General features: G+C 37.0%; 1 protein-coding gene across 3 annotated transcripts; it reads left to right on the forward strand.

Moving 5' to 3' along the window:
* Window positions 1-4944: 4944 nt before the first annotated feature.
* On the forward strand, window positions 4945-33004 carry SLITRK5 (SLIT and NTRK like family member 5). Of its 3 annotated transcripts, none has more exons than XM_039555207.1 (3): window positions 4945-5071; window positions 6380-6578; window positions 7546-33004. In XM_039555207.1, exon 3 carries the CDS (start codon window positions 7554-7556, stop codon window positions 10434-10436), a length of 2883 nt encoding a protein of 960 aa, XP_039411141.1. In that variant the 5' UTR covers window positions 4945-5071; window positions 6380-6578; window positions 7546-7553; the 3' UTR covers window positions 10437-33004. The 3 variants fall into 3 exon arrangements, with proteins under 3 accessions (XP_039411141.1, XP_039411197.1, XP_039411255.1); XM_039555263.1 differs by having other exon boundaries at window positions 6484-6578; XM_039555321.1 differs by lacking the exon at window positions 6380-6578.
* The last annotated feature ends 39085 nt before the right edge of the window (window positions 33005-72089 follow it).

Raw genomic sequence — 72089 nt, forward strand, 5'->3', positions numbered from 1 at the left:
TTCCATGCCCTAATTACCATAGTTTCTTTCCGATCTTTAGACTTCATTTATAATCGTATCTGAATGTATGACTAGAACCATGCATAATACACCAGGAACTCATGAAAAAGCACATCCTTTCCAATATGAATAATGCCTTCCTACCTAGTAGGACATCCTGCCTAATACATCATAGAATCGCATTTCTCTTTTCCCCTTATATAAGTACTTCATTTATAATAGCAACTTATAACCCCTTCCTGATTGACTACTAGCTTTAAATTTCTGGAATATTTTATAAACTTGGATCTTCCCAGTTTATAGCAAAAGCTGTAATTTGTGAGTTTGTAGACTGCATTATTCAATTTCACACTATTTCTATCAGCCTAGGCCAAAAGAAAGCAATATATAAATATACAAGAATTAAATTTAGAAATACTGACATGTTAAAATATGGACAATAAGACTAAAATTCTAAATATTTACATGGTATATATATATTTACACATATGTATCTCAACACATCTGTTTCTCAGAAAGACCTCTAATTTTGTCTACAAATTCTGTCTAGACCCACTTACCTTACACCCTTAAATTAGTGCTAAGTGTATTACAAAGGAGCTGATCCTTTCAGTATTTTAGGATATAAAATTGCTGGACCAAATGCTTATGCCATGATACACTGAGGATGCGATTACTCTTACCCTATTCCTACTTTCACTGTATATCAAAATTTACATATATTCTTACCAGAAACAGAAGCAACTTTTCTGGTACCTATTTAGTCTGGGCCTACATTAATCTTAATGTCCATCCCCACCCTTTCACAACTATCCCACTTCTTAAGTTCTCATTTTATTTACATTGCTTAAGAAGTTTTTACTCTATTTCAGATTTCTGTTCAAGTTTTGGTTTAACAAGGTTTCTGACCATTCTCAGTTTGGTTTTATGCCTTCTAATTATTGATGCAAACTTCTTCCTAATCAAGATCTCTTTTGGATTCTCTTTAGGGTTTTTGCTTACTCTTAATAACTTGCTTAAGGCTTTTACCTTCTGGGAATTCTTTTTCATTCTGGTTTAGGTGGGCTATTTTGTTTTCTCCCTTTTCCCCCACTGAAAAAATTCAATAATATTTGGTTTGGTTTTTTTTCCATAAAGTAGCATCTGTCTTATCTGAATTCTTCTTCCAGTACTCCTCACTAAAATTTTTTGTTTCTGAGATTGTATTTCTGAAACACTGGACTGCAGTTAGAGATCCTTCACATTCTTCTGTCTTGAAACTTCACATGAAGTTGAAAAGCCTGAAACCCTCGTATTTAAGATTATTTTCTATCATTAGTTTTTCCTGCAGATCCTATAATTTACTAAAATTTCATCTAAATTATCCTTGTCTCTTGCTTGCTCAGTACCTGTTCCATAAAAGAAACTATCCTCTATCACGTTCAAATTCATATCATCCCCAGCAACACTGGCTGAACTTTTTGGTGATGCTTGCCCATAAGAAATCACACAAATCTTCATGATCACACAATCTCAGCCTTAGCTTTTTTCCCCTCTGTATTAGTAGGCATTATTTTCCAGCTCAAATCTGTACGAGCAGATTCACAATAGATTGCATCCCCATTGAACATTTTTCCTACTCTTTGCTAAATGGTTTTCATTCAAGTGGACACTATCTCATCGTCACCCTCAAATTTAACATTTTTATTGCACTATTGTTAATGGTCTTCACTCCTGAACACGTTTTAGTGCATCAGCATGAAATTATTTAAACACTTTTTTTTCAGCTCTTCCATAAGGAGTGTCTATCCTTCTGTTCCAATATATTTCATTCAACAACTTTGGAAACTCCAAATTCCTGTTTTCCCATGTCAGATTCCACGTGCTAGATCAGCTGTTCCTGCCATTGTTACAAATTGAAGAGCTACAGAAAACACCTACAAGTTGTTGTACATATAATGCATGTATGCCTCACATGCTTTTGTTGAACTATCTTACTCTTGCTCCATCCTCACTCAGGTCCCTCTACTTGTATTCCATATGAGGATTATATTAATTATTTCCACCTTTCCTTCTGAATATTTCAGTTTAAAGACTTTTAGGATTCCCCAGTTTAATGGAAGGTAGATGAAAGAAATTAGCAAGAAGCAACACCATAGTAAAAAAAAAATATTTCTCACAAACTCAACAGTATTTACTGTTTGATGTTTTTGTGTTTTGGTTTAAAATGATAGTTCTAGTTCAAATATTCATATATAACTTTTCACTGTCAGAAATACTTTTGGACTAAGAATAAGAAAGAACGGAACAACAGCATGGTAATTCTACACTAATAACTATTTAAATCTCCTGCATGCTACTAAAACCATCTAGCAGTCTAACAACTTGGAAGTAAGATTTTATTAAATCAGACTTTCTACTTATTATGCTTTTTAATATCTCACTAGTACAGTACCAGAAAAATTAAACTGAAATATATCTACAATGTTGACTTTAACATGATAGCTTTTAAATGTCAACTTCTCCGAAAGTTACAAGAAAGAGTTAAGCTCAACCTAGATGACAAGGTTATTTAAAATATCTTTCTCTGTTATGAATAAAAAAGTATTTATGTGTATCAAATTTTGTGTGTCAGAAAGAAAATAGCATAGAAACACACGCAGATGCTATAAATATGACAGGCGTAAAAAATGCAAGCATATATGCATAGAATTCCAGATATTCAAAATGCAGACTTATTAATTTAAAAGAAAGATCTTTTTCAAAAATAGTGAGGCCACAAGAAACTCCTGTAAGACATCTCTGTTTACTATCTGTGATTTTTTTTTTTTTGTTCCACTATCATAAATTCCATGTTACATATTAGAAAAGCTTAAAAGAGTGTACATGGGGGGGTGGGGGAACTGTATGGTGTGGTTCGGTATTTTTCCCTGACTAAAAGTAGCACCTTGGAACTCAATCTAAAGCTATTCAAAATCTTTGTCTGAATTAATTGTGCTTGCATCAAAGCAGGAAAGTCAGGGATCCTTTAAGAATATAAGTAAGTAATTTGTCCCACCCAAAAGATTTCAAAGAGCTTCTACAAGGTCAGGAAAATTACGTGGTCCATGTAAGAAATTTGTCTTCCATCCAAATACCAGATCTTGCTTATTTCAGGTCTAGGGAAATAAGATTTGAGTCACACTACTTTTATGTTTGCAGACAAGACAAATATGCCTTTTAGGGAAGGCTGACCATTACAAAAAAAATTATTTTTTACAATAATTTTTGGGTTTAACATGTTGGGATGTTAAGACATGAATTGAGGTCTTCTGAAGATACAGATGTGCTGAAAATACATACCACAGACAGAGTATTGTTCAGTGCTTACCCTCATACAGGAAAAACAGAGGCACAAATACATCTAGCATTACCTTTGCGTTAAAGCTGGATTCCAACCTCTGTGCTGTGCACATGGGGTGTACTCCATGTGTTCCTGTGCGTGTAACACCTATTATTTATGTACTACAATCTAGATAGCACATAGCAGCAATGACTACACACACAAATGCAAACACGTGCACATCTTTGCACGTATGCAATTAAATCGCCTTCTTTCTACATTCCTTTTTTTTTTTTTTTTTTTTTTTTTTTTTTTTTTTTTTTTAGATCAGCCAAACACGCAATTTCTCCAAAAAGAAAACCCGAAATTTAACCGGAAAAAAACATCCCCAGAGCTACAGCCAGCCTTGGCATCGAAAATCCCTCTGCGGTCCGCATGCACACTTAATAACGGCGGTTATCCCACCGGGAATAAAGGGAAGGCGCTCGGCGCGGCGTCGCCTCCTCCGTCCCCGCTCCGGCCGCGCTGCCCGAGCCGGGGGCAGCGCCCGCGGGGCTCCGCGCGGCCCATCCGCCGCCCTGCGCTGCCACCTGGCGGCGGCGGAAGGCGCCGCACCGCGCCGCGCGGCGGGAGCACGCGGCCGCCTGGAGCGCCCGGGAGCGCCGCCGGCTCCGCGGGCCCTGGCGCTGCCGCGGGGAACGGCCCGGCGGGGATGGGGGGCGGCCACAGTCTCTTAGATGCTGCTGTTGCATCCGTGCCCCGGCTCCCTCCGCGACCTGCGGCTGGGGTAGGCAGAGGAGAAAAGAGAAGCTGAACGGCCCCGACACACGCCCGCACCCTCGGTGTCGGAGAGCGCACGTAGCGAAACCCGGCACTTTGTTTCACCGCGACTACCCAATTTCCCGCGGTCTCCGCGAATGCGGCGGAGGCTCCCGTACAGCGAGCAGCGACAGCAGCGACTGCCGGGCCACCGGCTCCCGCCGCCCCCTCGCCGCGGCTCCGCTCCGCGCCGCCCAGCCGCGGCCACCGAGCGCTGCAGGAGAGGACAGGGGGGCTGCGGACCTCCGCCCGAGGGGTGCGGAGAGCGGGGCCGGTGGCCAGAGGGGCGGCGGAGCACGGGGAAAGTTGGCCCGTGCTGGCCAAAGTGCGAGCTCAGCCCCGGGGTGCGTGGGGCGGGGGTGTGGCGGGGCGGGCGCGCCGCGCGCGTATCGGCATGTGTGTGCCTGGTGTGCCCGTGCGAGCGGGCTGCGCGGCGCCCCACGGGGCCGGCGGCTGCCGCCGCCGCGCCGTCACCCGGGGACACCCGCCCCGCACCGCGGCCCTCCCCCGCGGCCCCTGCACTCCCGCCCCTCCGCGCTCCCCCGCACCCGCTCGGCGCCGCCGCCCCGCCCTCTCTCTCCTCCCTCCGCCTCCCCGCTGCGCTCGGCGGCGCGGGCACAGCGCGGCGCTCCGCCGGCCGCCCCCGCCCCGCCGTGCGGGCGCGCGCCACAGTGCGCGTGCGTGGCGGGCGCGCGCCCGCGGCTGCCCGGGCGCGCGCTGTCGCGCGCGTTTGAGTGTGAGGCGCGGGTGCCCGAGTGCGCGCGCCCCTGAGCGCGCGCTGTGCCTCGGCGCCGCCTGCGTGCGGGGGGTGCCCGTGCGCGCTCCGCACCGAGCTCCCCGGCGCTGCCGTCCTCGCCTCCGCCGCCCCGGCGGCTCCGCGCAGCGCCCGCGCAGCGGGTCGGCATCTTCATGGGCTGCCACCATGCTTGGGCCCTGGAGATTTCGGGCGAAGTAAGTACCGGGGTTGACTTTTCTCTCGCTCTCTTTCCCTCCTCTCTTCCTCCCTTCCTCGTTCCCCCCCCCGCCACCCCCGCCCCTTCCCCGCCGGGTCTTTCCTTGCTGTTGCTTTCCACCCCCAGTTCCTCGCCGTTTGCCCCCCTCGCCCGAAAGCCATTTCTCCCAACTCGAGGTGTTGCTCAGTTGGGTGGCAGTGTCCGGCTGGGGCTGCTCGCTCGCTGCTGCTGTCGGCGGTACTGAAAGCTGCTTCCAGCCGGATATGCAGTGCGGTAATCTAAGGGTTGAACTCTTCGGGGAAAAAAAAAAACCACACACGCAAGAAAAATCCCGATGCAACCCCTTTCCTTTTCTCCCCTCCCCCCCGTCGCCCCCACCCCCCGCCCCCCCTCAATCTGAACCTCTGTAGGGAGCTGGCGAACAGCAGCACACAGTCATCACAGAGGGGTTTCCAGGGCGGGATTGCAACCTTGCATATAGCCAGCTACAACTTTATTTTCTTTACCTCCCATCCCCCGCGGTTTTTTTGTCAGAGAGAGGGAGAAAGGGAGAGGGAGGGAAAATTGTATTTGCCTCCTTTGCTAACCATAATTGAATTAAAGTTGTAAAATGCCTGGGAGTTTAACACTGACCGGGCAGGTTTTCAATAGGTTGTCATTGTGGGTTTTTCTTCTCCTCCGAAGAACTGTTGGTTAATGGATGAATGGATCTGATCGAGCTGAGAAAAAATATGCTTAGATACATGCCTTTGAGTAAGATTTCTGCTGCCTTTATGCAGTGAAGCCTTTTTGCTTTGAGTAATTCTGATCCAGTTGACGTCTGGTCAGAATTAGAGAGAGATTCACGGAGACTTCCGATTTCTTGCTGCATGATTGCCTTTGCTGCAAGTGCTAGTTTTGCAGCCTTGAACCTGATGCCACAGGAGATGTCTTGCAGTACTGAGACTTCACATTTTTTAGGGGGCATTCCTCCAAACCAGAGTTGTTTCATGAGGATTGGAGCTCTGAGGTGGACGATAGAAAATGCAAGCCTGCTCCAAGATCCCAGCATTTAAGCCTGATGATTTATTAGTCTTCCCCTACCGGCACACAAAATGCATTTATTTTCCCTATTCATATTGCTTTTAGACTAATAGAAGTAGAAGAAAGCCACGAGGAGTCAGAAGGACTGCAAAAAATGGAATGGAAAGGATTTGGTTCCAGCTAGCTGGAATTCAGGCATTAAATTACTGACGTAGGTCAATGGTAGGGTTTCCCTTCTACCCTCCTTGGCTTTTAATCAGCCTGGGTGTCTTCTCCCCTAAAGGATGAAGAGTACTGACAGCCATCGCTGCTTATAATCAGTAACTCTGGAGTGTTGGCAATGAGATATTTTCATGAGACCTATTTAGATCTCTCCACTTCTACCAGGCTAGTTTTGCAGAACATTGGGAATAAGCGCTATGTCAGATATGGATGAGACTCCGAAGATGACCTGCATGTTTTACATTTTTCACAAATTTTGGGTGAGTGGTTAAAACATTTCTTTTAAGAGCATGTGTGTGTGTGTGTCAGAAAGAGAGAGAACAGGAGACTTCTGCTTAAAATGAGCTGTGTTACATTGTGTATAACTTGGGAGGGGATCAAAAATCAGTATTATTTGCTTTTTTAAAGATACAAAATTTCCGTATTGGAAGAGAGCTGTTAAGTGCACTGAAGTAGGAGGTTAATGTGTTTAATCTCATTACAGAAGAATTCCTCCACAAAAGTCATCTGGGGGTGCGCGCATGTGTGTGTGTGTGTGTGTGTGCATGTGTGCATGTCTGTGTGGGTGGGTGTGTGCTGTGTAAATGTATAGCTAGGAAAAAAACCACCAACATAAAAGAGTTTTAAGAAATGTGTGATGTGGAGAATGTGTCAGTATTCCCTCTGTTGAATTAAGACGCCGTTTTCAGCACTGAGCATTTTTCTTTGGATTCCTATCATGGTATTTCCACCACTGGTTAAAAATCAAGGTAAAAGGAGGGGAAGACCTTGATGCGCTGTTCAGCAGGGAGGTTCTGAAGGGAAGGGGGAGCTGGGTAATAGGGGAGGTGGGAAACTTTGTAAAATGGTGTTTCTTTTCTCTTAAATTAGAAACATGAAACTGAACTGACAGCCATTTTATGTATATTTATGGGGCTAGTTGTGAAAAGGAAATCCAAAGAAGCATTGAAATGCACCCCACACAAACAGAAACCAGAACAATTCCTACTGTGACCTCACCTTTTTAGACACCACAGGCATTTGACTCGCAAGGAGTTGCCTATCAACCTTTTCATCAATGCATGTCATCCAGTTCCTAAAAGTGTGGGAATTAGAAGTGACAGGAGGGGGGTTTTTTAGTGGGTCCATTCTCTACCCTACTGAACACATATAAACTTTGTTTCCATGTCAAATGTTATGGGGCTACCCTATTATGCTACTTTCTTTTTTTTCTCCTTATCATTACAGGAAATAAAATGTATGCTTGCTGCTCTACAGTAACTTTGGAACAGGACCTCAACAAAAAAATGCATATCTGGATGCTGCAGACGATCGCGTTTGCTTTAACATCACTAGTCCTTTCCTGGGCAGAAAGCATCGAGTATTATGGGGAAATCTGTGATAACGCATGTCCTTGTGAGGAGAAGGACAGCATCTTAACAGTGAGCTGTGAAAACAGAGGGATCATCAGCCTTTTTGAGATCAGTCCACCAAGGTTCCCTGTTTACCACCTCCTGTTGTCTGGGAACCTTTTGAACAGGCTGTACCCAAACCAGTTTGTCAATTACACAGGGGCTTCAATTTTGCATCTGGGGAGCAATGACATACAAGACATCGAAACTGGGGCCTTCCATGGTCTGAGAGGTTTAAGGAGGCTGCATTTGAACAATAACAAGTTGGAACTTTTACGGGATGACACTTTCCTTGGGCTAGAGAGTTTGGAATACCTACAGGTCGATTATAATTATATTAGCGTCATTGAACCCAATGCCTTCAGCAAACTGCATTTGTTGCAGGTGCTGATTCTCAATGATAACCTCCTCTCCAGTTTGCCCAACAACCTTTTCCGTTTTGTGCCCTTAACTCACCTGGACCTGAGGGGCAACCGGCTGAAGCTGTTGCCCTATGTGGGCCTCTTGCAGCACATGGATAAAGTGGTGGAGCTGCAGCTGGAGGAAAACCCCTGGAATTGTTCCTGTGAGTTGATTGCTCTAAAGGATTGGCTGGACAGTATCTCATACTCTGCTCTGGTGGGAGATGTGGTTTGCGAGACCCCTTTCCGCTTACATGGTCGAGACTTGGATGAAGTCTCCAAGCAGGAGCTTTGCCCCAGGAGGCTCATCTCTGATTATGAAATGAGACCTCAGACACCATTGAGCACCACAGGGTATTTCCACACTACCCCGGCCTCGGTCAACTCCGTGGCCACTTCTTCTTCAGCTGTTTACAAATCTCCCTTGAAGCCCCCCAAAGGGACCCGCCAACCCAACAAGACGAGGGTGCGCCCCACCTCCCGCCTGCCCTCAAAAGACCTGGGATACAGCAACTATGGCCCCAGCATTGCCTACCAGACCAAATCCCCGGTGCCTTTGGAGTGCCCCACTGCCTGCACTTGCAACTTGCAGATTTCTGACCTGGGCCTCAATGTCAATTGTCAGGAGAGGAAGATTGAGAGCATTTCTGAACTGCAGCCCAAACCCTATAATCCTAAGAAGATGTATTTGACGGAAAACTACATTGCGCTGGTACGCAGGGCAGATTTTGTGGATGCCACTGGGCTGGATTTGCTGCATCTGGGCAATAATCGGATCTCGGTCATTCAGGACCGGGCTTTTGGGGATTTAACTAATTTGCGAAGGCTGTACCTGAATGGGAACCGGATCGAGCGGCTGAGCCCAGAGCTGTTCTTTGGGCTGCAAAGCCTGCAGTACCTCTTCCTGCAGTACAACGTCATCCGGGAGATAGAGGCAGGCACCTTTGAATCTGTCCCCAACCTTCAGCTCTTGTTTTTGAACAACAATCTGCTGAGGTCTTTGCCAGGGAACATTTTTTCTGGTCTGTCTCTCTACAGGCTGAGCCTGCGGAGCAACCACTTCTCCTACCTGCCAGTGAGCGGGGTGCTCGACCAGCTGAAATCCCTGCTGCAGATCGACCTGCACGAGAACCCCTGGGACTGCACCTGCGACGTGGTGGGCATGAAGCTGTGGCTGGAACAGCTCAACACCGGTGTCCTGGTGGACCAGGTTATCTGCGAGTCCCCTAAGAAGTTTGCCCAGAGCGACATGCGGGCCGTCCGGGCGGAGTTGCTGTGCCCCGACTACTCGGACATCGTCGTCTCCACGCCAACGCCGTCCCCGGGCCAGCTGCCAGCCAGGACCACCCCCTCCTCCTCCACCGTGCGCCTCAATGGCACGGCGGCGGCGGGCGGCTCAGCGCCCGCGGGCGGCGCCGGCGGCGGCAGCTCCTCGGTGCCGCTCTCGGTGCTGATCCTTAGCCTGCTGCTCGTCTTCATCATGTCCGTCTTCGTGGCGGCGGGGCTCTTCGTCCTGGTGATGAAGCGGCGCAAGAAGGGCCAGGGCGACCACGCCAGCGCCAACAACTCCGACGTGAGCTCCTTCAACATGCAGTACAGCGTCTACAGCGGCGGCGGCCACCACCACCACCACCCCCACCTCCAGCAGCACCCGCCCCACCGCGGCGGCGGCGGCGGGGGCGGCGGCGGGGGCACGGCGCTGCCCAAGGTGAAGACCCCCGCCGGCCACGTCTACGAGTACATCCCTCACCCCCTGGGCCATATGTGCAAAAACCCCATCTACCGCTCCCGGGAAGGCAACTCGGGCGAGGATTACAAAGACCTTCACGAGCTCAAGGTCACCTACAGCAGCCACCCCCTGCCATCCGGGGGGGGTGCACCGCCGCCCCCGCCGCCCCCGCCGCCGCCCGCGCCCGGCGGGGAGGATGCGCCGGCGCGCAGCCCCGCGTACAGCGTGAGCACCATCGAGCCGCGGGAGGAGCTGCTCTCGCCGGTGCAAGACGCCGATCGCTTTTACAGGGGCATTTTGGAGCCCGACAAACACTCCCCCTCCACACTGGGCACACCCGGCTCCACCCTCCCCGACTACCCCAAGCTCCCCGCCGCCTACACCTACTCCCCCAACTATGACCTTAGGCGTGCCCACCAGTACTTGCACCCGGGGCCGGGGGACGCCAGGCTCCGGGAGACGGTGCTCTACAGCCCCCCGAGTACTGTCTATGTAGAGCCCAACAGGAACGAGTATCTGGAGCTAAAAGCAAAACTAAACGCAGAGCCGGACTACCTCGAAGTGCTGGAAAAACAGACCACATTCAGCCAGTTCTGAGAAACAGCCCCCCTGCCCCCCCGTCCCCTCGCCAGTCTCAGCAGCTCCTTCTCTAGAGTATTTGTATTTAACAACCACACGCAAAACAAAGAAACGTAAATGCTGACCTCCCCCCCCACACACACCTTGCCTCCCTCCTCTTTTTCCCCCTTTTAATTCATTTTATTGTAGGGTGAAGTGCCTTGGCACAGGACTTTTCAGCTTCGGGGAATGATTCTGAAAGGGTGTGCTGTTCAGTTTGGTTTGGTTTTGGTTTTTTTCTCTTTTCCTGCATTTGGAAGTGGGAAACCACCTATTGTGTAAAATGGGCACAACACTGTCATTGTGTGCGTGGCCATGTGTGTTTGGGGAAGGTGGCAGGAGGTTTCTTGGTTTCTTGTCAGGTCATATTCAGGTCGTGCTTTCTTTTGTGTTTTTTTATGGTTTTGGTTTTGTTTTTTGGGTTTTTTTAACAGACATTCTTTATTTTAGTTTTCTTTCTGGTTCAAGAGTACGGCGCACATTTTCCCCTTTTAGCCATGGGTGAGTCTAAATGGCTTTTATGGAGAGATTAGCACACCCCGACTTTAATACAAGGTTTCCTTTTTTTAAGGATGTGTTTGTATACTTTCTGGACTTTTGAATTAAAAAAAATATATATGATCTTTAAAAGGATCACTGTAGATGTGGACAAATCATTAAAGAGTGCAGAGATATATGATCCATAACTGGTTAGTGAAAATAACTTATTGATGAAATATAAAAAAATATTTTATTGTAGCACCTATTTTTATATGCACATTACCATTTCTCTTTCCTTCACTATTTTAGGGCCTAATCTTGCAAATTTTTAACTCACTTGAGTATCTCTATTTGTGAAAGAAGTCCCAGCTTAGGCCTTCATCCTGCAGGCACTTAAGCACATGAATAACTTTACCAATGAGTGTAGTTCTGGAGACTCACTCATTGAGCGAAGTTAGTCGAAAGCCCAAAAAATTAGGATAGATGATGAAGAATTCTTCTTACAAGTAAAAATACTGGAATGTTTAAGTGTTTCTTTTTTTTTTTTTTTTCAGGATGGGGTCCAAAGTCTGTGGATTGCTTTAAAGTATTGCACTGTATTGAGAGTTTTCTTCTGAAATCTGATATAGTATCAGAAGGACCTTTTAAATCACTATAGATAATGCCAGTTATGACCAAATCTTAACAGACAATCTAAGACATAAAATCTGATCACAAGAGGAAAAAAATCATGTTTATTTAAAAATGTATCTTTTAGCAACCTCCTACTCAGGAGTCTGGTTGGGCAAACTAGTGAGGGACATGTAGAAGGCATTCATTTTATCAGTAAAAAAAAGTTTCGTTTTTGATTTGCTGGTTTCATTTTTTTCTTTTTTTTAAATTTTATATTAGTTAACCAAAATATAATGATTTTCAACTGTTGTAGCCAGTTTATGATTGTTTAGTTGAGTACAATTGCACTTGTACAGATCCACATGTTTACTGGCATCCTGAAAGACCAAATGATGGACTGTACACATCTCTATAAAATGTCTTTACCCCTTTGGGCAGCAGGCAATGGCAAGGATATTCATAAACACAGCATCACTGTAAGATGGGACAATTGATGTCTCATATGTATCCCAGCACATGTGATTTTTTAATAGTTTCTGAATAAACACTTGATAAATATTTCAAATGTAAGATCCTGAAGTAATGAGTATCTGAACTTTAAAATTTCTGGCCAAAATAATCTGTTTGTATGTTGGGTTCTCTTTACTAGCAATTAAGGCTCATCAAAAAGATCTGACGTTTCTAGGCAAAACATAATATGTTCTCTGTTTTCGAAACATGACGTGGTAATTACCAGCATATATAACATGGGTTAGAAAGGAACACAGGGATATATGTTTCAACAACATATTGAATAGGATAGTTTTATATTTACATTTTGTTTCCTTACTGAGGTGTTCTTTATTATATGGAATAGGGTAAGTGATATTTCACATGTGTTTTTTTCTTTCTTCATTAGGTTATTATATTTAATACTGTTTTCAGAGTTGCTCACTAGTACATCTTTTATTGCAAAAGGACTCTGTTCTATTCTGCTTTTCCTACCCATGTACAATCTGTCACTTTCTACAAAAAACAAAGATATGTAACTGGTCTGTTGGAATTCAAGAAAAATGTTTTCTTGGCATGTGTTCTTCCCTCTATGCCACCCACACTGAGCAAAAGCAAAAAAAAACCCCGAAAAAACAATGAGCATGACTGTAGTTAGCTTGGACAGTTTAGTAAGTGGAGTGTTATTTCATTTTGAAATGAAGAGTTGAGGAGTGTTCTTTTGTCACAAGAGACATAACAAATGGCTATTCTGTTCAGTGCTCTCCATCTCCTGCAGACTTCCCACTGACACCAGCGAGAGATGTGTGTGTGGCTGCCTGAGGTGCAGTTTTGGAGCCCTAACTTTGAATTGCTGCCTTTATAACTTGCTGAAACCAGTGGCCTGGTTCTTCTTCCATTTAAACTCAGTAAAGGCATGCTGTTGTTAAATGGATATGAGTAAGAAAATTTTCAGCCTCACTGACTTTGCCAGAGAAAGGCTAACTCAGTAAGGATTGAAGGAGAAGCTCCTGCAAACGTTGTGTCTGTCCATGTGTAGATATATATCTTTTCTGTGTGATTCTAAACTCATGTTTATGAGTTTGCATAGGTGTCAGTACAAACATAGGATGAGGTCCCTAATGTGAAAGGTACATTTTGCATGGCATTCTGCCACAAAGAGGCAGCATCCACAAATGAGTAAATGAGCAGGAATTGCTTGGATTTGTAAGAAATAGCTGAAAGAAATCCCTTGACATTCTGTTTATGTTTGTGTTCTGATGCTGCCATTTCTGAGGTCAGTAGTACTGCTGCTTCCATGTGTTATACATGCATTTAATAACTGGTAGTGAAGAATTTTTCTAATGGTCTACACTACACCCAGAAGAATTAATTTAAATCTTTTCAGCAACTCACCTTTTTTTCAGTAGAAAAAACATATTATTGGTTGTGTTACTGGAGAAAAAGATTAAATGACATCAATTACCTACAAAAAGTGCATTCCTGAAGATAAATCCTTGAAAAAGAATGCAGAGTGAAAAATAATATTCTTTAGTCAGTAATCATCCTGAAACATATCTGAAAGGGCTATTTGTGAATGAGGTCATCAATGGAAGTAGGAGTTCCCACTCAGTGGCTGCAATGATGTATCATCTGTGGATAATTATTGTAAGAAAAAGTAGATGGGAATAGAAATTGGCAAAGGGAGATGTGCCTCTGATTTAAAAAGAGGATAAATTGTTTGAAGGAAAACCCACCCTATTTTGAGAATTCTGAATAATATTTTAGGTTGCTTATCAGGCTGGTTTAGGCTGGTTATTAAAGTGATATTCCTCTCCTTTTTTTTTTTTGTCTTTTTACAAGTCGAGTTGAGCTTACTGAAACACTCATGTGGCCTCATATTTTGTTTCAAAAGTGCATGAAATTCTGTGATAAAAGAACAAAAAAAAAGTGGAAGAGAATCCTGGTTTCTCAATGTAATTATTGGAAAAAAAACGAGTGAGACCTTGCCTTGCCTTGCCCTGCCTTGCCTTGCCTTGCCTCACCTCCCCTCCCCTCGCCTCCCCTCCCCCTCCCACCCCCCTTTCTTTTCTATATTTCATACTTTACTCTCATCTTTAACAAAATGAGCAGAATTTCAAGAGGTTACTCCCAGAAGATAATAGCCTGTAATTTCTAGACATTCCTACACACTGTTTGAAACACTAGATGTTATGTCAGTCCTCTTATCAGTTGAAAGTCTGACAAAAATGCAACTTCCACTTCTGTAGTTCCAGAGCCCACATTCTCACACCTTTTTTTTTTTTTTTTTAATATATATATCTTTACCAGTATTTTAATGGTCAGTTCAGGTTGTGAAAACATGTTCAGTGGATTGTTCATACTGCAGTATTTAATTTCTGAATGTTTTCCTATGTTTTAATTTTTTTATAAAGCTTATAAGTATTTCTTAGGGGTATTCCTTTTAGGAAAACAGATATAGTGGTACCTTTTCTCATATCACATAATAATTTGATTATTAAAGTAATTTTAAAAAATGGTAAAAGAGCATAAAAATGAGCTTATGACCCACGGTAAACACAATGTAGAAGATATATCTGAAAAAGCAGGAATAGCTAATTGTGGCTGTTAGAAAATACAAAGACAAGATCCCAGTTTTCTAGGTTGTTTAGATCTGTATTTAGCTGGAGCTAAAATGTCTGACCGGCATGTTGTTTCTTACAGAAACTTAAGAGTCTGTTTAATGCATATGGTTCCCTCTCAGGGGGCAGAGTCCATTAAGGCACTAGATCCTGAAGGACAGGGTAAACAAGAACTCCTTCATTTTTAGAGGGCAGGTTCTTTATATTGCTCAGTGTCTCCAGGGAACCTGAATAGCCTTTCATTAGGTTAAAGACTGGCATACTGAAATACAGCGTCTCCAAACCAGAGAAGGAGGCTGAAGTCTTTTGCTGTCTTATGCAGAACTCCGAATGCTATTGGCACTACTTGCATTAAACAAGAAAAATGGGGAGAGAAGAGAGCGTGAATGGCAGACACAATTCCATAGCTGTCAGCCTTCAAACAGTCTTCACATTTCTATTGATTATTTGATTGTAGGGAACTTGTGCCTCTATTCTGCAGCATCCACTTACTGTGGAAAATGTAGGACCTCAAGCTAAGGAGTGACAAGACGATGGAGGAGTAGATGAGTGAGGCGTTTCTGTGAGAGAAGTGGGCCGCATAGCAGCATACTGAATGGGGCAGCCACACTATTTGTTTTTCCCAGCCCTTCTAAGAAGCTTTGCAATGTGTTCTGCTGAAGTGAGAGCATGCAGATCTCTTTTACAGTCCAGCAATACTGTCTTACAGATTCGTGGTTTTCCATCTATGTATAAATAGTATCCTAATATTACGAGTCTTTACAATTTATTTTTTTTCCTGTTCATTATTCAGCTACTTTTCAGAATATCTAGCAGTATGATTCTGATACTCCAGAAATGCTAAGCACAGTTATGCTTTAGAATAATGTATGCTTAAAACATTGAACAAAACAGAGATAGGATACAAAAAAAAGGCACATTTAGGTCCTAGGAACAAGAGGCGTTTAGTTAATTGAATATACAAAGAAATAAAGTGTAATGAAGTTTGTAATTAAATGGTTATCAAATTAACTATTTAACTTACAGCTAATGGACCACATTTTGCTTCTAGTTGTGTAAGTGCACAACTGTGTTCCACTGACTTGAGTAACTTGCAAAACATTTACCTTGCTCTTACGAGTCTGGCTTTTTGTCATTGAAGTAACCCGTTCTCTTAGTATTTCTGTTTTGCAGAGTGAAAAATTTGAGTACAATAATGATGAACATTAGTAGTTCTGCTATGTACCTCCAAAATGAATCACATCTATTTCCAATCTGCTGGCAAATTAACTGAACACTGATGTAATATGGCACTGTAAATTTTATCTTGGACTCTTACTGTCCTGATTATATGGGAAGATCAGTTTACATCCACAGATATACATGTAGCTCTTTAGAATGATGGACCATATGAGCAGACAACATACCTCTATTTAATTCTGTGGACTTGGTCCCAAAACCTTGAATTAGATGAAATACCTATTGATAAAAATGGTTCCATTTGTGGTGTTTTTGCCATGGAAGATGCAACTACTTTTGCTGCAATTTTGCAAGCTTATATTTACAGTACTTTTAAATTTTACAGAAAACTATAGACCATGTCAAATATAAATGTTTTTTTGTTTTTTTTCTGGTTGGACACGTGATTACTATTTGAATATCATGACATGGTTCTGTGTGATCTTCCAAAAATGTCCAGACTGGGATAAGATAAAAGGTTGACATAATAATTTTGTAGTTCAATATTTCATGTAATAAAATATTTTTTTCTTATGATTTCAACGGTATATCTGATTTTGTGAACATTAGATTATTAACACATTTGGTAATTTTGTACCAATACTGTGGCAAAAAGTTTATATTCATATTTGAGAAAGGGGACAAAATATGAGATTGCTTTTTCCAGAGATATCATATCAACTTTATTCAGAAATGCTTAGAACAAAAGCACTGAGTTAAAGTCTTAAAATTTGAAAGGTAACAATCTAGTACAATTTTTGAATTTCTGAAAACAGTGTTTAATTATCAACTAGATTATTACTTTAACCATCTGTATTTTTTTACCATCTTTAAAAAATAAATATATATGTGTGTGTGTATATATGAAAGTGTATGTGTACATATATATAAATATGCATATATATATATATATATGTACGCCTACACTTTTATCTACCTATATTTTTTTAATTAAAATTGTCTTTACTGTAATGTAAGAATATTTCCATGTGAGTTGTGAGAGCTTTTAGGCTTGGAATGAAACAAAAATTCTTCATATAGCATATGTAGGAGATAAATGCTATATCCACATAGTCACCCAAAAGTCAGTCCAGTCATAAAATGCTTCAACTTTTCTATTATAGTAATATAAATTCTGGGTTGGGGTTGCTAGGAACAAAAGTTCAGGCTCAAATCCAGTTTTCAACTGGCTGAATATGGATTGAGGGGCATTAATATTCCTGTATTTTAAGCCTCTACCTTTTACATTTGACATAATATCACATGGAAAAACTGGCCTGATACTGACTTTCTGTAACTTTACTACTATGCCATTGAATTTGATCAGTCAAATGGATAAATAGACACATAACAAATGTATTTATGAGAAAGACAGGAGTTCTTACAAAGGTCTTTCTATTAGAAATCCGAATTTAGTTTTAAAATACTGAATTTATAATGGTGTTTAATTATGCAGTAATTATTACAAGTAATGACAAAGATTTGTTCCCTTTCTAAATGCTGAATTTAGGTGAGCTAATCAGTTTTTTAGATACAACTATAATAAAACTGTTAGTCCCAATGGCAGTTACTTTCTGCTAAAAATTAAAGCAGGGCTGTTCTCAGCATTGGTACTCTTCAGCCATAATGCAATTTTATCATTGTAAATTCTTTTTTAAAGTATGGAAAATTAAACATTTTTAAAACATTTTCAGGCTGGCAGTTTGCTAAGTTGAATTTAATATTTCATTAAGTTTATCTAATATTTATTAATTATCCAATTTTAAGTAGTTTTCTCACAATTTTTTTTTTGGAGCCATTCATACAACTCTTTATAAGTGATGTAATGATGTGGTTACATGAGTTTATGTGTAGTTACATACAGTGCTGTACATCTGGTTAGATGGTATCTGGTAACTTATAACAAACCAAAATATCAAGGTTACAATTAAGCTCAAAATTCAAGAATATGTACATTTTTCTGTTTTCAAATTTATAGGAAATGCCTACACTGACATCAATGAACTTGAACCACTTTCAAAGAATTAATATTCTGCTGAATCATTTATTCCCAAGTATAAATATCTTCTTTTAGTGATGATGAAAAGTGCATCAAAGGAAAAATTGCCTAATCAGTATATTTGATGGTTTTGAAGTGAATGAAAATTCTCCCATTGATTTTACGTTTTTGGAAGCATGTAATGTCTTTACACTGTATGTTTTTTTCTCTTCCTATTAGAGACTGTTTATTAGCCTACATGCATAAGAAAAATCCCTGCTCCAAAGGTATTTCAAATCTCAGCTGACTACAACATCTCTTCAGTTACAGCTTTGGCTGTGTTTTAAGGTTGTTTTATTTTTTCAGTGATTAAATTATGCTTGGTCTTTTAAGGGTGGATTTTTTTGTTTACTTCCATCCAAACATATCATGCAATGTAGTCAATACTGGTGGTGGAAAATATTTAAAACACTGTATATTGATGGGTTCTTCAAGTTTATAACATTAATGTTTAAAAACATTCTAACTCTTTGAAACACAGTTAACAGTTACACATTTTTTAATTTTATGTTTTCTTGTCATTCTTTTTTCCTTACGTATTGCTGAATCAAACTGCCTGCCTGTGCTTTGAAGGCTGCTTTTTATTTTAGTACTGAGCACAGTTGTGTGTAAAGGGATCTAAGCTATTGTTCTTCAGTGTGTTTATTTCTTTTAAAGAAAAATATTGTACTCTTCTAAATAGTTATTGATTTTCTAAGGAGAATCACATGGTCTATGTTTTTTTCTCTCCTTCTCTCTCCATTCTTACACTGTGAGGCAGTGAAGAGGTGTGTTTGGTTTTGTAGCTTTTTTGTAGCAGGTGTAACACCTTAAGCAAAATCCTCATCATTGTCAAAGGAAATTATGTTTTAGGTAGGGATTTAAAAAAAATTCTTCCTGTGGCATCATTGGAGTAAATTTGTAACACAAATACATACTTGCATAAACATGCATTTATATGTACATGTGTCTGGTGCACCACACAGATTTTTTTTGGGGCAGTTAATTTTTTTAAATGCACCTTGTCTCAAAGAAAGGATTTTTCATATCATGAGACAGTGCTTATATAATGAAGCTTTTCAGCAGAGTAATTTAAGTGGTAAAGTGATATCCTTATTGACAATTTCTGATTGGGTCTGAAATGTTTATTTTTAACTTTTTTGGCCTGACAAGTAATAGCTTCCAACAAGTAAGTGGCAATGTGCCATAATATCATGTTGAACAGTAGACTCTATTAATTTTATTGTGCAATATATTACTTAATATTTTTATAATGGTAAAAGTCCACTAATGCATATTGTACGAAAGAGTACATTAATTCTTCCTTAAGAATAATTTCTCCTAAAGAGTAAGAAGTTGCTACTATTGTGCGAAAAGTTGTTTCTAAAAATATGAGAAGTAGTTGAGACAATGATTCTAAATTCACCAGTTTTTAAAGATATAATGGAATGTATTTATGATGGGTAATATTTTTCATCCACACATAATTTTATATAATGAATGTGTTCTATAGTTTTCAGTATATTTTATATACCAAGTGTTATCTGTACTTAAATATTTCTTAAGACTTCTTGGACTACTAAGAAGTTTTTGTTTGATTTGGCTAGGATTAGATTATGGAGGAAGAAAACCTCCATCTCATCAGTCTATCTTCATACTATTTATCTTGTGAGCAATTGTCCAAATGACTCAGATTTCTTTTTCTTTAATGTTAAAATAGGTATTATTTTTGCCTCATTTGCTGTTTAAAAGTTTGAGAATTACTTACTGCTCTATATAATCATCTATGGTGAAATACCAAAAAATTCCCATCATTGGTCTGCTCAATAGTATGTAATTTCAATTTACAGTTACATAGTGAAACTGTTTTCATTTATGTTTGTCTTAGACTTAGGTACCCTTATCTCCATCTGTGTGTTGATGTAAGGCCTCACAATTGTTCACCTAATCATTAAAACTCAGTATTATTTCACAACCCAAACAGAAAATCATTTAACACAGCAATGAAGACAAAATTTCCAAAGTAAATTTTGATTCTCTGACTACTTCCACATGAGAAAATTTGATTTATGTGAATTGTCCCATCAGGTTCAGTCAGAATTTTTTGTGTAACATACTTTTATGTTTGGAATTTGGAATTTAAATATGTGTCTGACACACACAGGCTTACATCAATACTTAGTCTGAGTTCTGGTTTGTCTGAGGGAGAAGGAAGTGTTTCTGAACTTACTTGGATTATGATTACTGTTATGAAAGTATGTTCTGCCTATGAAAAGGTATTTTCTGGATTTACTCATGTAGACAATATACAATTAGGTGTGTGTATCAGAGAGCATTTTGATATGTTCAAAAAGATCTAAGGACTTTCCAATCTAAAACTAGTTCAGTTTCTGAAATGCTTACTTTTTGTTTTCAGTTGAATGTTGCTGGCTTGAAAAGGTTACTGATAACAATGTTTAAGCAAATGGCAGAAAGGTACCATGAGGGTTAATGAATAATTTTTTTATTCAGATATTTGAACTGTAAAGCTATATATATAAGTAGCTATAGGTTCTGAATGTCATTTTGTCTTGTCTTCTAAAACAGGGTGGGGTTTTTTTTTTTATCTGAATAGGGATTGCAGAATTTGAATGAATTATAAAGATGTTAAATAGCTGTTATTCAAACACTTCAATAAGAATAGTTGTTTTTATTGTTGTTGTTGTTGCTTTCATTAAACTCAGAAAAAATCAGGTCATATCTATTTTTGGGACTCACAGGGTTTTTAGGAGTTGAGTGAACAATTGCTAAGAGGCCTTTGACCTTTCTGTGTTAAAACAATTTAAATTACCACAGTGGTTAAATAGGAGCTCATTTTAGTGAGTTCATTATTTGGGAATATGGTGAATTTATATGTATCTCTGCATTCTAAATATTGAAAAGATTGACGTTGTCAAAATTGTTTATTAATACTGAGAAGGAAGTAGTTATTCTCAGGGCAGAGACTATGGGAGCAAGTATTTTTGTTACCAGGGGTTAACTTAAAGATTTCAATTTAACTATCTAAATGAAGAGATGCAAAGGTAAAAACATACAGAACATAGAGTATTTAATACTTAAAATATTGCTAAAACTTAAACTTGTAAGCATCTCTTTAGATATGTACAGCCTTTCAATCCTTGATGTCAGATTCTTATATGGAAAGGATGTTTTAGCTGTAGTTAGGGCAGCACAGTCAGAAGAGAGACAGGTATTTTGGTCTGTCTTATTTTATCTAATCTTAGAAAAATTGCTTTGGTTGGTTGAAGTTTGGGGTTTTTTTCCGTTACACAGGCATCAAAATTTTTCATGTCAAATTTGGAAATTATGGTGTCACAAAGTGTCCCAGAGCCTGGACAAATAATAATCCAGTAGCAGCATTAAAATTGCTACAGTCAACAGAAATTTGAAATTAAGATATGATGTTCTGTGACCATGGGAGATATTTGTGAGAGTGCTTTGTTGGCAACTAATTGATAATTATGGCTTGTATTCTTCTAACACCTTTCTTCCCAAAGGATCCTAAAGTGCCTTACAAAATTAGGGCCTGTTCCTGCCCTGATTGAAGTCAATGGGAGCACTGCCAATGGGAACAGCACTGGGCACTTAGGAAGCTAATAAAAGCTGCATTCAAACATCACTTCTGCCACTGAAATGTGTAACTGTTCAACTTACACAGCAATACTCCCAGTAGTTTAAGGCAGGAAGTGAATATTATCATATACAGATTGCAAATTTTAAAAATAAAGTATGATTTTAAAGGGTTACATCATCCAAATTAATGTTAATAGCACTGATTTTGGTTAAGATTTCTGTTTGAGTCTTCATCCAAACAGAATTTTTGTATTTTTTTTTCTGGACATCTGAACATTAGTTCCAGTAGGTCTAATGACTGATACTGATTTCATTCTTCAGATGTTGCATACATTTATTTTGGAGCTCAGATTAGCATGATTTTGGTGCAATAATTAAAATAATTTCAGAAAAATATAACATGGACATACAAGTAATCTTCTATAGTTATTGTATCCTTTTGGTGATTAGTTTTTAATTTCTACCTGAGAAAGCCTGATATTACTATCAGTATTTTCTGTATGTTTCCATATTTGTTCAATTTACATTTTGAGCTGATTGCTGTGATATGTGGAGGACAGGATTTGATGTTTGTATACCTGAAATTCCAGTTGAAATTAAGCATTATAGCACATATTCTGATATTTTTCTTTATTTTTAATATAGGGACCTTTCATATAAAATTTGTCAGCTACGAAAACATTAAACAGCATGCATAGATTAAAAAAAAAAAAGTGAGAACTAATGCAGGTATTTGTAATACTATGAAAAGGCCTGAATAGTTTTTCACTCAGCACTTTTTTCTGAGTCATTTATATTGGTGAATGAGAAAATAATTAAATTATTTAACATTTTAAAAATTATTGCTATTTAATGAAGAGGAAAAATTAGCTCTTGGACTGTTTTGTTTGTCTCTAGTTAGATACTTTCAGATGGAACTGAAAAAGAAGCAGCTCAAAGAGTAACTAACCATCAGAAGTTACCTAGTAGAATATGCAGCAACTGAAGTCTTTGAATCAGATGAATATACATGTTGTATGTTCAAAAAAAAGGTTTGAGACTACAGGGCTAAATAAATTGAATTCTAGTCTTATTGAATTCTTCTAGTATTACTCAATAAATATTTGCTAAATCTGCCAGCAAAATCACAGAAAATGAAGCTTTGAATTATTGACCAGACAGAAATTCTCTGTATAGTTCATTTGAATAATATATTTCGCTTCTTAAAGCAACGACAACCAAAAAAAACACTAAAAAACCAAAATAACAACAACAACAACAAAAAAGAAAAAACAAAAAACCCCACAAAACTAAACCCAAAACACATGTATACCACTTTTTAAATAATGTTCTCCTTTTCATACTGTAGCTGCATAAAATATTTAGAGTGTAATTGAATATGCTGGGTCATCCCTGAACAAAAATTTATAAGGTAGTTCATAAAAGGGGTTTCCAGAGAAATAATAGCATATTGTATGCATCTGTTACATAGATGTGGCTTTCAAGTAGTTTTGAATATTTGGAAGAAGGCACTCTTTTAGAACCTAATTCATCAGTAGGTCTAAATGTCATCCTCTACTAGAAACACTGTATTTTACAAACTTTTCCAACAACTAGAACCTTGAAATATCCAAATTACTATATCTATGTGGAAAGAACAAGTGCCGTGTATTCTTACTTACATTTCTGGCTAGAAAACTCACATCTTCTCCAATAAGAATTTGACGTAAGTAAAAATAATTCGGCAGAACAGTTACAGAAAGCTACAGACAGGTATGGAAAACAACCACTGAAGTTAACAGCCAATTAGTTTTGTTTTCCTTTGTATGAGTTTTCAGTAAAAGTATTACATTCTTAATGCTTCTAATTAAGTCATTATTATGTCATAAACATAGGTTACATTATAATAATTGAGGTAAATTAGGGGTTAAACCATCTTCACAAAGAATGAGTCATTGACGTGTGTAAGAAAAAAATTCTACAAAATAGTTAAGGATGTGAAATCTGGTGCCGGGACTTGGAGCTATTGATATATGAAGCTTGATATTGCACAGTCTCTTTTAGACACACACACACAAAACCAAGAAAGAAGTAATTATGCAAGTGCTGATGACAGGCCAGGAGGAATTTAGCACTTCAGTCAAAAGATAGGATTAGATTTTATCCTAAGGGTAGGATTAGTGTGTGATCTCATGGTCACTTAATAGGTTTCCTGTTAGATCTTCCCTAAGGCCTGTTTTTGCAGTCCTTAGAAAGGCAAAACACCCAAAGAAATCTGTTCACTTTTGGTTAGCAGAGAAGTTTTCAATGTCTTCTGTAAACTTCGAACTATTTAATACGTATATATAATAAACAAAGGGCTAAATGACAGTTACTAAAAAGAAAATTTATAATGAAGTTTTATGCCTTTAAGTATCTGGGCCTAAAGGACTGATGCAATATAAAGATCACACATCCATCTCAGAAGTAAATCAGCTAGTGTCAAATTCTGCATTCTTTTCTGATTTCCATCTTGTTCAGCAAAGCATTGTAGGATCCGACCTTTAAAATCTTTTGTATTGTATTTCTTCACTAATAAATATTTTGTAAGACTTTACTGGGTGCTACAATACTTTTCATTAATTTCCATTAAACTTGTTTTTTATTGGCATATCTGTAATCATTATAGGAAATACCAACTTTGTATTAGAAAGTGAGGTGAACATACCTCTTCATTTTTTTCATTTTTTGTGGACTTGATCAATATAAAAATAAACCCACATAATTTTCCTGGGAAAGTACTATTTCTCAAATATGTTTTAGAATTTGTTAAATAAAAGTCTTCCTGACAAACAAAACATGACTTTGACTAAAATAAAAAGAAAGCCATTGAACTGATAGTTTTATATTGAACTAAAGCCTTTGTCAAAAGCCTCAAAATTTGAATGTATATCACCAATTTTGAAAAAAAAACCTCAACCCCAACAAAATCTGTCAGGAAACAAACGGTTGGTCCAGACGGTTAGAAACAGCTAAATGCTATCTTACAGAATGCCCTGCTTTATACTCTAAAGTTTAATTAATATACCAGAGTAATTAAGATTATAAAATACACATTTTCATGTACAGTCATCTCATAATTGCAAGCTATAGCAATGTATTTTTTACCAATGCATTATGTTGTTTAGGCTTCAAATTAATTTATATTATTAATAATTAAATAATCATTTAAGATTTTTTCAATAGATCTTTAAAATGCCATACTCAAAAAAAAAAAAAAAAAAGAGCCAAGCAATGTTTTTTAATAGAATATTTTAAATGGGTTATTGTCAAATACAATGTATAATTAAAGAGCAGATCTGTAGCAAAAATAATGCTTTTAATACTTAATATATTGCTCATATTTATATTTGCATGCTCTGAAAAATTTAACTTCCAGAAATTTAATAATATCACCAGGAGCTACTTATGGGAGGAAAATTCTTTATATGTCTAAGCATTTGCAGGACTGAGCCTTCAATTTTTGATTGTTTGATCAAATGGGAAAAATATCTACTCAGTAGTCACTAGAGCTTTTGAGATGATAAAACTGGTTCATGTATTTGTCTGACACTTTGTACATTATCCTTCAATGAACAGTAAAGAAAGCAAATATCAAAAAATACCTCAGAAGTGGAGTAAGATACTTAACAGAATAATCCAAAGACTGTCTTTAGATTGATAATATTTGTATTTGCCATATTAAACATTGAGCATTAGAAATATTAGATAACATCATATATACATTACTTTATAACTATAGACACATATATTTCTATGTATACTTTTCATTTAAACAGCATCATAGGTGTACATGATATCTATGTATGCTCAAATATGTATATACAACTCTCATGTACTTAACAGCACATTAGACCTAAATTATGCAGCAAAGTGCCACCATAATGTATGTGGCAATTTAACTAAGTTCTGTTACAATGTTAGTTTATTAAATGGTGTCAGATAGTTTCATGGTTACTGGCTTGTTTTGGGGGAAAAACAAACAAACAAACAAACAAAACAAAGCAAAAAAAACCAAACCAAAACAAAACAAAAAAAACAAAAAAAAAAACCAAAAGAATTCCCAACCTGGAATATGCAATGAAGGCTCTTTTCATTCTGACAGAGAAAACTATTCCTGTGGTGCTTAGGCACTTCACAAGAGAAGAATTTTTTGCAGTATGATGCCTCCTGTGGTGCAGTGAGGTGTGAAGCAATACAAGAGGTAGATGGAACTGAAGAGTGTCATATGAGGAAGCACCACATCATAGGAAACGTTCACAAGTGGAAGACAGCTGTTGTTATGAACTATTAAAGACATCAGCAGGGTGTTCATTTCTTTCAAGATTTCAGAAGCCTGAGATGGCATTTCCTTCTATCTTCCTCTCCCTGCTGTCTGTCCTCCTCCCTCTCAAAGGTCTGCTACATCAGGTACCTTCCATCATGGCATGCACTGAATCACAAGGGTTCTGCCGCTTATCCTCTCTTTTGCCCTCAGTTAAAGATGAGCTGGAACTGGGCATCATTGCACCAAAGAAAAGCTCTCATGCTTAAAAAAGCACTTCAGGTAGGATTAAAGAGACACAACAAGCAGACATGCTGAAAACCTACTGCAATGGCTGAAAGTTGGTATTGTTTGGAGGAAAATGCATTAATAATTGTATGCCTAGTGACATTAGAGATGTCCTCAACTTAGTACAATTACAAACTATATGATTATTAAGTTTAGACACAGTGACCACTGGTTTTCAAGGATGGATTAGGGGATGGACATAACCAAGAGAAAGCTGAATTAACAGTAGCATTGACTGTTCTTATTTGACCAAGTGTTAGTCCTTAGTTATGTACACATAACTCCTGTAACTTTAGTAACTTGTTCTACTTAAATCAAAATGTGATTAGCCAAGAGTATGTTTTAACTTCTGTATATATGTGTGTGTATATATATATATATATGTATATATATACACCCCCCAAAAAACCCCCATGTATAGGTTTCCACACTGTTTTTTCTTATAGGATTGTAATAAATAGTGGCCTAAGCTTTTTATGCTAAAAACCCCTTGATGGCTGTAATGTTTAGGTTGTGTAATGTACAAATTATTTGCATAATGATTTCCTGTGAAGATTTGTAAACAAGCTGTAGCCTTGATTACTCCATGTCTTATACTGGTGAACTCCATTGATGTTTTGTGTCTGCTCCTGATTTAGATCAGACTAAGTGAAACGGTGTGCAAAGGGTGTTTCCAGAGTGCATTAGCGTGCTCCTTGAGGTTAAGCACTTCAGAATAGTGAAAAATACCTTTAAATTAAATTTATATTCTACATCTGGGAAACCTAATTGGGGCTATTGTCACTTATTTAGCATACCACATGGTTCAAAAGCAACTGACACAGAGGTCACATACAGCAGACATAAAATTTCAAAGCATAATGCAGTTCAGATTCTGAGGGGCTCTTTTTCAGTATAGCTACATATAATGTGGAATGACCCCAAAACCCCAACAGCCAGATGATAATAATACTATCAGGAGGAATATTTTCTCATAGATTTACCTCACTGAAGGAGATGTTAGTAATGAAACACCAGAGATGCTTCTTCATCATAATGTTTTCACTACAACGGATTTTTTAGAAAACAGTATCTGCATTATCATGCTGAGGGAAGGCAAGTATTTTTAGTTTTTTAGTTGTAGTCAGATGTGAAGGGGTTTCTGAGCTTTTCTTTCTACAAGGGTCAGGTCTGTCTTTTAAGAAGAGCTTTTTGGTTTTTCGGGTTTTTTTTTTTTTATGTAAATGCAGTTATTAAGATATTTTAGCACTGAATGTCAAAATTATTCCATGATGACCTTCATTTGAAGACAAAATATGTGATCTCTAGCAAAGCAATATCCTGATAGTTGCTAATTAAGGATCTTTTATTCTGTGGAAGAATGCTCTAGATAACTATTTCAATAGCTTTGTTCTCTTGTCGTTATTACACAATATTTCTATTGCTTTCACACATTTGTTGGTATCTGCCAAGCAGAACCAAATTTAGCCTGAAGCCTGGAGGAAGATAAAAGGAAAATGTATTAGGCATATGGATGATAATTTGGATGGAAAAAGAGAAGTGTTGACAATTTTATGCTCATATTTTTGGTTACACAACCTATATGCCGACTTTTGTATATACACATTATGTACAATTTCAGATGTCAAAGTTTACATCAACAAAAAAAAGCTGTACTTGCAAAATTACACCCAGAGTTTTATATCCACCTTTTAATATTACACATACAGCAGCTTATATAGGAAAATTGACCCAACCAGCAGGAAAGTTCATGGCATTTGGAAAATGTGGTATTACAATTCTGATCATTATTAGAAAGTGTTAACAGTATTCTGAAAAATACTTCTCTACATATTTTCCGACATTAATAGAACATCAAGTCTTCACTGCATGTTACATCTTTCTATGACACTTTTGATGATTATAAAGCTTTCTGTCTGTAACAGGAATTGCATATATGTTACAAAGTATTTCAAGGTATGCCACCTCTACAAACTTTTCATTATAAGTACACTGGAAATATTTTCTTTACAGTTATCAAGTTATTTCCTTTATAAAATCTGCTTTATTTCTGGATTTTACTACCTAATTAGGTCTATTTAAGAAAGTAATTTTCTTCTCAACTCTGCACTTCACAGCTGATTGACATATCATATATAGTTTGAACTTCTGTTCTTTTATGTCAGTTGGGCCTATTGCATTGCATGGATTAATGAATGCTGAATTGTTTTGAGTAGAAGTTCTAAGAGTACCAGAAAAGATGTTCTTTCTTAGATGAATATAGCAGTTTGCTTTTTGCCTGGCTGTCCTAAAACATTCTTATTCACAGTCCCTTTGCAAGTAGCTATTGCAAAAGGAAAAGAAAATCTGATCTTATTAAAATTGCAGACCTGCCACTGCAACCTATAGCGAACCAGGCTTTCCCAGTGTTGTAAGTAGTGGTACTGTAGGCAATGTATAGTTAGAAATGAAACTGCTCTGAAGCAAAAGTGGTTTGTGAATTCTTGTTGTATTCTGAACTTTCATATCTGTGCACTATGAGCTGTATGGGTTTTTGTGATTACAGATTTTTATTAACCATATTTCACTGTAAATGAGAAGTTCACTTTATACTAATCACAGTGTAAATTCTTTGTTCAGATCAGTGTGATCTGCTCAGAGTCTTAGATCCGGAATGACTTTATTTGAGCCTTTATGAGGTAATTCACTTAATGTAGAGATGGTCTAAACTTAATGCATGAGTTCATTTCCTTCTTAATTTAAAACTAGAGTTTCAGTACAGTTCAGTACATAAAATCATAATAAGTAGAATAGACTGTTCTCAGTAGATTTGTTCTGCAAATAAAATTATTTTTTTAATTGAACCTGAACATTTAACTTTAAACTAAAGGCATGAAGGGGTCTTAAATTTCTTTCAGAAGAAGAATGGTTAGTTTCCTTTTTTAATTGTATTGCTTTTATGCAAATCACAGAATAGCAAATAGATATTAATAAAGACGCCATTTTTGTAGACTTCAGGACTGTAACAGCTCTGAATAATTTTAAGTACCACACAAAAAGTTCAAGGTGGTTTTTTTTCAGTAACAAAGCAGCTTCAGTCAATAAATAGGAAGCGATTTTTCTTTCTTTCAGTTTTAAACCAAGAAAACACTTGTGGAAAACACAATCTGTTTTTCACATAGTAGCCAGTATATTGGGGATTATTTTTGCTGTCTAAGAATCAAATATATTAAAAACTGGGCTACAGAGCTATTCTTGTCTGGCATTGCATGCATTAGAAGTGGTCTGTTCTCAACAGAATAGTATCTCAAGGAATTGTCAGAACTGCCATACACACAGTAAAATGCCTTCCCTGATGTGTGAGATATATTAAACTTGTGAAGACCAGTGCTCCTTTGAATCTGTTGAAATAACTAGCTGTCAGTCACTATGGAGATTGGAGAAGAAAAAGCCCCCTGGTGATACAACTTGTCACATCTTTCTCCCACCTTTCTCCCACACTTGCACACACATGGGTGCACAAACATACCCACATTCCCAAAACAAAACAAAAAAATGGTGTGCTATTTCTGCTGTTTCATAAAATCTAGTACTGTTTTTTAAAATAACAAAAAAAAAAAAAATCCCCAAAAGAACCACCAGCTGCCCAAAAATACTACTATCCAGCTTTTTAAAATGATTATTTATTTCTACAACTACGGACACTGACATGTGGAAAGACTGCTAAAACTATGAAATTATTAGAGGAAAAAAGTCTGAATATTTTAAACTATATTTGAATTACATCTTTCATTAGCAGTAGCATGACTATCTCAACTACATAAGGAGCTGTTTTGAAGTGTGTATAATAATCAGAAACATTTTGAATGAACTTTTGATTTTTCTGTTGATTATTCTGTTGATAAACTCTCTGTAATAATGTGCCTTGGTGCTGCTATCACAATGCCATCAACAGATGTACATTTAAGCTACCTCATCCAAAATGATGTCTTAAAATATTTATGGTCTTGCTTGAGAAACTTCTGGGCAATAAGGGAACACTGTGAAACATTTAACTTTGATATGGCATGACTATTTCAGATAGTTTCTTAGATCTAATTTCAGAATGCTGACATTTAACACGTTCCCCTGTGTAGCTTGATGAGCCATTGCCAGTACTATTGATGGTTTTACCTAAAAAACCCCCCACCCTTTAATCAGTGGCATCAGTTTACTTTCCAGAGCACTTAATTGTCTAATGTTCAAAGCATACATAAATCAAATAGTAATTTAAGAATTTAATTATGATAAAAGCATTGGTAAATTGAATAGCAAAAATGACTGGCTGCCCTGGTAGTCTTTATATACAAAAAGAAAAAAAGGTAAATATAACAGACTCAAGGAAGTGGAAGTAGCAAGACAATATGTCAGGAAGTGTTGAAATGTTAAACTGGTATGGGAGTAGGAATATCTCTGAAGTTACTGCACTGACTTTTAGCAGAAAATGGGAAACAGAACTTTATCATTAAGAAAAAATATTCCAATTAAAACTACTCTGAAATACCAATATAATCAGTGGTAATAGGGCACATTTTTATTAGTGTATGGTCCACGAAGAAATGTACTTTGTTCTAATAACCTGATGTGAATATTGCATATATTCTACTATTTTTGTGTTTGACAGTGGAAGTGTGATTATCAGAATCAGAAACATGTCATTATTTTCTAAACAGAGTAGGAAACATTGGAAAGATTTTTCTAAAGAATATAGAATTGTTTTGAAGTGACTGGGAAAGATTAATTTAGTTATATCTTATTAGCCTCTATTTCTTACGATTTTAAGGTCAGTTTTTATGTAATCTTTTTCAGTGAAATGGAAATATGCCTGCTGAAAACTGTAGGATTCATTATTTTAGACTCAAAACAATAATTCATATATAATATTTACTGGTATTAAAGCATTGCATTTTAGGCCAAATTCTGTTTCCTCCAATTATCTCAGAATCCTCCCGTCTATATCATTCTTAGATATTATTTCCATCTGAAAGTAGTCAAAAGTTGGGGGGGGTCCTTTTGTTCTTGGTTTGTTTTGTGTTTCATTAGTTTGTCTTTTTGGGTTTTTTTTAATTTGGGGCTGTTAGTTTGTTTTTTAAACGTTTTTATTTTAATTTAGTCACACAGACTGATTTCAAGCAACGTATAACTGTCTAAATGCAAGGCTTATTCTTTGGTAGCTAGAAACTAGAGAGTTCCTAGATTCTGTAATCTTCCAGGGAATTAATCTCAATCATTTTCCAATCTACCTCTTTGAGGATGAATGCACAGTAGAGATGCTGGGTGAATCAATTAATGTTTGCCTCACTAATGCGTGAAATTTTTAAAATATGGAATTTTCCATCTACAAGTGGGAGCTGAATTTAATTTCTGTCAGGTTGTCTGTTGGTACTACTGTTTAACTGAATTTTTTAGCCTTCTCTTTGCTTACAAGTGTAGTTACCAGGAAATGGGATTTTTAATGCAAGAAATACTTATGTCAAAAAAAGAACCGTTTTCTTGAGCAGTATGGATATTGCAAAAAGGGTCTTTCTGTAATTACACTTTTCAAGAAAAGTGCTTTTTCACACAGGAGGGATAGATACTAGAAAAGCATGTGAATTTTCTTAAAGTTTTATTAAAATAATTGAAGTTTCACTTATGTATGATGCAGACATATCAAATGTCATCAGTTTCCATTTTGAATTTGATACTCGTCCTTGATATAAGATTAGAAAGTGTTTGACTGATGCTTCTCAGGGAAATTAGAAGCTATGGCACTGTGAAAGTTTTGGAAATAGTATTTGGATAGTAATTGAATACTTATAAAAAGAAAAAGAAAAGTTTCTTAACACTATATGTCAGCACTTGGGCTCTTTCACAAACTTTTAAATCTGGTCAAGGAGGAGAATGACACATGGTATCTTTTTTCTTTCCTGCAGTGTCTAATATCATCATATGAATAAGAGAATAGATCCATAATTATCATGCTACTTCCGTCTGGCATGTGTATCAATCATCAGAAACAACAGACCTGCTGCCATAAGGCTGCTAAAGCAGGGGAAAAGAAATTTAAATGGATAGCATCTTTCTTTTCTGACCAAACTTTCACAATTACCACATGCCTTTTATTTGTAAGAATAGAGTGTTTCTCTTTCAAATGATCTTTTTCCAACTATTTAATGCATTACTTTCTGTCATTACTTGATTCATAATTTATATCTATCTGTATAAATCAGAAATAGCTGCTGTGAAGCACTGAGCCAGTTCTCGAGGAGAGAAGAATTAGACTGTATCTCTTGGTTCATCATGTCACAGTGAAATGATGAACCAACAGCAATTTCTATTATTAGAATCACTTCTATTAATCTAATAGATTTCTAATACCTACTTCTAGTACCTTCAATTACTATAACATTTCTTAAACACGTTTCTCACATTGTCCCTAAAACACCTATTTTCTGATAAAACTCAGTGCTTCGATAATCTAAAAAACTCCCTCAACTCAGTTCAGCTTTAAATATTTTCCCATAAGAGTACCACAACGTCCCTAACCCAGAAACAAATACCTGTAATGGTGAGATATATCAGAAAGTTTCTGATTTACATTTCATGAAGTCCTGTCATTGCTATGTGTTTCAAGCACACATTACAGGTCTTACTGTTTAATGCTATAATATGCTTAACTGGTCTTCATTTCCTAACATCCTGTTTGAGTTTACTCAAATCTTAAATCAGCATGCTGACAAGCAAGCTCTTTATTTTCCTTCTCCCAATGTTTTAAGTCTTTATTGTTTCTAAATTAACCTAGTGTGATATTCCTGTAATCATGATTTTATTTTCCCATAGGAAGATGAAGAAATGGGTAAACATCTAATGCCTAAGATAAAGGTAGAGACTTTTTCTTTTTTTTATTGTTACTATCATTTGGGTAAGAGTTAAAAATTAAGAACTAAACCCTGGAATTTAATAGCAGTGATAGTACCGAATTAGGTAGAAAATAAGAATGTCCATGAATAAGAACGAATACATTTGGTAGTCTTATCTCACTGATAAGACCTTATGTATCAAACCAAAACAAAAACAGGGAACACTATGTAGAGGTTTACTGACCTACCTACATTTGTATTTAAAATATATTTATATTTTAAATATATTTGTATTTTAAATACAAATTATTTATATATAAAATGTATTTACATCCTAAAAGAGCTAGCTCGCTACAACAGGCTTATGTAAAATCTACATTAGGCTTATGTGCTATAGTTAATGATGAGATGTAACAATAAGACTTCTCCAGTCTGGAAAACCCCAATTCTTTTATGCTTTCCTTATAGGAGACAGGTGACATATGAGATTGCTAAACCAGCTAAAAACTGTGAAGTAAGCCAAACCAGGGAAAACCAAGCCAAGCTTCCAAAGAAAATTAAACTCTTATGGAAGAAAAACCAGATACTCACGGAAAATCTATGACATATCCACTCTGAGAAAGAAAAATGAGGTGTGCAAAGGCATTTGAAGGTCTTCAGTATATTATACTCAAATGCTAATCAGTTAGCATAGTAAAATAGTTATTATTTTCCTGGGGTTTCTTTTAAATCCATGTGATTTTCCTTATTAGATAATAATAATTACCTTTCAAACATAAACTAGAGGATAGGTGCTTTAAACAAGAAATTTGAGTTTGTGATACAGAAAAATCAAAGAGACTGAAAGAAAAATGTGGTTTTCTGTTTCAGCAGCAATCTATTTTGTCTTTATGACTAGATTTTCCACAGGCTATATGAGGAAAAATAAACACTTGCAAACTCAAAATTGAACATACTTTTAAATCATGTTTGTAGATACAAATATTTTGTCCAGAAATCTCCTATAGAATATGCTAGTAAAATAAAAATAATGACATGTAAATATGCCTAGCTTATGTATTTTAGGCAAGTAAGACAAAGGCAATTGAAATGAGAGTAAATAGGCTGTAGAAATGTTTAATTTATAGCTCTAGAAGATAATATATAACACATCTGGGAAAGCATTTGAATAATTCCACTGGGGAGAAAAAGAGTAATCTGTATCAACCTTTCTTGGGGAAAAATATAAAACAGAGGGATACATATGAGGAAATTGATTAAAAGATCCATTTCATCCTCTGCTTCTGGGAAAAGGGGTCCTATGGTGCCTTGTATTCATAAGATATGTAGAGTGGCAATGTGTTCCTTTATAGTTCAATCATATCTAGAGATTATCATAAATTCAGAAACATGAGCAAAAATGGAGGAAATTCGTTCCTCACTGTCTCCCAGCTATTAGCACAACAGAAATGCATCTTCATCTCTCTTGCACCTCAAAGCATAGATCACACCACCGTTGTGTTAGGAGCTATATAAAGCAATTCCTGCCCTGGATAGCTTCAAGGAAAAATCAGGAGATGGAGGACAGAGAAGACAATAAAAAACCCAGAGATTATCAGTAACTTCTATTTTAAAATTCTAAAAAATTTTGATTTAATTGGGACTTTAAATGAATACACAGTATTAGCATCACCAACAATCACACGTTTTAGAAACCTAAATGTAATTTAGGTGATGGTGTAGTTCTAATACTAATAATATTGCTTGGGCTTCTTTCTGTAAAACAAACAAACTAAACCCCTCTATCCATTATTTATGTTTTTACACTAAGAAATGCAAGCACAAAGGGGAAAGAAAGTATATCTTGAACCTAACAATGAGATAACTCAGTAATCTTTAGTTAATCAGATCCAATCCTAGTTTACACAATTGTTCAATTTGGGAGTTGTTTGAGGAACTATGTAAGACCTTGGTACTATGTGTAGAATTAATTTCACCCAGTGAAAAGGGGCCTTTGAGAAGTAATTCTTTGCCTAATTGCTGCAGACATACTTTCTGTAAATTTTAAGTAAAGATTATATTACACCATTGATAGACAGATTGGAAAAGCTACCTGATACTTTCTTTTGCCTGTATTTATGTGATGACTACATATTAACACTTTGGTTAACAGCCACAGAAGTAAAAGTTTAGGAAAGAACTACTGTAATTTAGCAGAAAGACTTAAACAAACAAACAAACTAACTAACTAATTAATTAATAATTCTCCTATGGAATATTTCTTTCTGAGTCAGCTTGGAAAATTTAGTCAAAGTGTTTTCTATTTAAATCTGCAGTTTTGATCACGATAAACTTTATTAATAGACCACCCTCCAAAGAAGATGCAGATATTTTCTCTCCAGATGTTAAGGCTCATTAAAATTATCAGTATCCTTTTATTTAGATCATTTTATTAGCACCTTGTTACTTTAGTCACACCAACACAAGGTCATGATTTAATTGCACTTAATGTCTTCACTCATTTTTAGTAAATATTTCTAACCTTCTATAAAAGGTGATAAAAATAGAAACTAGCATATATGAAAAGAAAATATTTTGTCTATAAAATATTTATGGGGTTTTTAAAAATTTTTTTGAAAATTATGTATTTGAGGTACATTTATCCATTTATCTTCTTAATGTATATATTAGACATTGAAGTAATGACCCAAGTGGATTGCTATAGATTGTAAATTGGTCATTTGGATTTTTAAAATCTTCAACACTTACAGTTTGAGTTCTATATTATGCCATTAATATAGCCAAGTTGCATAGTGTCACAGGAAAGAAAACTGTCATACATCCAGGTATGGAATTAAGACTTTTATTTACCATTTAACACACTGAGCTAATACTGATATTCTAAGATCACAGAGGAAAATACCACTAGTAAATTACCAGAATTAAAGTGTGCAGCACCTATGGGTTCACAGGAACACGCTTTTTTATCTTGACATTAGCCATCTAAAAGCCAAGGTTCTTACCTTAGGCCAGTCTTCTTTCACAGATAGTGTACAAAGAAAAGACTTCCACCAACTTTTCTTTTCATACCCACTACAGGGTAGCAGAGCAGTGGAGATAAAACTCTCGGTCAGGCACGAAAAATATGGCTCTGTTTATGCGGATGATTATGATTAGATCTTTTGCAAATAAAATATCTAAATACTATTAATACAGTATATTATATAAGCAGGTTTTACGTATATAAACCTAAATATACAGGTTTGTAGTCCTTGGCTTTATAGAATTCACAGTTACAAAGCAGCAAACCATGTACCTGGCTACTTTAGGATTTCACCTCTGTATGGGACCAAATCTTAGTGCTTTTATTCACATGTCCAACTGTGAATGTTCCCCATTTTTGGGCTAGATGTACCCTGCAAGCATCTCTGCCAGGGCAGGGGGCAATCTGCTTAGATGGAAGCTGCCTGCAACCCCTGGATACCAATTTGCCTGGCTGGCCCAGTCTCCAGCAGCATTTTATACCCAATAATGTGTATAAACAGGCCAATGTGTACCAAAGTCAATTGAAATCATCACAGCTCACCTATCGCTGGAATGCATTCATGATGTGAGCATCCAGACAGTTCCTCCTGAAATTTCCACCTCATGTTCTTATCTTAGGACAAATCACATCAGAGACAATCCCAAGGGAGAGGGTGTGTGTGAGGAGTAAAGAAGCATGGGAAGACCTGGCTATCTTTCTTCCCCATTAAAGACCGAGGGAGCTAGGAGAATGAGAAGGACAAAATGGTAGCCTTAGGTATAATGCTGAGAAAAAGTATGAATTTTATCTTGTGTATGATTGGAACACAAAAGAAGTGGGAAAGGATTCAGTAAAAATTCTGCTCTTGATGTACAGTAGAAGAGTTAAAAATTAATGTTTTCCACTGTTCCATGGATTCCCAAGGGCTACGGGAACTGATTTTAAATTCTTGCTCAGCCTGTCTGATGACTTATTTAGTGCTTTCTTCCATGCTGCTGTAAGGGAGTGATGTACATGGATGCAAAACATCAGACTGGAGTTTGGGTAAAGTACAACACTAATGATATCCTACAAAAAAGGCAATTTGGGGAATTTGAGGAAATATTAATCCCATTTTCTGTTAATCTTCTAATGATTAATCCTTAAAAAAAAAATTATTTCAGTCACCTTAGACTAGTATTCTTTACTTATAAGTCTATTTTTGGATGGTTCAATTTTACTAGAGAGAAGAAAGCTCCTGGAAGCTTCAATTGTCCAGGAAAAGAAGCCACGCTCACAGACATGTACCTTTGTCACCTTCATATTCAGTGCAGAGTAAAAGCTCCTTCCTTCCAGGAGAGAGTTCAATAGAGATTTAGATGGAGCCTTCTGTTTTTGCCAAACCATGTACTATAAAAATACATAATTATAATAATACTAAAATGTTGTTCTCTCTTGATCTTGTTTTGTTGACCTACCAGTCCGCTTTAAGCAAGAAAGGCTGTATAGTTCAGTGCATCTCAGTCATATATCCATCTGAAGGTCTTAACCCTTAAGTATATGACCTTGCCTCGGTTAAACAATCAAACCCATGCTTACAAATGTGTCTATGATGTGTCTTGCCGAATCAGACACTGCCCTTGTAATATGTTGGGAACACACTGCTGCACAACTTGAGGCACTCACAGCCATTTTTGTAATAAATAATTTCTTGCTGCCTCAGCTGTTCTCTATTTATTTGCCATTTACTTGCTCCAAGGCAGCCCATTGGGAATGAGAGGATGCAATATGTAACACAGAACCAGTCAAGAGACATTTTTTCTATTTTATGACCACTGTGAAAAAAAATTATCTATTTTTCCATCCTGTGTTATTCTTCCACAAAGTGAAAAAAAAATGCATAATATTGTGTTGTTGTTGTTGTTGTTATATATGGTAAGACCCCAAAAGTGATTAAAAAACATCTCATACTTCCAGAAGTAACATCATACTATAGTTATGTATTGATTTATCTCTGTTTCTTCACTTCTGATTGCAGAAAAAATCCTTAAACTTCTATCAATGACAGAATCTGGGGAATGTGTTAAATTGACAGTTCAAAAACAATGTTAAAACAGTTTGAAGTCAAGAATTAACCAATACCCTACAACAGGGTGCTGCATTATTTTCCATCACACAAAAAGTGAGAGGTACAGAAAACGTTGAGTTATGGCCTTTCCCAGACAAAAAAGACTAAATTTGGTTTAATTTCATTTTAGGCTTATGAACTGCAATAAATCTGAATAGCAAAGAAACAGAGTGACATATTGTTTACATGTGCAAACTTTCATTTTGCAAACTGATCTAAAAGCATCCCTTTAAACTCTACAGTCAATAGACTTATGATCTGTATCGCATTTTGGTCACTTTTCCCATAAAACATTTTTTTACAAGTCTTTACTTCTCATACTGATTTTTTTTTTTTTCTGAACAATATAGACCATTTACTATTAATCTAGAGGACACAATGGTTAAAATTCTAAGCAAAAACATAGAATACAAGTAAATTAGTATTCTAAGTAAAGCTTATATAAAGCACAATTAACTGCCTTGCACAGAAGTTTCAAACAATGCTAACAAGCATCCCTTAGCAACAGTTTGTCAGTGTTACTGTGGAACATTTGCACATTTCCACCATCTTCTTTAAGCATGCCTATGACACCAGCAATTTGGACTTTGTCTGTAGTGACTTCTCTGAAATGTCAGCAGACATTTTTGGCTATGAACACGACCTTCTGTGTGGTTTTGGGTTTTTTTTAAGTTTTAGATTACTAGACAGAAGTATGTCCAAATAAGAGATCACCATTGTAGTGTTAATGCAATTTTCAGAGAATACATTAGAGCTGTTCTTTAACTCACCTAATTTCAATCATCAAAAAGTCATCCAATTAAAGTTAGTAATTTTTGGTTTATTGGTAGTCAGTAGTGAGAGGCAGATATTAAATGGGTCCTTTAAAAAGAACTTTTACATGGGCTGAGCCTGTCTGGATGCCAGGTGCCAGCAAAGCTACCCTATCATTCACCTCCTCAGCTAAATATTAGAAAATACAGTGGAAATCTCATGGGTGAAGATAATGACAGGGAGATTATTCACCAATTATCATTACATGCAAAACCAACCTGAAGTAGGGAAATTGTTTTTATTGTAAATTAATAACATTATTCTCCTGTTTGGGGTCTCTATGGGCTGCAGCTTCTTTCAGAGCACATCAACCTGCTCTGGCATGGGGTCCCCATGAGCTACAGTATGGAAATCTGTCTCACCGTGGCAATTTCCAAGGATTACAGTGCAATCTTGGCTCTTCCCCTGGGGCACCTCCTGCAATTTTTTCTCTGGCCTGGGTGCCTGCAGGGCTGTTTCTTTCATATTTCTTCACTCTTCTCTTCTGGCTTCTGTTGCACAGCAGGTTTTACCCTTTCTTAAATATGTTATCACAGAAGTGCCACTAAATGTCACAGATGAGCTCAGCTTTGTCCAGTGGTGGGTCCACCTTGAAGTCATCTGAAAGTGCCTCTGTCTCTTTCTGACATGGGAACAACTACTGGTGTCATCTCACAGAAGCCACATCTGCAGCATCCTGAATTCTTTTGCTTCGGATTGGGAAAATTGCCGTATCCTTTAATATGTTAAAACAACAACCAGATATTTACAGTCCTGCTAGATTTTTATTTTGATGAAAATGCAACCTTTTCCCTTCATTTTTATTAAAATAAATTCCACTTGCAAACACCAAAACATGAACCCGACTGAAATGTTACATAGTTACTTTTCAAAGGGTTAAAAGGGTGTCTTAGGTTTTAACCTTATTTTAAAGTTTCACTTCAAGTCATTATTCTTCATCGCTTCATAATAGCACTACAAAACTCAGAGAGAGCTGGCTACCAGCTTGCTTTCAATTATAGCTAAATTTCATCAGCAAAGCAGCTCACAGTGGTGAGGATACATTCTGCATTTAGACCATTTTTGGTTTGCTTGTTTTCAACTGATTTACTGCATGAGTTATCCAAATTCTCTTTGGAAAACATTTTCTTTTAATGTTTTAATTTAATACTATTCAAATACTGAAGCAAATAGATTTGTTAATTTAACATACAAAAAGCACTTAATCTCTCTGAATAATTACTCTTGTGTTTTCCTGTACATTAAATATCCCACTAAGAGATTTTACAAAGGAGTTAAATGTGCATTATTCAATCTGGTAGCTAACTGTTTGATTGGAAGCTAAAGGACCTCAGCTACAACTCTAAACCACTTTCCGCCAATTACACAAACAAGAGGTAATTTTTTGTTCCCTCCAAGTGTTCATTCCAGGCTGGAGAAGTGAATAATGGAGTTAGTAATTTCTGTATTTTAAAAAGAGATACGTTAAAAGAGATTTTTGTAAAGGTCCAAACTACTGTTTTTTCTATGTTGATTTTAAAAACAGAAAGCATTTTTTCATGGGGGGAAAATTAGCTAGCTAAGTTCTCTGTTATATGGCTATACAAATATCCATTATTCAATAGTCCTGCAAAGTACAAAAGACTTTTAAGGACTGTAATGTCCACGTAACCAGTAAAATATCGTTTGTACATTATTTTCATAATAGAAGCTTTCAGCAAAGAACTGACATTGATCAAAGTTAAACAGCATTTCTAGGTAAATTCTTAAAATAAAATTTAAAAAATGTAGTATAGTGTAACAACTTATTAATTAACTCACTTGGAAGAAGAGATGGAAAGGACACTTGAAACATCATCCATGAATACACTTGAGATATGTCATCAAAGATACTGAAACTATTTATCAGTTTGTTCTAAAAATGCAAATAGTTATGCCGAGTAATTTTATTTAAGTTGAAATATAAACTTAGCTTTAGCTGAACAGGAAGGAAAGAACATGAAAGTTGTAAAGGTGAACGATCTTTGTATTTATAAGAATAACAATCAATATTACAAAATCATATAAGTTTTCAGACGAATTAATTACATCAGAAAACAAGATGATTTTCCTTTACAAATGCTTAAGCATACCTATTAGAGAATCCAAATAGATTGAAAAGGCTAAATCTAATTCCATCTTTCTGAGCCATGAGAGTTTTTGGCAGCGTTCTAGAGGGATTAATTTTTGGACCTCTGCCATTTCTTCATATAAACTATTAAACAAGTGATATTTGAAGACAAAGTATTCTAAAAGTAAAATGATTTGGAATTTAAAGTTTAAAAAAACGGAAAGATGATTCTAAAGGCTGAGATCTATGAGCATGCATGAAATTTTAGCAAAACACTCTGATCAGTAACTTTCATGTCTTATTCATTGTCTTAAAGATTCTGCAACTTTGATGTTAAATTAATATGGTAAAAGAATCTTCTGAATATATTGCTGATATACAGGAAAAGCAAACTGTGTATTTGAAAAGCAAACCTGTGAAAAGGACCTTACATGAATTCAGTTAACTGATTACTTGGACAGCATAAAACTGAGGATTGGCACAAAAAGCAAAGAAAATCCCAGGCCCTAGTAAAGTACATATTTTCAGGATCTTATTTCCTTTTAACTATAGAAATCAATTTTCTTAATAGAATTTTGAAACAAATTGTCTGTGGATTCCTGCCACCTAATTTTAATTACCTTGCTGATGAGTCTAACTTAGAAACACTTAATGAAATACAGGCTTTCTAATTCATGCATCTACTTTGGATTTGTCAGATGGTCTAATTTGACCACCCATATGTGTTAGATTACTGTAGCAGAGTGCTGACAGAACACGACAGAAAAGTGCTAGAAGTACTTTTGGAAGATGATGGAAGTAAGTAAACTTTAAAAGCCAGATTCAATAAAACATTTGGCATGAGAATCTCCTCCACAAATTTAAGAAATGCACCATATCAATATGATAGTTATTCAAGCTCCTTTATGACCAATGGAAGGAAAGTGACTTTTAAAGAGCACAACTGATTTGATTTCAGTTACCCACACTAGGATGAGACTAATCACTCTCCAAAACAGCCTCTTCTTTCTACTAACTAAATTAAAAGAAGAAAGGGATGTTTAACTGATTCATTCTGGTTAAGATTTCTACAGTGACTAGATTAAATTTCATAAACATATGTCTTTAACAGTATTTGAGACGATCTTGGATACCTGAGACTGGCTACTCAAGCTGGTTAAACCACAGGTTTTCTGCACCTATGAACTATCTACTGCAAAACAAACAATATGTTCAGAGGCATCTTAAATGGCACTAAACATCTGGGTTTAAGCAAGTTAATTTAGCCTTTGAAAACAGTTTCAAAGACAAAAATGAAAAGAGTGAGTTAAATAAAGGGATGACAACATAGCAGAAGATAAAACACCATAAATGTTTTGCATGTAACATTTTTATGTGAGAAAGAGTCAGAAGGCAAATGTCCCATTCCTTAAATCATCAAGAGATTAACACTCCTGAGAACATTCTATAAAAACAAACATAAAACCAAACCCCTAAAGCTTCTACTCCTCCATCATGGAATGGTTGTGTAAGGGGACTTCAGAGCTATAAAAGACATGATGCCCAACTGCCCCCTTTTTTGTTTGTGTTTTTTTGGAAGTGGTGGTGGTGATGATGGGGTGTGTGTGTGCACACGTGTGTTTTTCTTGTACTGTTGATTCTGGGAATTTAACAATCTGGATAGTCATTTAAATTATTCTATGCTCAGCTAAGGGCAAATAAAAGGTGCAATTCATTTGGCAATTTCAGTTGCTTAAGTGCTTGCTTTCTGTAACTGCAAGGTCACGAGTCATAACAATCCCTCTGGCAGGAACATGACACAGCTTCACCACAGGAGCCGTGTTTGACTTCTGTATGAGCTGTAAGGCTACTACTACAAGGCATAATCAAAGATTAAATCAGTTTCACAAGAACTCAGATTAAAAGAGTGGGTGAGGGTGACAAATTAAACAGTGATTAGTCTTTCAAAGCTTAAAAATTTCTACCTTTGAAAAAAATAAATTTACCGTAATGCTAAGTATTAAAAAAGTTCTAAAAAATATATGCTAGAGAACATTCTTGCTTTATCAGAAAGACAGAACTAAAATGGTACCTCTTTTCATGCTTTGAGTTCTATAACTATTGAGCTGAATTTAAACAGTAAAATACATGTGAGGTGCTGATTATAGTGCATGTATTGCTGTGATATCTGCACAGATAAGTGATTATTATTAGTGTTACATAAAGAGAGTACAGAAATTTGGAAGTAAAATCAAAACTGAAAAAGAAAAGTACTTCTGGCATCTTAAAATCATATTCCTTGTTCTGCAAAGCTGCTGTTTACAGCATTTTTAATTTCATATGATCTTTTAAAAGAAATCAGGATTACACATATCTATATTTCACCTTAGTTTTGACATTTTAAATACATGCCATCATATCTTGGTATCATCAAATATTGCTATGCTAGAAAGGTCTAAACAAAAATAAGGATAGAAGTATATCTATTTTAACAGTAAGTTCTCAAAGAGAATATGTCCCTAACTAACCAAACACCAGAATGAGCTTGAATTAAAGTTTAGTAGAATTGTGTTCTAGATTTTTTTGGGGTCTTTGTCAGTGACATCCAAAATATTTCCACGATCATACAAGTTTTAATTGAATCAGTTATGTCACCAGAATTACTCACATATGCTTACTCAGTCACTGAGTGCTCGATAAATGTGAGAAACATCACATGAGTCCTTTGAGCTAAATTTTTTTGATTCTGGATATTCTGAATTTCATATCAACACATAAGAACACCTGATGGACAAGCTCAAGAAGTGGGCACATGGGAATGTTACAAGGTTTAACAAGACCAAGTGCGAGGTGCTGCACCTGGGTCAGGGCAGTCCCCGAGTTCAACACAGGCTGGGGAACGAACAGGTCAAGAACAGCCCTGCCAAGAAGAACTTGGGGGTGCTGGTGGGTGAGAGGCGGGACATGACCCAGCAAACCAATCATGTCCTGGGCTGCATCAAAAGCAGCATGGCCAGCAGGGTGAGGGAGGGGATTCTGCCCCTCTGCTCAGCTCTGGTGAGACCCCCACCTGGAGTCTCACTGTCCAGATGCAGACTGGAGTGATGAAGAGGCCTTGATGGCATTTGTCTGGCATTTGTCTGGTATTGGTGCTTCCAAACTCACAGATATTATAAAAAGTTATTATGTAAATGGTAGTACAAGGACACTTTGACCTGATGCAGCTTTAATCCATGTCAGGTGACTTTACTCTGAAAGTTGTCTTACAGATGTGGCTTTTCTGAAATGTCTCTAATGTTTAACTCCAAGAATGGGCAAAAAACATTTCCTTGACTGGACTCCCATCACCTTATCAGCATAGTACAGCTCACATGCAGACTGAAATGTCTTTACTGTCTTCACTTCCCACAGGCTGACACACAAACAGAAGCAGCTCCAACAGCCTTATCCTATTCCCCTTTCTGGCTCGTCAAGATGAAGGTCCATTAGTGCATAATATATCAATATGTGCAATGTGGATTTTGGCTGCCCACAAAGCCATCTCTTCCCCGGACAGAACAAGCCCATCTCAAACTCTCCTCACAAAGTGCTCCAGCCCTGACCATCCTAGTGGCCTTCTCTGGAGCTGCCCAGTTTATCAGTCTCTTTCCAGTACTGTAAACCCTAGAACTGGATACAGATGTAGTCTAATGAGTGCTGAGTAGAAGGGGATGATCACTGATCAACTGGCTGTGCTCCTGTTAATACAACACCAGCTGCTGCTAGCTTTCATTGCTTCCAGGACACACTGCTGACTTTCTTTGAGCCTGTTGTCCCCAGGAGCCCCCAAGTACATTAATGCAGAGCAGAGTCCCAGACATCAAGTTCCCAGTCTGAAAATTGCAGATCTTTTGTCCATTTGCCTTTATTCTTGTTGATTTTCACAATGTTCCCAGGGCCCTTTTCTTTGTCTGGTTCCCTCTGGATGGCAGTCCTGTATCAGCTGCACTTCCAAGCTGTCATCAGTCACAAATCTGATGGTGGTGGTTCCTGTCTTCTCCTCCAACCTCTTCATAAACAGGAACTAAAGAGGATATGTGCCAATACAAATTACCAAGGAACTCCATTTGTAACCAGCCCTCCGTAACATCTATCCTTTGAACTTGATGACACAGGCAGTTTTTTACTCACGTGGTAGTCCCTCCATCTGGATGACACAAACTGGATGCAAGGATGCTGTGGGAGCCCATGACAAAAGCCTTCAAAAATTTAAGGTAGAAAAGTTCTGCTGTTCTTCCCTCATGCAAAGATCTAGTCACTTCATCACAGAAGACAATCAGGCATGTTGTGCATGATAGTAAACCATGCTGGCTATTCCAGGCTATTCCAAATCACCTTATTCTCATTCACATGTTGTAAGACGGCTTCCACAAACTGACTCTAATACATTTATATGATTCTGAATGACACCTGGAAGATAAAATTGCAATTCCTTAATTCCACACAGGACATAGGAAAGAACCTTTGTGTTATGCTGGGAAAACAGAATTGTGAAATTCTAAAAAAAGAGTTAAAAAAATATTCTGCTAGATTGACTAAGCATAGTTAACAAAACAATGCTAAAATCATATTGTAAAGGAGTCAGATTAAAGTAAGTTTTACCAATTCTGAGCCTGTTTTAATAACAGGAACAGTGTAAGCTATATATATGCAACTTAAACATATTTAGGTAAATAGAGAACACTAGACTAAAGCATAATTTAAAAGCATTATAACATTCTTAAAAGAAGCAGAGACAATCTTTACTGAGTGTTGGTTTATAATGAATTTCATTTTATATGCAAAGAACTAGTAATGCAGGGTTTAACTTTGCATGAACACACCTATAAACATCAGTGATCTGAAAAAGATAAAAAATGGGCCTAGCAGGATTTGGAAGCTGCATTTCCACCACAACATTGGGAATACATTTAATTAGCAAAAGACATGTGCTGATTTAAAACAGCAGTGCCATATTTAGAAGCTGACATTCAAAAGACCTTTAGCCATATAAAAATTTAATATAGAGGGAATGAAGACAGGGCTTCTTCCTGTAGATAGTTGAGATTGCTGACTATAATACATTGCGCTGGATTTTTGGTTTAGGAAATAGAAATGTTAACACAAATTTAAGAAGAAAAATGTCTGAAAACAGTCTCTTTCACTGATTTAAATGATATCAGACACCTTTCAGTGAACAAAGCCTATCCTCAAAAAAGTGATGACTGGCTAGCACAGAATGGTAATCACCCAGGGAAAGAGTCTGACAAATCTTTTTTCATGTAGCACTTGAGTACTAACTTAACATAACATGAGCTGATGCATAACATAGCAAATTGCTTTTAACTCAGTGATATATAGGTACCAAATCTGAGAAAAATTGTACAATTTTCCTGTATTCACATCCTGATTGGCTCACCAAATTCCCACAGAAATTCAGGAGAAGAAGCTGAGGAAGCCTTTCCTTTTGACAGAGCAGAAAACAAACCTTTGAGTTTGTGAGCTACTTGAATTTTCCTACCTACTTGTTCCATTGTATTAGAAGCTTTCCCAATTTATCTTTCTTCTGTGTAAAATAAATTACATTCTTGTTTACTTGTATTTACTGTAACAGTTTTAGTTCTCTAAATCTTTTCTACTCCTCAGCAAAATATTGTTTATTTAGAGTACAGCAGCATAAGTCACATATATCGATAACAGTGTTAACCAGAATTAATGTTGTACACAATGCAACAGGGTGGAAACAACTCTTTCCACAAAAGAATAGTTAAAGAAGTGAAGAAATGTAGAGTCTGCTTTAGTGCCCTGGCAAGTCTCTAGATTCTTATAAATTGCAAAAATATACTTGACAAGTCACCTTGCCAAAATGATTCCTGTAACTGGTAATGAGAAGCATTGTTTTCTGTCTATCTGGACTTCATTCCCGGGCTTCTGCTCCTTTTAAACTACTATCCAGAGGGAACGTGCTTTGGAGATACTCCTTCCTGATTCCCATAACAAAATAGATTTAAAGGAAATTTTCTTAATGCATTTTTGCAAGTTTTCTCTAGTGTAGTTAATAGTCTGATATTTTTTGTTTTCAACTTCTTATTTTCCCGAAAGACATGTTTATTCTTTCTAAACATATTCACTCCACTCTCACCCTAGATTTTAGTTGCTAGTAAAACCACAAAATTTCATTTTCTTGGCAGATATCCGGTTGAATTCAAAATTCCTGTGTTTTCATGGATTTTTCCTAGTTTTCTAAGAATTTCTCTATTTTTATTCAACTTTTAATATCAACACAATTTTTTTTTTTTTTTTTTTTTTTTTTTTTTTTTTTTAGATCTACTGTACTTACTAATTTTGTGTCTTCAATAGCTGCTTGTGATGTCACTGGTGACAAAGTAGCTGATTAGATATGAATGAATGCCTGGCATTTGCAGCTGTTTGTGATGTCAGCTGAGTCTTTATTAAGGCAGGAGCTGGAAACAGTCTTCTTCAGCTTTTTCTGATATCACAGGTTGCTGAGTAAGTGATAGGATAGCAGCAAGCCACTGTTGTTTTCATTGGTAGCCCAATGTAGCACTGCCTATTTCATTGGAAAGAGATGCCTTAAAAAAACCCTAAAAACCAAAACAGTAGGACTACAGCTATTTGCTTAGACTTTGCTAAAATGAATCTTCCCTAGAAAATTTTCAAAGACAACTGCCCTCTACCCTTTGATCATATCTGAAACTTCTTCAGCTGGGGAAAAAGGGAACCTAAAATTGTACTGGTTTTAACACCAGCAGGAAAGTAAACTACAAATAAGCCACACCTCTTCCTCCACCCCTTAAATTAAGGGAGGGACCAAAAGCAGGGACTATGGGTTGAGGTAGCAATTTACTAAGAGCACAAAACCACACCCCCTGTGATGACTTGAGTGGTACAGAATGACAACCCGGCTACACTCACACAGCGCTAAACTTCGTCCCCCTCTCTGCAACCAGGAGAGAAACTTAAAAATAAGTTCAGTGCCTCACTTCAATACATTGGATCCCATCTTTTCCCCCTATATGTTTTAGTGGAAGTAGGATTAATTCTATTAAAGATTTTAAAAAATTTCTTTGATTTTTCCTATTAATTTATTACAAACTTCCAAAAATTTTGGATATTCTTCCCAAATAGGAAAATTTGGTTCAACGTAGCAAACAGCAGTCTCAAAAAGAAAAAAAATTATCTGCACTGATTAGGAGTACAACTGCTCTGCAGTTTAATGTAACCAAAGTATACAGTTAACCTGGACATTTTACGGCTGAATGTAGATATTCACAGAAGAAAACAAGTTAAAGCCATCCTAAAAGCCTACTCCTTCATGAATGATCTTGCATCAGGCTCATGTTTCTGTTTAGTTTATTTTTGGGGTAAAATTTATATAAGACAGAGTTTCTGATGCTGTTAAGCTGTAAAAAGACGAATATATTTACTCATTCTAACAGAATATTGAAAAGGTATGACTTACGTTGTAGTAGCAGCTATCAAGACTTCTCATTCATACAGTGTAGTCCTTGTGTTAATCTAAAAATAACATTCCTAGAAGTCTCTGTAACGTCACTTCTAACCCTCATTATGAATGATACACTAATACCTAGAGAAGCTAATTACTTTGCCTCAGGATGTACACTTGGTAGCAGAAGTAACACCGATTCAGTTTTTACAGCTATACTACGTTGCCATCTTTCTTTCCTGATAGAAAGTCTCTTTTTGAACATAGTTCCATCTTATCTGTATTTTGAATTTTCAGGATAGCTCAAAATGATCAAGAGATACTATTGCTACATCCATATTACTGCATGAAAGACTAACAAGAAGCTCTGGAACCTGACTGCCCACTCAGCTTAATTGGGCCTCTCCACCTTAACCATTCCAATATAAATCTTATGCAGTATGGATGCCAACAGGTCTTCTTAACCTTGAAGCCTTTTTTTCCACTGAGAGATGTAGTCACAGCTTCTGAATTCAAATTAGGTTCTAGAAAATTCAGTATTAAAAATTCTGTTGATACTACATCAGCACTGTCAAGAGTTTGCATGATATTGCTGTTAAAACCTGTATCCAAATGGAACAATATTTTTTGCAATGTGTCTCTGGTTTACATTACAGCAGTCCTCTTTGTGCTGTCAGGATTTCCCTTCGGTGAGTCCCATGTTGTGTGTTAGCATAACTAGAAGCTAGTGTGCATTGTTCTTGCTCAAGCATGTATTTGGGATACATCACATCGTGAGGGAGCCTGGAACTTGTTCTTGGTCAACCACTTCAGACATAGTTTAATTGTATTATTTTAGAAAAGTAATGGAATAAGCAGAATGTTCATTGATCTAAAAATGTGCCTGATAAAGTTGCAATAAATACAGCTTTTTTTTTTTTTTCTGAGTGCCTAGACTGCAATTATCTCTCACAGCAAGATTAATTTATAGGAATTGTAGTGTTATATGTGGCACTACTGTTGTCAGTTTGGGAATCCAAGGCTTAAGGCTTCTACTGTCACTACTGAGCATAAGACTCTCAATTACTCTCACAGTAGCTGTTTTTCCTGTTTCTACAACCTGAAGCAGGTCTGGACCTGAAGCAGCTTCTCAGCTACAGATCTATGCTGTAGTGTGCCACATCACACTCCACTGCTTCACATCCAAAGGACCTTCAAAGTCAGCATAGTTAAGCCAGCAAACAGTGTGTTGAGAAAGAAGTTTCATCTAACTTTTGAAGTACAAAGTGACAATTTTTTTCAGAACAAATCAGTGGAATAAACCAGAAAGAATTCTCAGATAACATACAGCTGTTTGGAATAGTATTAGAGGAAAACCAGATGATGAAGAACAAATAGGCTGAACAATTAGTAATTTCTGAGAATTGTTGGATCCTGAAAAAAAAAAAAAATTTGAATCTTTCCATGGGACTGTTCTTGCACAAATGCTTTTTAATTTCATTGTAAAATGTAAATAAAATACTTGTACTGGAGACAAGACAGGTGAGTCTGAACTCACTGGCAGTGATTTCAGTGGGGGGAAAGTGAAGGGTTTTCAAGCAAGATGTTATACTAATTTGATACCTTCCTAAACCCAGCTAGTAATTTGTTGTTAAACTAAAGCACATCAGAAAGATATCCATTATTATTTTAAAGACTGCAAATTGTGGGAAAATTCCCATGCAATAATTGCTTTCACTATTAAAGGTTTACGTTTTATTTCTAGTAAAACTCTGCTTATTTCAGCTGGAGGCCATTTGATTTTATAGTGCTTTCCCTGCTGTTTAAAAAAGATCCTTCCACCTTCAACAGGAACCTCCTAGTACAAAGGTCTATCCTATCTACTATAAATAGGTCCTCTATCAATTCTATATATAGTGCACTTTATATTTTTTTTCAATCTTAATTTTGATAAGTAGATAATGCTCCTATTTTTAGGCCCTCTCAACCCTGCTTAATTTTTACATCTTTCTTAAAATATGGACATACAGTACTCAAATAATGACTTAATCAATCCTGTGTACCATTTCACTGCTTAGTAGTTCTCTTTTTAATAGGAAAATGACATATCTGATAATTTTGCTACAGGAAGCTCACTGTAGGCTGATATTAATTTGGTGAAGAACAACAATTCAACATCCGAGTCTGACATCCAAAGTCTGACTGGATTATTTATTTTCCAGGATGCCTATCCACTCTTCACAAATGCATATAGATGTTTTTCAGAAAATGTGAGACAAAAATTATACTTTTCATCTATCCACATCTCCAAGTAACTTTAAAAAAATAAGCTTATGCAACAGAAATCACAGCTGCTTTTTGCATGTGTAACTGAAATTGATAGGTATATATAAAATACATAAATCACTTTCTAGTTTGTGGGGTTACAAAGAAAATGTCCCTATGAGTAAATTACTCAGTAATTGTCTAATCTGGGATTTTTATACAGCTGGTACTGGCGAGAGGTGGGAGACAAACTGAGAAAACCGCCAATTAGTATTCCGGTTTTATGTAATGGTATGTCAAAATTTAACTATAAGAGGGAAGTTAATCACAGTCCTCCTGAGACTTTATAAGCAGACAGACATTTTGCTTTTTTAACCTGCTCTGCAAGTCAGCAGCAATGTCCTAAAAGAACACTTCCTTTTCGTGGCAGACCAGGACTTCAGCATATTACAGCACAGTTATCCCTGCACTATATCCCAGGAAAAAAAGATGTTTAGTATTGCCAGTACTTTCTTTCTCTTCTAAGTAAGTGGAATGAGAACACGAACTTATCCTTTTTGTTTTCTTGCACAGTTTAAAATGAATTTCCTCATGTAATCATGGTATCCACATTTGCATTTTATCTTTTGATCTAACTGAAATTCTTTAGCAGCATTTTATACAGCAAGACTTATTCGGAGATTCTAAACACTTCATGATGTCTAGCAAAGCAGGTATTTAGTTTCTAAAGATGTTATTTGACATCTTCAAAGTGTAATATCCATTCTCTTGGAAACTGAGATACTCTAATACACAAAATACTTGGATAAAAACTTTTCAAGATTGGTAGGTTGATCTCAGCTGGCTGTCAGACCCCCTACTTTCCTGGTTTCATCTGGGACAGAGTTAATTCTCTTCTTAGTAGCTGGTACAGTGCCATGCTTTTTGGATTTAGTGTGAGAACAATGTTGATAACACCCTGATGTTTTGGCTGTTGCTAAGCAGTGCTTACCCTCAGTCAAGGACTTTTCAGTGTCTCATGCTCTGCCAGTACTGAGGTGCACAAATGACTGTGAGGGAGCACAGCCAGGACAGCTGACCCCAACTGGCCATACTATGGAACATCGTGCCCAGTACACAAACTGGAGGGAGTTGGCCAGGAGGAGTTGATCACTGCTGGGCATCGGTCAGGAGGTGGTGAGAATTGGACTGTGCATCACTTGTTTCTCTAGGGTTTTGTTACTTTCTCTCTTTTTCATTATCATCATCATCTCATATTCTTTTTATTATTTGTTGTAATAAACACTATATGTATAATACTACATAATAATATTAATGGGACAAATATTTAATACATAATATATAAATGTATGGAATCATAATACATAATACATAATGTATTACTTATTGTTCAATAATAATTAATATTTCTATATAGATACATATTTATACTCGTAATTATATTTATTTTTATTTATTGTAATTATTAATAACAAATACTATTATCATAACTTAATATATGATAGTGGTGATGATGATGATGATGATGATCTTATTCGAACCCATGAGGTTCACCAATCCTCCTCCCTACCCAGGGAGGTGGAAGAGTGGGAGGAGACTGTAGGAGTGTGAGTGAGCAGTTGAGTGGTATTTAGCTGCCAGTTGGGATTAAGCCACCACACCCACCCATCTGCTCTCTCATTCCCTGTTCTCAGCAGGACAAGAGGAGAAAATAAGAGGGAAAAACTCATTGTTTGGGACAAAGACAGGGAGATCACTTACAAATTTTTGTCATGGGCGAAACAGACTCAAATTGGGGAAAATTAATTTAATGTATTGCCAATTAAAATACATTTGAAAGTTGAGAAACAAAGACACAAACTAAAACACCTCCCCCACAAGTCATTCATTTTTCCCAGACTCAACTTTAGTCCTTTACTCCCTATATCCTTGCCACAAGTGGTACTGGGAGAGTGGGAAACAGGTGGTTACGATGACCACTTAAATGTTCTACTCTGTGGCTCCTTCCTCCTCCCCACATTTTTCTGCCTGCATTGTGGGTCCCCTACACATCATACATTCCTTTAGAATAAATTTGTTTCACCATGTGTTCTCCATGGGCCACAGTCCAGATGTCTACTCTGATGTGGTAGTCTCCACTGGCTGCAGTGGAATATTTGCTCATCTTCACAGGCTGCTGTCCCTGTCAGGACCATCTGCTCTAGCATGGGCTCTCAAAAGGTGGCAGCTCCTTCAGAAAATGTCCACCTGCTCCTCCACAAGCTACAATGTGGATATCTGCTCTGGGCGTCTCCATCAGCTGAAGGGAAATCTCTGTTATGGAGTCTGGACTACCTGCTTCTTCTTCTTCTCTGACTTTGGTGTTCACAGGGTTTCTTCTCACACATTTTTCCATAATGCCTGTACAGTGTTTTGCCTTTTCAGATGACAAATTTTCCTCAAAGCACCATCAGCTTGGCTGATGGGCTCAGGTGTGTTGCTCTGCTGCCGCCAGCTGAAATGAGCTGGTTCAGGCAGCCTCTGGCTTTATACAGTCCATCCTTGCAGCCGCCCCTACCTAACCCTTGCCAATATATTGTGTATGGACAACTATACTGAGTTTCTACTCAACACAGTCAATGAAGTCAAAAGAACTTGCAGAAGATAAAATGTATGTATCTCATTTAGCTGAATAGCTCCCTACGTTCAATGACTGATTCAGTCACCTACACAGGTATTTAATGCCTTCCAGGAGCCCTAGGATATTCCTGGCTGATATTCAGATGTTGATCTGAAAAAGATGTGGGTCTCTTCCAAGTCCTGTGTGGGATTTGCCAGTTGCTTGAAGGTAATGGAGATGACACTGAGGCCCCAAACACTGATTTAATAGAACAGAGATTCAATTTGTTTGCCTACATGCAGACATTTAGTGCCATCTGCTATGTCTTAGGATATCCAAACATCTGGACAGTCTGGCAGATATGGTTCAGAATGACAGCAAGCTTGTGTTATTTTGGAGAGGCTGTTGGAAGACAGGTGGGATAGCCCAGGAAAACTCTAGGCACTGCTGCTCAGGCAACTGAATCTCATTGTGGTCTTAAGAGCAGACAGAATCAAAACCGTAAACTTAAAAATTTAATTTTGCTTAAACCTTCTTGACATCATAAATTGACTGAATCACCTACAGCTATTTCTGACCCTTATGATATCTGGAGCATTTGTATGGGACTAGCAGATATTTTACAGGACCCACAGGAAACCCATCATCTCCCAGGAGGCAGGTGGAAGACATGCTATACATGCTGAGGCATGTAGACACTTGTAGGCAAGGGAGTATTTCCTGATATTAAATTTAACACATCTCTTTTGCATGACAACCAGATATTGTCCTCAATGCCTCACTGATGCTGCACTCAAACAGAAAATGGAAGGTAGAGTAGCCACCCTGCTTTCATTCTCTCTTTCACTGTTTTGTCTCAATCCTACAAGACTCCCCTGTAGTCCGAGATTGTTGAGCAGCCATGAAGGTCAGTAGAATTTGAGATGTTCCTCTGGTGTTATGAATAAACACAGCTGAATTAATAAAGCTAAATCAATTAGACTGGATTTAGATAACTGAGTCTATTTCTAATTTCTAAACACAGCTACGTATACAGTGCCAAATCTCAGTAGAAAATTTCATTTTTCAAAATTTGCTAATATGCAGCTTCATCAATATACTGATCATTTCATGTAAGGCAATAAAAAAAAGCTATTTTCATCTCTATCTGTAGTAGTTCTATTTCTGCTTGTCCATTTATCTTTAGAGATAACAACAATCAGCGCTTCCATAGAAAAATATTCTTGAACTAAAAAGCATAATTGTAATTAGTGTGAAAGAACCTGATGAAAAAACCCTCAAATGGTACAAACACAGTCTCTCTTTTTATTCTTTTTATATAGAATTAATTTTATCCCCGTATTTCTGATAACTGGCATGATGTCATAAGAACTGTACTGGTACTATTATCAATGTGAGGATGCAAGACTTTTGCAGTGCAGTTGGGTGCAGACATAGCTCCTTTCACAATTATTATATCCTGCCTGTTCTAGAGAAGAGAAATTCTGAAAGTAATAAGGTATTAAAACCAGTTTAGAAATTTGTCTATTTTTTTTTTTTTTAATTAAACAGCTCACATTCCTGAATGTCTTTAAAACATGCTCTCCAATTCAGAGTACAACATTTGGGGAATATTTATTGTGGATATGGTTTTGAAATTAGTAATTATTAATAATTTTTAAGGATAAGGTCAAAGGCAATTTTATCTCTCTAATTTTAGTTCTAAGCAAGAAAAAATCTTGAAACAAAATACAAAGGCAAAATTATTAAGAAATATTTTTTTAGCCTTTTCATCTCTTCAAGTCCTTGATCACATGGAAAACAACACTGATTTTTTTTTTTTTAACAATTTTTACTTAGACTTCCTTCCCAAAATTTTTAAAAGGTGTATGCACATGTTTGACAGCAAAAAGTGGAAAATTGATGAAACCAAACTAATAAAGGTCTAATCTTTTTTCTGTTCTCTGTGCAAAATATCTTCATTAATTCTTCAACTGATTTCAGTCAAATCAGATTCACTGGTGCAAGTCTTGAATTATATTCTTACAGCTTCATGGAAATATGCAATTCAGTAGAAGTCAGTTGATTTAGCTACCACAGCTACAAGATGCTGCAATACAAAACTGTCCTTAACAGCCACCAAAATTCCATGAAGGAAAGGACACATAAAGTATCCTAACCATTGGGTAATTTTCAGTAAGCTGTTGTAAGTTCTAATTCTGTTTGGGGAAAATATTTTGGATGAAGACAAACATCATTTAAGGATTTCAATATGTAAAGACATAAAACATTTACTATCTCTTTGGTGGATTTTACAGCCTTTGGCCAGACAGACTTGTGGTATGTATATATGGATATTTCACTCTGCTTTATAATATGTAGTTGTTAGGTCTCAGATAATTTTGTATATACTACTTAAATATTTCTCTTTATTTTGTGTCTGGTTTAGGTTTCCTCATATGCTATTATATGCTGGCTTTTAACATCCATTATTTCCAACATCAATAAAATTTCTTTTTTTTTTTTTTTTACTTTTAAAGTTTACCACATTTGCTTGCAAATGTTAGACAATATTTTCTCCATTGCCAACTGTCATGCAGTATAAATGAAAAAGAAAAAAACCCACACTTTCATTTAAAAGTCTACTTCAACCCTAGCAAAATCTTAGGAAATCTACATGTATAGTTAGCATAATCTGTGTTGCTGTACATGGGGAATGGGATTCAACCATATAGGTGTATCATTTAATGTGAGCAGATCACCCACTGCGTCTATGGATGACAGTGAGACTGTTTCCTTAGGTGGGGTAGAGTTTTCCATTGGCATCTTATGCCACTTAACATCCCTGTGACATCTCACATGAATTTAATTGCCATTTCAGAAAAACATGGGTAGTCCTCTATTGTATCTGCCAAGTGCAGATGGATGTCTCAGATGCCTTGGATGCACCTTTTTTAGGAAATTTACTTATTTTCCTTAACTGCTTTGCTCATAATGGGAGTTTAGATAGCCAGCCTGCAGACAGGCACATAAATTTAGTGGCCTTGACCTGAATCCATGGCTCAGATTGTGGATACTGGAATCCCATCCACAACAGGAGCGAGAGTGGCAGTCAAAATCCTCTTCATTTTTTTTGAAAAAAAGGGTCATATTGTGTATTTACAGTTGAGAATTTCTGCAAGTCAGAATTGCCTATTTAGGGCAGAAAAACCTCATTATTAATAAAGTTTACTTCTTATAAAAGAAAATTTCCTAGTACCTATCTCCTCTCCTTGGTTTTGCACTTGACCTGCGTCGCTCTGACTCCCAAGGCTGCTGGGAGGAGCAGGGTACCCACAGTGGGGGGGGGGAGGGGGGCTCTCCTTGGCCTTGTGGCCCCAACAAAAGGCTGTTATGTCCTTCCACCCATGGAGTTTTTCAGGCCATTGCCCCCAAGCAATCAACAGCTCCTACCAGGAGGACAGTCCTTTGAGAGTGGCTTGGGGAGTGGGGAGGAAGTTGCTCCAGTCTCCAAAAGCTGGGAGAGATTTGCTCTGCCCTGCTCCTGTTCCTATCCCTGTCCCTGTCCCTGTCCCTGTCCCTGTCCCTGCAAGGCCATGTTCACTGCTGAAGATATCAGTGGGCAAGGATGGGTGAGAAGGAGGGCATGTAATGCCAGAAATGCAGATATTATGTGTTTCCTTTTCAGTAAATAGATGCCATCATTTACAGAACTGTTTTGTACAACAAAGGTCCTTTTGTTCTTACAGAAATGCAAGGGAAAAAGCATGATCTCAAGGTAGATGAAAAAAACCTTAAGTGACAATAGAACCCAGTGAGTAGGGAACTAGAAAGAGTCAGCCTGAAAACCTTGATCTATTCCTGTCTGTGCCATTTATCTCCTGGATATAGCAAAAAAGGATTCTGCAAGTAAGTACTGAAGTTAGAGCATATATAATCATAAGAAACAGCCTACATAAAGACTCCTCCAGAAAGTGTTTTCAAGCTACCGAACAGAGTTTAGGCTGCTGACACAGGCATGTAAAATTAGATTGCTAAAACATATGGTATGAATATATTTATCACTTTCAATTTTGCTGCTTTCCCTTAATGTTTAGTGGAACCATTAATGGCCTATATTCCCAGGAGGAAATGTAGCTAAACCTATGTATGTTTTATTTGCCTAATATGGGACTGAAATTGAATTTAGGCATCCAAATTCTGGGCTGCGAGCCTGGGAACACCTCAGCAGCTGCTAATCTGAGGGGCATCTCAGCCAAATGAGCACCACAATATTTTTCAGGATGGAAACATTTATTGCTGCACATTTGCCACTCTTATAACAATGCCAAGCACATCAGTGTTAGATACACCTAAGCAAATTATGAGTACTTTTGTGTCAATCACCAAAGGGCCTGCTATTTTCAGAAGATGTCCAATGATGCTGAAAGGCTCGGTCTTTCTGTAATATTATTACTAGAACTTTCTGATGCATTTGGAATAATAGGCAATTTATTCAGATGCATCTTTTTACAGAACCCTTTTATTTTTTTTTTAAACTGAAAACATTTTCAGGAATTCCTTAGTTCCCACATCAGCCTGAGAGTATTCAAACTCAAATACCCTGGCACAGTGCTCTGATTACCAGATTCATAATTAGCCATAATACTAGCAAGTTGAAATCAGTCTTAATAGTAAAGTTTTTTCCACTGATTGATTAACATACTTCAGGATACATTTGCAAAAATGAACAAAAAGAAAAGAGGTATGACTAGTACTATGTAATTAGATTATTTAGCATGGAGGAAGAATGTAGGCCCTCGTCTCATGTTTGCGTATTATTTGTAAATTTCATCCAGCGGTCAAGGATTTAAAAGCCACACCTGGGTATTCCTATTTAAGAAAAGATCCATAGAATCATAGAATCATTTAGGTTGGAAAAGATATTCAAGTCCAACTGCAAACCTAACTCAGCCAAGTCCCACTAAACCATACGCATAAGCAGCACATCTACCTGTTTTTTAAATACCTAAAAATATTAAATAGGGAGAGTGACTCATCTACTTCCCTGTGCAGCCTGTACCAAAGTTTGATAAATGTTTTCATCAAGAAATTTTACCTAATATCTGTCACAACTTGAGATTTTTTCTTCTCATCCTGTTGTCTGTTACTTGAGAAAAGGGAACCACCTTCACCTTGTACAACCTCCTTTCAGGTAGTTACAGAGGATTATAAGGTCCTCCAAGAGCCTCTTTTTCTTCAAAATAAACAACTCCAGTTCCCTCAGCTGCTCCTCATAAGAGAAAATATGAAAATACAAGGATCCTAAAACCAATTTAAGCAACATGTTCTAGTGCCTTACCACCTGTTAGTGAAAGAAAATTTTCCTAATAATTTGAACTTGATCAGATTCATGGCCAGTGCCCCTTGTATGTCCTAACACAACAAGAAGAGATGAACTGTACTGTCTTGGTAATGGTCCTTCAGGTACTTGCAGGCAGTTTTAAATTACCTCTTAACCTTCCCTTTGTCACACTAAACACGTCCAGCTCCTTCATAAACACATTCTTGGATATGTGCCATTTTTCAGACTCCCTCAACTCTCTCCCCATCCCTCTGGAACTGGGAGAGGCAAGCAAGAGTGATACAATGTCCAAGTTGTGGCTTTGCCAGCATTGAGTGGAAAAAAAATTTCCTTTTTTTGGTCAGGTAAAATTCTCCAAGGAATCACAGTAGGCCTTATGAAGTTAGTTTTTATTAATTCATTGTTGCTCCCAAGTCCTTTTTGACAGAGCTGGTATTCAGCTACTTATTTGGCATGCATTATTGTCTGGTGTTCTTCTACTCAGGATGCAGAAAATGGCTTTTTTCCTTGAGGAACTTTAGGAGTTTTCCAATTGTCCAGTCCTTAAGTTCATCGTGGTATTTCTAGGTCAAAGATCACATTTTGTCTCATCACCATGGTTGTTGATAAAGATATTGAACAACATGTGCTTCACTATCAAGCACCAAGGACTCCACTCATTGCCAGTAATAAACAGACATGAAGCTATTTCTATTATTTAAGTTCAGAAGCTTATTATGTCAAAAGCTTTCCAAAAGTCAAAGTATTGTTACATCTACCACTGTTCCACAATCCACATAGCAATTTCATCATAGAAAACAACTGAAGTTACCCAAACATGATTTAATATTATTAAAGCCTTGCTGGCTGTTCTGAATCTTGGCCTATATGTGCTTCTAAATGAATTCCAAGGCAATATCATACACTTATGCAAATGTAGAACATATCAATATGTGGATCATATGTGATTGTATTCTGTGGTGAAGTACTGGCTTTATGCATGTTGGGAAAGCAATGGCTGTTTTTTACTTTGACTTTAGCAAGTTTATTGACACCTAAAATGTTTCTAGCAAAACTGGTGAGATATAGCCTGCATAGGTAGACTGTAAGGTGAGAGGAAAAGTAGCAGTGACACGGACCTCAAAGGTTTGTGATTGGCATTGCAATGTCTAGCTGGTGGCTGATTACTGGTGTCATCTGTTGAGGTCAATACTAGTTTATTGTGTGACCAGAAAATGGGACAGTCTATATCCTCAGTAAATTGCCCGTTTATGTGAGCTGGATTCCTCTGGAAAGAAAGGCTGCTATTCAAAGGATCATCATCAGGTTATAGAAAAGGACTGACAAAAACCTCATGCTATTCAATCAAAGCAAATGCAAAAACTCTACACCTGGACTGAAATAACCATACGCAGCAGTAGTGGCTGGGAACTGACTTGTCTTTGTTAAACTCCATATGGTTAGAGGTTGCCTAGCCATCTAATTTTTCAAGGTCTCTCTGCAGGTTCTCTCTGCCTTCAAGGGAGTGAGCAGCTTCTTCTGATTTAGTATCATCATCAAACTTACTTGCTGTACCTTTTATTCCCATGTCCTAGTCATTTATTAAGATGTTGAAGAGCACAGGGCCTAAGATGGAGTCCTGTAATACCCCTCTAGTGACAGGTCACCAGTCTAATGTCACCCCATTCCCTATTCAGCCAGATGCTCACACATTACATAATGTGTTTATCCAGCTGTTTGCTGGACCTTTTCTCCAGATGGGTACGAGACAGTGTCAAAAACTTTACTGAAATCAAAAAAATTACATCAACTGGTTTCCCTTGATGAGTTAGGTGGGTTCCCTTGTCATGAAAGGAAATTAAGTATGACAAGCAGGACTTTTCCCTCATGAAACCATGCTGGCTGTGACTGATGACTGTGTTGTCCTTCAGGTGTTTTTCAGTACCTCCCAGAATATTTCCTCCATATTTTTATCAGTCATTGAAATGTGACTGACAGGCCTGTGGTTTCCAGGGTCATACTTCTTGCTTTTCTTGAAAATTGGGAAAACTTCAATTGACTTCCATCTACAGATTCCTAAGACTGTTCCAAAAAATCATTGAGAGCGTCCTCAATGATTTTTGAATACTCTTTGAGTTTTCTTGATGAATCCCATGAGGGCCAAGGGACTCAGATGGCTGCTGAAACAGCAGATTCCACACAAGTTCAGTGCTGACTGGGGGCTTTAACGGCCAGAACATTCTATTGTAACTTGAATTATACTATTTGCCATGATAGCAATTTAGAGATATTTATATAAAAATATTCTGTGAAGTAATTTATTGAATATGCATCCTTTCAAATACATTTCTAAATTATTATTTGAACTCTAACTTTGAGGCTAACATGATTTTCATTGCAAGATTATCATTGTTGTTCAAAAATAAAGCAACTTTCAATACACTGTCTGATTTAAAAGGTCTTTATTTTATTCTTTAATGAGCATTTGTTATTGATTGGCATAGAAATAGCAAACTTCAACAGGTATATTTCCTACATTTAAAGCCACTCAGTAGTAGGAAAAACTGTTTAAATAGTTCAGCATATTTCTCAGAAAAAAAGAGCTTTTAAAATCTTTTGAAAAATGTTTGTAGTTATGGCTCCTTAGTGACTATGAAACAACTACAGACATAATTTTAGCTTCTAGAAAGAAAATTGCCTTAAATCTTCATTAAATATTTATATTTGTCTGCATTCCTTGCTGGCATTTTATGAATAAGCAAAAGAAGATCCTGAAGATTGTAATTCCACTGAACAATTTCATATGACAAATAAATAAAAGTCTGAAAAGCTGGAGCATAATAGAAAACTATTGCTCACAGTGCCTATATACTTTTAATTGATCTCAAACCCTCATCTGTAATCTGAATGATATTAATCAAAATTACAAAAATAAAAGAATAAACTTTGCTTTGCCTACAGGTTTGAGTTACACATTAATGATTATTTGGGAAATCATATCAAACTTACAGAAAATGCTGAACATAGACAAATTACTTTGCTGTAGATGCAAAAGCCCATAGCCAGTCATAATGTTATTAATATCATAACTCATTGCTACTAAAGCAGCAAAATGTTGATTAACTGTAACCTTAGAAACCCACCCACATCTCCCTACATTTCCCCAGCTTAGCTATCTACAGAAACAAGCAGGTCACAAGTAGACCCTCCCATAATTCTTTCATCCTCTTCTGTATTAACTTTCTTTCTCAATTTTATCTTGATTGTTTTAACTGACATGTGACAAGGTAGGAAATTTATAACAACAATTAAGACTCAAACTTCTTTTGAATATGTGTTTCTGGTTTGTTTTCCGCTAAGCTTTGCCTGCTTAATTTTTTTTTTCCTGTAAAAAATATTTTTATCTTAAGGACTGATTGTACACAGATTATGCTTGTATTTTAGTGCTGTTACAAATAGATAGCAAAGGCAATACATTATTTTACAAGGTATATTTAGTAGCTTTCGTTTATTGTTTTCTATGAAGACAGAACTTGAGGAACACAGCCCAAACAAAAGATGCTCTTCATAATTCACAACATGACTTTTGGAGAACAAAATTATTTGACCATTTAAATCATCCAATGCTGTTATTAAAATTGAGTAATATCTATAGCTACTTAGCTGAGGCAGACCTCCAACAAATATTGTTAGGACTATTGTTCTCCTTTCACTACACAGTATCACACACTGTGTGGAAAGATTTAAGTTAAATCTTTCAACCTTCTTCCCACAGCTTTTAATTTTGAATGTTCTTACACACACTTTTTTTATTTTCATTGTTCAAAACTGTTTACAAAATAAATACTGAAAAAGATTTCAGGAAAAAGAATTCATATTTTAGTCAAATATGAATTCCAGATGATTTTTAATTTCTTGACTCAGTTTCTTTTCTATGAGCTTGAGGCTACAATTCCAACATTAATGAATCTCAGTGAAAAGGAAAATTTACCCCTTCACAGACTCTGAAGTGTTTAATTATTGATTAGATGTTAATTTTAACTACTTTTCCAATGGTTTCTAGTTTTGATCAACACAAGCTTTGTATCACTAGATTATGTTAGCATATGCAATGCATATAGTAAATATTAGTCCATCACATTCATACTGTTGTTTAATTATGATATAGTTATTTTGTCCAGAAAATTATTTCACATGTCATAGGTTGTAACTAAAGACTATTATGTACTGTAAAGTACTGAGCAACTATCAGAAGCCTCTAATAGAGGCATGGAGAGTCAAAATTGATTAATATCTCTGTATGAAAGATGTTTAATAGTGTTAGGCAGGGAAAAGGAAACTTAAAGAGTTATCATACTATTCATTAAATTCCCACCAAAGATTTGGTTTAGCAACATTTACCTATAAAATAATAAACATACCACATACTGATTAGCAATTGTTTCTCTTCTGACATAGCAATTAATTCTATGGGTTATATTGATAAAACTGAGTATATACTAAGGGGCAAACAGAGGGGAAATTACTTTATTAAGTATGTCAGTAATGGCTTCTGTAGGGTGATTATGAGTGCAGAAATACCTCTGAAATTTGAATGCCATTCTTAATAAACTGATGGACCTGAATTCTCATTTTGGAAAGTAATAGAATAAGGACTTGTTTGGTGGAAGGGGCTTATAAAAATACTGCATATTGACAAACCATAACTAATAATTACAAGTATATTTACAAATCAAATAAAAAACCTCTACCTCTTTAACTATAGGTTAAATCTAGGTATGCAGGCAGCTAAAGCAGAATAACTGATATCCTGTAAGTCTGTTTTGACTTACCTTACAATCTTTCATATGAGAGAAGCAATAGAAAAATGAATATTTTCCAAATTATAATGGTTAAAGTCATCATGTAAAGAAATTAAATGTATAAACACAAGGTGCTGCATCTGGTCCAGGGGTATCTCAGACATGAGAAGAACTCATTGAGAACAGCCCTGCAGAGGGGACTTGGGAGTCCTCACAGATGAAAAGCTGGACATGAGCCAACAGTGTGCCCTCACAGCCTGAAAGTGCAACTTCAAAGCATCCAGGGTTGCATCAAAAGAGAAGTGACCAGCACGCTGAGCGAGGTGGTTCTACCCTTCTACTCATGAAACTTCACCTGGTGTACTGCATCCAGGCCCGGAGTTGTCAGCACAAGAGAGATGTGGACCTGTTAGTGGGCTCCAGAGGAGCACCATGGAGATCATCAGAAAGCTGGAGAACCTCTCCTATAAATGCTGGTTGAGAGAGCTGGGGTTGTTCACTGTGAAAAAGAGAAGGTTCATGGGAACCTTCCAATTCCTAAAGGGGGCCTACAGAAAAGCTGGAGAGGGACATTTTGCATGGGCAAATAGTGATAGGTCAAGGCTAAACTAAAAAAAAGAGAGATTTAGATTAGATGTTAGGAAGAAATTTTTTACTTGGAGGGTTGTAGGGCACTGGAACAACCAGAGAAGCTGTGGATGCCCCATTCTGGAAGTGTTCAAGGCAAGGTTGGATGGGTCCCTCAGCAACCTGATGTAGTGGGTGACATCCCTGCCCGTGACAGGGGGGTGCAGCTAGATGATCTATAAGGTCCTTTCCAACTCAAGCCTTTCTGTGATTCTATGAATAAGTGTTATACAAAATAATACCTTCAAGTACTGAGGCAAAAGAGGTAAAAATATGAATTAAACAGATGTCATCTCCCAGTAGTAGAGATTAACTACCACTGCATCTCTTTTCAAGAACACTAAACTTTAATTGGTGAGGGCAACGGTGCCTTTGAACTTTTAACAGCAGGCTCTTGAACACATTAATAAAGTAATTGACACCTGAGTTCAAGAGCTTTGCTGCCTGTTGTAAAACAGGCTTTGATCTTTAATAATTTTTCAGCCAAACAGCTTTCCTATTTTCTACACAATGCTAAAGAAAAACCATGAAATATAAAACTAGTACTTCTATGAAAAAAAACAAGCTCAAAACCAATAATTTCTTTTAAACTATTTTCTTCCTTGTCCAAAACCTGAAGATGATAAAAAAACATCCCAACAAACAAACAACCCAAACCCAAGAAACAAAAATATTTTTACAGTGATGTTTATTTTTTTCTTTCTGGTTCATTTGTTCAAATGAAAAAACTAGAAATAATCTGACTGATACTTCTGTAGAATAGTCAGTGTAAGTAAGACTCGTTGCAGTGGCAGGGCATCTCTATGACGAATGTTTATGTTTCTCTCCTTTCTTTTGAACTTGAATCTTTGGTTAAGGATAAATAATTCATTTAATAACTGTTTAATTGATTTATTTTTTAATTCTGAGCCCTTTGTGAAGGTCAGATCATTTGGATCTTTTCTGACCAAGTGTTTCTTTCACTGTTTCCACCACTATAAAATCAAAACATTATATATCTCTTCTTCTCAGAGGTTTACTTTGGGAGTATGTTCTCTTTTGTTTCCACCTTTAGTCCATGTCAGGGCATTCAGGTACAATGAGGAGACACTTCACAGGGACACTCAAGTATAAGACACCTTTGGACTGGTATGCTTGCAGGGATTTATCTTTTTTCCTTGTTTTTTTTCTCCATTTTACTATTTTCCTTTGTGAATTCTATTGGTAATTTTAATGATTTTCTACATCTAGAGTTATATGCATCGTATTCGTAAATATTGAACTCCAATGCTGAGTTCTTCTATCAAAGGTAACAGCGCTGATATCTCTATGCCACACATACATATCTAAGGTAACTTTAATACAGCCACGATATTTTATCTAGATTTAATTTAAAACAACAGGAACACAGGAGGGCTGAGGTTGGGGGGATATTGAGATCATCTAGTCTACCTGCCCTGATCAAAACTGGCAGTGCAGTGCCCTGTCCAATCAGGTTTTGTATATCTCCAGGGATGGAAGCAATAATATGGACATGTTTCACTACCACTGCACACATAAATAAAAAAATAAAATAACCTTATATTTCAGTGACATTTCCTGTGCTTCAGTTTCTACGCATGGCCTTTTTTCCTTTCTCTGGATGCCATTGAGAAGTCCGGCTCTTTTTCTTACCAATCAGGTGAAATTTCCTGAAAATAAAATCCCATATTTTCACTATAGAATTCACACCATTAAACCAGCAGATTTCAAGACTAAAATTTTTGTTTATGGAACAGTTAATGACTATTTTTTTTTCTGCTGCTTATCTGCACTTATCATTGAAGGACCTTATGATTTCTGTTAATGATTTTTTTTAAATTTTCCTATTCAGTCTTTAAGTAGGCTTTAAATAATCAAATTAACTGCAAAATTATACTTCGATTCAGGTTAAAAAAAAAGTCAGCCAAGGGAGAGTACTACACACAGTTTCTTAGACCCCTGCATTTCTTTTGTTGGTTTTTTTAATATAATTATTCAAATAATTTAAGTTGGAAAAAGCTTTTGGAATTATTGAGTCCCACAATTAACCTAACACCACATCTACACGCCTTTTAAACACCTCCAGGGATAGTGATTCAATCACTTTCCTGGGCAGACAGTTCCAGCGCTTGATAACCCTTTCCATGAAGAAATTCTTCCTAATATCCAATCTAAACCTCCCTTGGTGCAACTTGAGATAATTTTCTTTAGTACAGTCATATGTTACTTGGGAGAAGAGACTGATGCCCACGTTGCTACAACCTCCTTTCAGGTGGTTGTAGAAAGTGATAAGGTCACCCCGAGCCTTCCTTTCCTCCAGGCTAAACAACCTCAGCTTCCTTAGCCACTCCTCATAGGACTTACTCTCTAGATCCTTCACCAGCTCTGTTGCCCTCCTCTGTTCACATTCCAGCACCTCAATGTCTTTGTTGTGTTGAGGAGCTCAGAACTGGACAGAGTACTCGAGGTGTAGCCTCACCAATGCTCAGTACACAGAGGAAGAATCATTTCCCCAGGCCTGCTGGACACACTACTCCTGATACAGGCCAGGATGCCATTGGCCTTCTTGGCCACCTGGACTCACTGCTGGCTCATGTTCAGTGACTGTGAACCAGCACCCCCAGGTCCTTTTCTGCTGGGTCGCTTTCAAGCCACTCTGCCCCCAGCCTGTGGCACTGCCTGCAGTTGTTGTGACCGAAGTGCAGGACTTGGCCTTGTTAAACCTCATACCACTGGCCCTGGTCCATCGATCCAGCCTATCCAGATCTCTCTGCAGAGCCTTCCTACTCTCCAGCAGATCAACACTCCTGCCCAACTTGGTGTCATCTGCAAACAGTGTGAGGGTGCACTTGATTCCCTCCTTCAGATCATTGATAAATAAATTTTAAAAAGATTGACCTAAATACTGAGCCCTGGGGAACACCACTGATGTTATGTTGTTTGTAGACTATAAAGCAGAAAATGTGGTGAAAGAAAGAGTATTTCCTTTAATATGGTAGCTTTTAATTGTGTGGGACTGTCAAAGCAAGGCTAAAGTAATATTTTCATAAGAAATTACAACCATTTTTTGTTGCCATGGGAACCTCCGTGGGGGTTTGGTTTTTGTTTGTTTTGAAGGTGTCAGTGAAACCAGTGTGACAAAACCAACACTTTTACCTGGAAAAAAAAGGAGGTATTCTGAAAATGTTTTACCAAAATCAAATTATTTTAAATAATAATGTATGTCACTGTACCAGTGGCAATGAGGAAGCAATAAAACAGAAATAGAGACTAAAAGCTGTTAGGAGGAGCTGCACTGTGATACTGAGTAGTGGAATATCCATTTCAGCTGTTGGTCTGTCTTTCAAGCAAGAGAGCTTCATACTGCATCACCCTGCTGTGGAGAAGGAATATGTTTGCCTACAAGCTTGTGTGCTTATATGATGTTCTAGGAAGTGGTTGGGAAGATGCCGTTGCTCTCAGATCTCAAAAAGGAACTGACATGATGATACCAGCATGTTTGGGCTGTCTGTCCAGGTGTTCTCATGTAGCCAGAGAAGGGACCCAGAACTACCCCATTTCTGGTCCTCCTGACTGCCAAAGCAAGCCATATGTTTGTGTGGAATGGTTGGAAGAACAAGCTTTCCTAATTTAGCCTGTGATGATCAAGTGCAGAGCTGTCAAACAGGTCCCCTGAAACATTACCAATCATGTAATTTGCACATTTTACTGGGTTTTTTTGCAATTTATTCACCCTGTTTTCCTTTAGTCTCATACCTCCCTGTCTCCCCATCCCTTTAAGGCTGTGAGATGTTGACGTCCAGGTAGATTATCTGGGTTGTTTTTCTGGCTTGTACCACTAGAGTGAGCCCTTTTCTTGTCTGTAGGTTGATATTTTGATCTCCTACTGGATCTTTTCCCACTTTTGCACACCTTTGATGTCTACCTTTGAGGTCATTGTACCAATAATATGCTACTGTATAATGTCCCACAGTCCTCAGCTGTGATACAAATTCCATGAGTCATATCAACTGTAAATGATGAATCTGATACAATCTGCCTGTCATATCCAGTGTTCACCAGTGGTGACAGGTGCCAGAACTGCTGTAGAACAAGCATTTAGCTCTTTTGTATCTTTAACTAGAAACTGTCCTCTGAAATTCAGATTTATAAACTGGTTAACAATGGAATCACACTAAGCATTTTGCATGGTCCTACAGGTCTTACTTGCAGTTTGTTCTTTATAGGCATTTCTTCTGTACTGTCGTGTAATCATGGACTTCTGACATCTTTTAAGGAAAAGAATGTGATTGCTGGAAAGTCTTGATGAAGACAAAGGCCACTGGACATCCCAAAGCAAATCAGAGGTCAGGTGCTGACTATGAAACAAGAAAAAAGAATGTTGTTAGATGGGTACTTAGTTGTAAGCACATACATTCACAAACACACATCAGTGGTATGTCTGTGTATGCACCACATACATAGATGAACGCACTGCTCACCTTTAGATGCAAAAGACACCACGGTAGCATGTAGAAACTACTGTCAGGTTTTCTATTAAAAGATTATTTAATGGCAGATGGAAAAAGGGACTGGTGCCTAAGTGAATGGAATGGTGAGGCCAGACAAACCTTTACAAAAACTCAATAGTTTTGCCTTGATGTCATCCCAGAAATCTTCTTTTGGCATCTCCAGATCTGCATTGCATATGCCCAATGGCTCTGCCATCCCACATGAGCCAAGAGATTAAATATTATTTTCATGCTGGAATTTGTTTGGGATGGACTAGGTGTTCTTCCTTGTAATTCATAACTAGAGAAGGGTGGATGGGCCAGGTGATGTCTATCACTTTTTCTTCTTTTTCTTTTGACATCTTGAGTTCTTTTACTCAGAGTTTGAATTGAGACAGGAGATCAAGGATTCTTGTACGGACTTAGTTGTTTATTTTATCTTATCAGTAATACAGCTGCACAGAGTGTGCCTCTTTGTTGGCAGGGTGGAAAATGGCCGTGAGTTTTAATTTTCTAAGCTTTTTAAAGTCTAACCAATTATGAGATATGTTTTACAATCTGGTTACTAACTTTTCATGTTCTGCAGTGTGGAACTTTTGACCCAATGATAGAACATTCAGATTTGTGAAGAAGAAGAAGAAAGAAGACATAAATCCACACCCAAAATGCTCCATGTTATAACCTATTATTACCTATATGTTCTAAACCTAATTTTCTACATTTCTACATATTTCACCCAGTGACATAACTTTTAATTACACAGCAACAACCTCAGTGTTATCACACAATTTTCCCAGTGTGTTGGGTTGAATAGAGTGTGTTTCTGAGGATCACTGCCTCTCAGCACTGAAAGGCTGAAACTCTCAGAACCGAGGGTTCCAGCAGATGTCCAGACGTCCCTTCCAACTTCAGCTGTTCTGTAATTCTGAACACACTCAAAAGGCATATCAAAGATTAGTGATATGAGATATTATATGGTCTGTCCTCCTCACACAGCTGTTCCATATTTTGATCATTTTATTTAGGACTTTTGGGACTAAGTCTAGGGCTTTGATTTGGAGACAGAACAGTTAACAGATTCAGGTCTACAAAATTATTAGGGTGTTAAATAAAGTGAACAGGAGTTTTTATTCATCAAATACCATAATATTAAACCTAGAATAACCTCAATGAAAGCACTTTAAAACAAATAAAAGAAAGTATTGCTTTACACAGCAGGTAATGAACTTTCGGAAATTGCTGTCATAGGAAATAACAGAGGCAGCCAGTGTCAGCAGGTTCAAATTCATGGGTAAATGAACAAATAAAGAACAAATGTATACTGAAAGGAATGGGCAAAGAGAGACATGTTAGAATCCCTAATACAATAATCATGAACTCAGAGGAGAAATTATGGGAGTGGATCACAGACAGGGATCAGGCTTTTGTGCTCTCCCAAAATATGTCTCTGATCATCCCTCCGGGGACAGGTTGGTCTACACTCGTCTCTCCAGGAAAGCATTACTTACGTTATATTCTTATCATTGATCTCCTTTGAGAGTCATAGTTCCATTCCCAAAACTTTCAGGAGAGGCTCAAACAAAAGATGTGATTAATAAATGTTAAAATCAAAGAGGGGACGAAGAATGAGCATAACAACTCAAGAGAGTTTTAGATGCAAAATATGTTTTTTCCACAAGCTTTAAAAAAATATTTTAGGCTATTAAATCCATGAAGAGAATCTTTTTCTATAGATGACATGTGTCATTCTTGATTTGTGCTAGCCTCAGGAGGTCCGATATACACAATCACAGTAGGACTAGAAAAAAGGAACTTTTTCACAGAAGAAATAAACAATTCTGGTAAGCTAACTCAAAAGATAGCAGAGCAAGCTCAAGAGATAACAGAGAAAATACACTGCAATACCATACAAATTAAAATTATTTAGTTTATCTACAAGGTCCTTTAAAACATAATTTATTCTGTGGTTGGTTGGTTGGTTTTTTTTTTTTTTTTGCCGTGTGTATTTCTTATACCACAAAGGGAATTTGTATTATTTTGTTTCTACAATGTAGAAAAATATATTTTAAAGCTTTTCTAAAATATAATTTTAAAATGACATATAAGATTTTTGTAGCACTAATTTAAGATGATAGGCAAAATTCACTAATGATTTCTTTCCTTGTGGCCATCCCAGGCTTATGCCTTAAAACCATTGCATCTATACCATCATGCATTCTTTGGAAATATAATATGCAAAAGAAAATTCTAATTTGCTAAGGACAGATGAAGGCTGAAAATTTTGATTACTACCCTTAAGAAAGAAATGAGGAAAAAAAGAAAGTGTACATAGCAGAAGAAATTAAGTCAAGTGCAAAGCCCATATCAGGGGATAAAATGAAAGAAATAAGGATAACACTATTTTAAGGCAGAAAAATCTTTTGAAGACAAAATGGGAGCAACTAGGACAATATTAAAAACATTATTTGAGTCTCTACACAAAAAAGATTACAATACTGAACCCCTATAGAGCAATTCCTTAATATAATAACTAGGTTGATAGTAGTGAAATAGTAAAGTAAAATAGGACAGGGGTTTGAAGACATATATACAAAATTGAAAATAATTTTCCTATTTAGTGAGCTGTGATGTCAGCTGCTTTGTGCATTTCTGGCAACCTGGCCTTATTGTTCCCTCAGTTTCCATATAGCATGATACATTTAAATCAAGAATTTATGTTTGCATGTATCATTTTAGCTTAAGATAAAAACTAAATAGCGGGAATTTCTGTGATTTAGGCTTACACTTCAGCTAAATATTACATCAGTCAGTTTCACTGTATAACTCAGTCAAAGAGGAAATATTGAAAAAAAGTACAAAATGATGATGAAAAAATATATTCCGGAAGACTTCTGCGGTTACTGTGTAAAGCAATATTTGCACTTCCACCAGTAGACTAGGATCAGATCCAGTGAAATATTATGCATGTAGGGTTGTGCTGGGTTTTTTTTAGAAACATTATCAAACTTGATTTTAACCTATATTCCCCCTCCTCTCTCCAACTTATACATTTTCAGTCTTTTTTTCTTCAGTAAATGGTCTACCATTTCGAATTTGGGTGCAGTTTACTGGATGCTTTATTTACCTTGATTTCTCTAGTGGATGAGAATTTTAATAAATCTGATTTAGCTAGCTACCACAACTACATTTACATTTGCATTTGCTTTGTGCTGTCAAAGTGGTTTAACACAGCTGAAACATCCCAGTGAGTCTAACAATGTGGCTTTATTCACAACATAGCAAGCCTCACTCAGGCTGATGTCTCTGTGCAAAGCACTCTGAAAATATACAGGAGGTGATAATCCCAGCTCAGAGAATTTTGTAATGCAGAAGTCAAACCATAATATCAATATAAAACAAGAGAGCAGGAGAAAAGAAAAGAAAAGAAAAAAAAGAAAAAGAAAAAGAAAAAGAAAAAGAAAAGAAAAGAAAAGAAAAGAAAAGAAAAGAAAAGAAAAGAAAAGAAAAAAAGAAAAAGAAAAAGAGAAAAGAGAAGAAAAATACTTTCTTCCCCACATTATTTTTTATCTTAATAAAATTAGAGCAAGTAAGTATGATGCATGATATACATG

This window comes from Corvus cornix, chromosome 1 (genome assembly GCF_000738735.6).
Source record: "Corvus cornix cornix isolate S_Up_H32 chromosome 1, ASM73873v5, whole genome shotgun sequence".
NCBI classification, from domain to species: Eukaryota; Metazoa; Chordata; class Aves; order Passeriformes; family Corvidae; genus Corvus; species Corvus cornix.

Bases quoted from the DNA above. Each gene is read 5' to 3' on its own strand.
- SLITRK5 (XM_039555207.1), top strand. From the start codon at position 7,554: ATGTATGCTTGCTGCTCTACAGTAACTTTGGAACAGGACCTCAACAAA.